Below are 72,089 nucleotides of genomic sequence, written 5' to 3'. Positions count from 1 at the left end.
ATGGACCGACCTCCTGCTGGTGCCCAGAGTCAGGACTAAACATGGACCGGCCTCCTGCTGGTGCCCAGAGTCAGGACTAAACATGGACCGGCCTCCTGCTGGTGCCAGAGTCAGGACTAAACATGGACCGGCATCCTGCTGGTGCCCAGAGTCAGGACTAAACATGGACCGGCCTCCTGCTGGTGCCAGAGTCAGTACTAAACATGGCCCGGCCTCCTGCTGGTGCCAGAGTCAGGACTAAACATCGACCGGCCTCCTGCTGGTGCCCAGAGTCAGGACTAAACATTGACCGGCCTCCTGCTGGTGCCCAGAGTCAGGACTAAACATGGACCGGCCTCCTGCTGGTGCCAGAGTCAGGACTAAACATGGACCGGCCTCCTGCTTGTGCCCAGAGTCAGGACTAAACATGGACCGGCCTCCTGCTGGTGCCAGAGTCAGGACTAAACATGGACCGGCCTCCTGCTGGTGCCAGAGTCAGGACTAAACATGGACTGGCCTCCTGCTGGTGCCAGAGTCAAGACTAAACATGGACCGGCCTCCTGCTGGTGCCAGAGTCAGGACTAAACATGGACCGGCCTCCTGCTGGTGCCAGAGTCAGGACTAAACATGGACCGGCCTCCTGCTGGTGCCAGAGTCAGGACTAAACATGGACCGGTCTCCTGCTGGTGCCAGAGTCAGGACTAAACATGGACTGACCTCCTGCTGGTGCCCAGAGTCAGGACTAAACATGGAACGGCCTCCTGCTGGTGCCCAGAGTCAGGACTAAACATGGACCGGCCTCCTGCTGGTGCCAGAGTCAGGACTAAACATGGACCGGCATCCTGCTGGTGCCCAGAGTCAGGACTAAACATGGACCGGCCTCCTGCTGGTGCCAGAGTCAGTACTAAACATGGCCCGGCCTCCTGCTGGTGCCAGAGTCAGGACTAAACATGGACCGGCCTCCTGCTGGTGCCAGAGTCAGGACTAAACATGGACCGGCCTCCTGCTGGTGCCCAGAGTCAGGACTAAACATCGACCGGCCTCCTGCTGGTGCCCAGAGTCAGGACTAAACATGGACCGGCCTCCTGCTGGTGCCAGAGTCAGGACTAAACATGGACCGGCCTCCTGCTTGTGCCCAGAGTCAGGACTAAACATGGACCGGCCTCCTGCTGGTGCCAGAGTCAGGACTAAACATGGGCCGGCCTCCTGCTGGTGCCAGAGTCAGGACTAAACATGGACTGGCCTCCTGCTGGTGCCAGAGTCAGGACTAAACATGGACCGGCCTCCTGCTGGTGCCCAGAGTTAGTCCTGACTCTGGGCACCAGCAGGAGGCCGGTCCATGTTTAGTCCGGCCTCCTGCTGGTGCCAGAGTCAGGACTAAACATCGACAAGCCTCCTGCTGGTGCCAGAGTCAGGACTAAACATCGACCGGCCTCCTGCTGGTGCCAGAGTCAGGACTAAACATGGACCGGCCTCCTGCTGGTGCCAGAGTCAGGACTAAACATGGACCGGCCTCCTGCTGGTGCCAGAGTCAGGACTAAACATTGACCGGCCTCCTGCTGGTGCCCAGAGTCAGGACTAAACATCGACCGGCCTCCTGCTGGTGCCCAGAGTCAGGACTAAACATGGACCGGCCTCCTGCTGGTGCCAGAGTCAGGACTAAACATGGACCGGCCTCCTGCTGGTGCCCAGAGTCAGGACTAAACATGGACCGGCCTCCTGCTGGTGCCAGAGTCAGGACTAAACATGGACCGGCCTCCTGCTGGTGCCAGAGTCAGGACTAAACATGGACTGGCCTCCTGCTGGTGCCAGAGTCAGGACTAAACATGGACCGGCCTCCTGCTGGTGCCCAGAGTCAGGACTAAACATCGACCGGCCTCCTGCTGGTGCCCAGAGTCAGGACTAAACATGGACCGGCCTCCTGCTGGTGCCAGAGTCAGGACTAAACATGGACCGGCCTCCTGCTGGTGCTCAGAGTCAGGACTAAACATGGACCAGCCTCCTGCTGGTGCCAGAGTCAGGACTAAACATGGACCGGCCTCCTGCTGGTGCCAGAGTCAGGACTAAACATGGACTGGCCTCCTGCTGGTGCCAGAGTCAGGACTAAACATGGACCGGCCTCCTGCTGGTGCCCAGAGTTAGTCCTGACTCTGGGCACCAGCAGGAGGCCGGTCCATGTTTAGTCCGGCCTCCTGCTGGTGCCAGAGTCAGGACTAAACATCGACAAGCCTCCTGCTGGTGCCAGAGTCAGGACTAAACATCGACCGGCCTCCTGCTGGTGCCAGAGTCAGGACTAAACATGGACCGGCCTCCTGCTGGTGCCAGAGTCAGGACTAAACATGGACCGGCCTCCTGCTGGTGCCAGAGTCAGGACTAAACATGGACCGGCCTCCTGCTGGTGCCAGAGTCAGGACTAAACATGGACCGGCCTCCTGCTGGTGCCAGAGTCAGGACTAAGCATGGACCGGCCTCCTGCTGGTGCCAGAGTCAGGACTAAACATGGACCAGCCTCCTGCTGGTGCCAGAGTCAGGACTAAACATGGACCGGCCTCCTGCTGGTGCCAGAGTCAGGACTAAACATGGACCGGCCTCCTGCTGGTGCCAGAGTCAGGACTAAACATGGACCGGCCTCCTGCTGGTGCCAGAGTCAGGACTAAACATGGACCGGTCTCCTGCTGGTGCCAGAGTCAGGACTAAACATGGACCGACCTCCTGCTGGTGCCCAGAGTTAGGACTAAACATGGACCGGCCTCCTGCTGGTGCCAGAGTCAGGACTAAACATGGACCGGCCTCCTGCTGGTGCCAGAGTCAGGACTAAACATGGACCGGTCTCCTGCTGGTGCCAGAGTCAGGACTAAACATGGACCGACCTCCTGCTGGTGCCCAGAGTTAGGACTAAACATGGACCGGCCTCCTGCTGGTGCCCAGAGTCAGGACTAAACATGAGCCGGCCTCCTGTTGGTGCCAGAGTCAGGACTAAACATGGACCGGCATCCTGCTGGTGCCCAGAGTCAGGACTAAACATGGACCGGCCTCCTGCTGGTGCCAGAGTCAGGACTAAACATGGACCGGCCTCCTGCTGGTGCCAGAGTCAGGACTAAACATGGACCGGTCTCCTGCTGGTGCCAGAGTCAGGACTAAACATGGACTGACCTCCTGCTGGTGCCCAGAGTCAGGACTAAACATGGAACGGCCTCCTGCTGGTGCCCAGAGTCAGGACTAAACATGGACCGGCCTCCTGCTGGTGCCAGAGTCAGGACTAAACATGGACCGGCATCCTGCTGGTGCCCAGAGTCAGGACTAAACATGGACCGGCCTCCTGCTGGTGCCAGAGTCAGTACTAAACATGGCCCGGCCTCCTGCTGGTGCCAGAGTCAGGACTAAACATGGACCGGCCTCCTGCTGGTGCCAGAGTCAGGACTAAACATGGACCGGCCTCCTGCTGGTGCCCAGAGTCAGGACTAAACATCGACCGGCCTCCTGCTGGTGCCCAGAGTCAGGACTAAACATGGACCGGCCTCCTGCTGGTGCCAGAGTCAGGACTAAACATGGACCGGCCTCCTGCTTGTGCCCAGAGTCAGGACTAAACATGGACCGGCCTCCTGCTGGTGCCAGAGTCAGGACTAAACATGGGCCGGCCTCCTGCTGGTGCCAGAGTCAGGACTAAACATGGACTGGCCTCCTGCTGGTGCCAGAGTCAGGACTAAACATGGACCGGCCTCCTGCTGGTGCCCAGAGTTAGTCCTGACTCTGGGCACCAGCAGGAGGCCGGTCCATGTTTAGTCCGGCCTCCTGCTGGTGCCAGAGTCAGGACTAAACATCGACAAGCCTCCTGCTGGTGCCAGAGTCAGGACTAAACATCGACCGGCCTCCTGCTGGTGCCAGAGTCAGGACTAAACATGGACCGGCCTCCTGCTGGTGCCAGAGTCAGGAATAAACATGGACCGGCCTCCTGCTGGTGCCAGAGTCAGGACTAAACATTGACCGGCCTCCTGCTGGTGCCCAGAGTCAGGACTAAACATCGACCGGCCTCCTGCTGGTGCCCAGAGTCAGGACTAAACATGGACCGGCCTCCTGCTGGTGCCAGAGTCAGGACTAAACATGGACCGGCCTCCTGCTGGTGCCCAGAGTCAGGACTAAACATGGACCGGCCTCCTGCTGGTGCCAGAGTCAGGACTAAACATGGACCGGCCTCCTGCTGGTGCCAGAGTCAGGACTAAACATGGACTGGCCTCCTGCTGGTGCCAGAGTCAGGACTAAACATGGACCGGCCTCCTGCTGGTGCCCAGAGTCAGGACTAAACATCGACCGGCCTCCTGCTGGTGCCCAGAGTCAGGACTAAACATGGACCGGCCTCCTGCTGGTGCCAGAGTCAGGACTAAACATGGACCGGCCTCCTGCTGGTGCCCAGAGTCAGGACTAAACATGGACCAGCCTCCTGCTGGTGCCAGAGTCAGGACTAAACATGGACCGGCCTCCTGCTGGTGCCAGAGTCAGGACTAAACATGGACTGGCCTCCTGCTGGTGCCAGAGTCAGGACTAAACATGGACCGGCCTCCTGCTGGTGCCCAGAGTTAGTCCTGACTCTGGGCACCAGCAGGAGGCCGGTCCATGTTTAGTCCGGCCTCCTGCTGGTGCCAGAGTCAGGACTAAACATCGACAAGCCTCCTGCTGGTGCCAGAGTCAGGACTAAACATCGACCGGCCTCCTGCTGGTGCCAGAGTCAGGACTAAACATGGACCGGCCTCCTGCTGGTGCCAGAGTCAGGACTAAACATGGACCGGCCTCCTGCTGGTGCCAGAGTCAGGACTAAACATGGACCGGCCTCCTGCTGGTGCCAGAGTCAGGACTAAACATGGACCGGCCTCCTGCTGGTGCCAGAGTCAGGACTAAGCATGGACCGGCCTCCTGCTGGTGCCAGAGTCAGGACTAAACATGGACCAGCCTCCTGCTGGTGCCAGAGTCAGGACTAAACATGGACCGGCCTCCTGCTGGTGCCAGAGTCAGGACTAAACATGGACCGGCCTCCTGCTGGTGCCAGAGTCAGGACTAAACATGGACCGGCCTCCTGCTGGTGCCAGAGTCAGGACTAAACATGGACCGGTCTCCTGCTGGTGCCAGAGTCAGGACTAAACATGGACCGACCTCCTGCTGGTGCCCAGAGTTAGGACTAAACATGGACCGGCCTCCTGCTGGTGCCAGAGTCAGGACTAAACATGGACCGGCCTCCTGCTGGTGCCAGAGTCAGGACTAAACATGGACCGGTCTCCTGCTGGTGCCAGAGTCAGGACTAAACATGGACCGACCTCCTGCTGGTGCCCAGAGTTAGGACTAAACATGGACCGGCCTCCTGCTGGTGCCCAGAGTCAGGACTAAACATGAGCCGGCCTCCTGTTGGTGCCAGAGTCAGGACTAAACATGGACCGGCATCCTGCTGGTGCCCAGAGTCAGGACTAAACATGGACCGGCCTCCTGCTGGTGCCAGAGTCAGGACTAAACATGGACCGGCCTCCTGCTGGTGCCAGAGTCAGGACTAAACATGGACCGGCCTCCTGCTGGTGCCCAGAGTCAGGACTAAACATGGACCGGCCTCCTGCTGGTGCCAGAGTCAGGACTAAACATGGACCGGCCTCCTGCTGGTGCCAGAGTCAGGACTAAACATGGACCGGCCTCCTGCTGGTGCCCAGAGTCAGGACTAAACATGGACCGGCCTCCTGCTGGTGCCAGAGTCAGGACTAAACATGGACCGGCCTCCTGCTGGTGCCAGAGTCAGGACTAAACATGGACCGGCCTCCTGCTGGTGCCCAGAGTCAGGACTAAACATGGACCGGCCTCCTGCTGGTGCCAGAGTCAGGACTAAACATGGACTGGCCTCCTGCTGGTGCCAGAGTCAGGACTAAACATGGACCGGCCTCCTGCTGGTGCCCAGAGTCAGGACTAAACATGGACCGGCCTCCTGCTGGTGCCCGAGTCAGGACTAAACATGGAGCGGCCTCCTGCTGGTGCCAGAGTCAGGACTACACATGGACCGGCCTCCTGCTGGTGCCAGAGTCAGGACTAAACATAGACCGGCCTCCTGCTGGTGCCAGAGTCAGGACTTAACATGGACCGGCCTCCTGCTGGTGCCAGAGTCAGGACTAAACATAGACCGGCCTCCTGCTGGTGCCAGAGTCAGGACTAAACATGGGGAATCTGCGTTTCAGTTTTATGCAGCTAAAATCTGAAACAGTCTTCCTGAAGATGTGAGACAGGTTCTACTCTGACAATGTTCAAATCTAAACTAAAAACAGTTTTGTTTAGCTGTGTGAAAGGATTTTCTTTGCACTCTTCTCTTTTACGTCTTAAACTGTTTTGTGATTTGAATGCATTTTTCCTGCTGTGTGAAGCACTTTGAATTGCCTTGTGTATGAAAAGTGCTCTACAAATAAACTTGCCATGCCTGAAGTTGCCTCAACCCAAAGTAGGACAAAGATGTAGATTATTATTATGCAGGACTAGAACTGCAGAAGGCACAGCTTGTGTAATAAGGGCTGATTAGCACCAAGTCCAGACGTTCAGATGTTCTCAAATATCACTCTCAAACTAGTAAAAGTTCAGATTTATTTCTTAAGTTAAAGTGATAATGTATTTGCTGTAAAAAATACTATTCGAATTAAAATGTCTATACTTTCTCTCTCATTTCATGCTGTACCTGTTCTGTCAAAAAACCTTCAGGCGAGAATAATCTTCAAAACAAATGTGACGGAAAAATACTCTACCCTATTCAACTATAACGTAAACAAATAGATTAGAAAGACCATGTTTGGTTTGAATGAGTCAGCTGTAAACAGGAAATTAATATCTATATTTTGTAGATTTATACATCATAATGTTCCCACAAGCTGTAATGGCTTTACAGAACACAGCCTGCAGAGAACTCCCCAGAAGTAACAAGTACCACAGTTTACTTTATATTACTGTGTCATTCTTTCACTTTAGTAACCAAATCCAAATACATTAGGCCTTTTATTAGATGTTTTTAATATGTTTTAATGTTATTTTTCATCGTTTCTCCATGAAATGCACTTATTGTTTTGTGTGCTCCATTATGTTGCTGCCCTCGTATCGCACGTTTGCATGTGTTTTCCGTTCATTTTGACTGATCCTTTTTGCTCTTTGTCAGATCTGCGTGGGGCGGTGGAGGAGGCTCTTCCCAGTTTGAAGGATCTGGGCGTGCGCGTGCTGCTTTTGGCCCAGGACGGCGGCGTGGACGGCGTGGAGGGCCTCTCCGACGAGATCCGCGCGGCCTCGGACGAGCCCCTGCCCCTTCAGCTCAGAGCGAACGTGAAAGCCAGCAGCCCGGCCGTGTACATCTACACGTCTGGGACCACAGGTAGAGACCCAGACAGACACAGAGAGGACAGTTTAGCAAGCTTTATTGCGGAGGTTTTTTGGCGCTCAGACCTCGGCGGAAGACATTGCGATTACGGGCGCTCCGTAATCTAATCGGGAATAGATGTCTCCCCCAGGGCCTGGAGACTGGTGGTGGTAGATCTGGTGAGAGGGTAGAGAGGATGATTAGGATGAGAGGGATGCAGAGGAGGAGGAGGGGAGGTGGTGGGTCGCGGTACGGTCTGAAGCGGCCGAGCAAACTGCATGAGGGTTTAAATGGGACCGGCTGTGCGCTGATTGGGAGCAGAGGCGGTGCCGTGCCACGGGGAGGAGTGACTTGGGTGCGTTGATTGAGATTGTGGAGCGAGGGGTGATGTCCCGGGAGTCCCCTGTCCTTAGACGCTCCTTCTCGGCCAGGAAAAACTACAAAAAACCTCCTTGGGAAAAGTAGAAACCTGGAGGAGTTCCGCGTGAAGGAGGGACCCGACTCTCACGGACGGACGGCATGGGTGCGTTGGTTGAGCTGGAGGGGCAGGCGGCCCTGGTGTAGCAGTGGACGTAGATGGAGTTAGGTCTTCCAGGCTGAATTTACGCAGGCTTCATCACTCGGCTGCACTGAAGGCGCATTCTATTCATACGGCACATTACGTACGCAGGGAGAAATATTGGCGCAAGATCAGTCCAAGACAGGAGACTATCTTAAAACAAATAGATAATTCTATTAGAATGAAGTACATTGCAGAGCGGGTATTTAAAATGTTTGTTTACATGTTGCAGTTGTATATAATCCAGTATAAAAAGGCCTCTGAGAAACGTTACCACAGCCAGAAAATGAATCCAAGTTCAGCCTTTTCTCATGAGGTCATTGAGAATAAAAGTGTTTAATTTACACTTTGAACTGTCTTCCCTAATTTCCCTTTGTGCGGTTCATTTTGGACATTAACATTCTAGAGGAAAGAGAAGTACTACTCGTTGCGCTTGGTACATTTTTTTAGTTTGTACCCGTCATTTATCTCCAGCAATGAAATCACAAAAATCCCGACAAAAAGCAGCAGTAGCTCGTTGTTTGTCTTAAGTGGGATCTACTTCTTTTGGATTTTTATGACTCCCCAACAACTCTCAAGCTATTGTCAATTATCAATGATGAAATTTGTGTCAGTTAATCCATTTTGCTTTTTGATTTGTCACAGTTGTTTGCAAAAATCACTCTGATGTGGCTTTTCAATTATGATTTTTTTTTTTCTCATTCATGCACTTGTTCCACTGTTCCTCATTTGTTCTTTTCAGGGCCTGCATTTCTCATTAATAATCATTTTAAATGCTTGTAATTATTCGTGATTGCCAAAGTGGGGGTTGCAAGATCATTAAAAAAATGATCACAGTGTATTTAATCTCTTCTTAACAGTATATTTTGGAGAAATTGGGTCAAATTAACATAACAAACTACTGAAATAAACACACTTAAGCTTGATTTGAATATTTTTAGATCGTTTTCCCATTCAACATTTGTTTTAATTTAGTTTATTTGATTGTTAATTGCTTTACAGTTCTATGTACATTGGTGGACAATTTTTACACAGCTCAAAAATCACTTAAAATGAACTTGTTCCATCTACATTGTGATTTTTAAGCTTCAAACATGAATTCTACATATCAAACAACCTTTACCTCCGCCCCGGTGTCTGACAGGTCTCCCCAAAGCCGCTGCCATCTCCCAGATGAGGATGTGGTACGCCTCCTACTGCCAGAGTTTTGCCAGAGTGAGATCAGACGACGTGCTGTACCTGTGCCTCCCCCTGTACCACAGCGCCGGGATGCTCATGGGGCTCGCAGGCGCCATAGACCGAGGTGAGGGCCAACACGGCTTCAGGGTCCTCTGGTCATGGAGTCAGCAAGCGTGAAACATTGTCTTCGCACGACACTAAAATGTGATCTGTCAGAAGAGATATTTATACCAATAACTGTAAATTAGAAACTAAATGTCAGATTTGAATTAAATGAATAAAAACTGTGTAACAAGTGATCATCTTAAAGTCCTCTCCTGACCTGATCTTATACTTATTATTTACATTTTGGGTCATAGTAGTTCAACATTGTGTTTGAAAAGTCTTTCACACTTTCAATATTTCATTGTTAAACCAGACAAACTGTAATTTGATTTAAAACTAGGTCACGTTTCTGCTTCAGGGTCCAGTACCTGCTTGTTATTGCTCGGTCTGCAGTTTCCACATTTATTCAAATATTCAAAAGTGTTTTAGTATGAAAAAGTATTCTTGGGCTGCCCGGTGGTGGAGTGGTTATGACGACAGTACATATGCCAGTTTCGTGACTTTTGAATCCCAACTCCAACAATAAAGCCAAAAACCCCTCTTACTATGTGAGTGGGCTCGCCTCTCCACAGACCTGACCTGTAGCTGGTGGCGTCATCTGCTTTGCTTCACCCCACAGAGCTGACTTTGTGCAGCTTTCCACCAGCTCCTTTTTGCATTTGGATAATCCATCTTCTAACTCCATTTTCTTTTACAAAATTGTGTTTTTGTTCTTAATTTGCAGGTTTGACGATTGTGTTGAAGCGCAAGTTTTCTGCGTCTCAGTTCTGGGACGACTGCAGAAAATACGAGGTGACTGTGGTGCAGTACATCGGAGAGGTCATGCGCTACCTCTGCAACACCCCCAAGGTAAAAACAACTGCAACCGCTTCATTCGCTTCACTGTGTGGTTGAGGTGCAGAGCCGTCCAAACACGCGCCTGATCAAAAACTGGCACTGAGAACAAAATTAAAGCCGATTGCTCATATAAAGAAATATAAATATCTGCTCAATATATCGGTCAATCTTTAGAAAAAATGCATGACTGTAATAAGAAGATGAACTGACATGGACTTGAAGAACAACAATGGAACGACTAAACCTGGTAGAACACCTAGTCAAACTATTACGGTATTTTAGTTTAACAACAACTATTACTTATGATTTGTGTTTGACAAACTAGTCAAACATGTTTTGTCAACGAATTTTTCAAACTATTCTGAAACAATGTTATTTTCATTATGTTACCACCTTTTCATTTCCCTCCCTCACTGTTGTGTTTGTTTGAGAATACAAAACGGTACAAAAAAGGGAAATTTATCAAGGGTTGTCTGTTATTTAAGTGACATTTGAGTCCAAGCGTTTTGACAGAGCTGAACTTGTCAAAAATATTACTCAACCAAGAGTACTGTTACTTCAAAATGATATTACTGGAGTAGAAGTGCTAAGTAGTGGTTCAAGGAATTGCTTGAAACTGCTACTAAAGTAAGAATAACTGTCTTAATAATTATAAATCAGATGTTACGTTCAAAGTCAATGTCATTTGGAGCACACGCATTTTTAAAGGACAAACCAAAAGAAAAGCTCATGTCGTCTATTTGTCACTTGTGGGAAGAGTACACTGTAAGCTTTATTACTTAAGTAGGCGTAAAAGTTTGATGACGTCCAAAAACTACCATATGAAGTACGTTTCTGCGTTTTTTCCCTCAGAAAGACAACGATAAGAACCACAAAGTGCGGGTTGCCCTGGGTAACGGCCTCAGAATGGACACGTGGGAAGAATTCCTGCGGAGATTCGGCAACATTTTCATCTGTGAGTTCTACGGCTCGACAGAGGGAAACGTCGGATTCATCAACTACGTGGGGAAAGTCGGGGCCACCGGCAAAGAGCATTTTCTTTCTAAAGTAAGACGTAAACAAACGGGTTTATTGCATGGATAAACCGTACGCAGCGGCACGGACGTTTAACACGTTTAGCTTTTTGATTGTTCGCTTAAACCAGGGGTGTCCAAACTTTTTTTCACCAAGGGCCACATTTTGAAACTTATATGGAGCAGAGGGCCACAAACAACCCGACCATGTTGAATTTGAAAGTGAATACTGAAAGATTTTGCATTTGGCATTGTTCGATGAGCCTCCACACCTTTAATAATACTTGGGACATTAATAATAGGTTGTTATCACATAAAAATGCTTCAATTCTTCCAATTTTATAGTAAAAAGTACCACTTTTTGTTGTGTGGACCAACTTAGCAGGAAGCCGGAGGGCCAACAAAAATTGGTCTGCGGGCCGCATTTGGCCCCCGGGCCGTAGTTTGGACATGCCTGGCTTAAACGATCCTCTTGATTGTTCAGGTCACGATGTAATAACGAACTGCAAAAATAATAACAAATGTGTGAATTTTACAAGCAAAAATCATTTCATTTCATTTCTATTCAATTTTATCTCCAAAACCTTAAATCTAAATGAATGGAAGTTTGTGTCAACTTAACTCTATTATTGGGATAATAGCCTCATCAGAAAAGTTCCACAGCGCACCTTTAATTAACGCTGATGTTCTGAACGATCACAGGCGCGGAGTCCGTACGCTCTCATAAGATACGACACAGAAAACGAAGAGCCCGTGAAAGACTCTAAAGGCTTCTGCATCGAGGTTCCCCGAGGTGAGCGAGTCCCTGAACGCAGCACGGCACATGTTCTCGTACTTAGTGTCGAGTGTATGATGACTTTAAACTTTTCAGAATGAGGAAAACAGAAGCTGTCTCAGTCCAGATTGATGTGCAGCACTTTAAATTGAGTTTTAAATATTTATCAATCTGGAGAGGCTGAAAGAGACCGGGACAAAGTGTCAATAAGCAGAGAATTCAAACTTTTTTGAATCCAGTGGAGAAGAAAGAACAGACATGACATGTTTCATATCCAAAAATGCACAAATGTTTTCTGAATATTCATATTTAAATTGCCTCTGACAGGTTGAACTAAACAACAGTTTTGTAATTGATGACATCACACTAGGAAATTAAGATAAGATATTCCTTTATTGTCCCACATGGGGAAATTTCATTGTTGCAACGCAGGTAGATACAGAAGAAAAGGACAGATAACTTATAGGAAGTTTAAAAAACACTCTTAATAGAAGAACTCTTATAAACAAAAACTCTTATAAACAAAAACTCCTATAGACAAAACCTCTCATTTCTTAATAAGGAATAGAGGGGAAAAATAAAGATAAAATAAAATAAAAACAGCTAGCGTAAGACAAAATGATACTAATAATAATGGTAAAATAAACACTCTATTTTCATCAGTTATATGCACATGAATGTGACATTATTGCATGTGAGTACGACAAACAGCAAACACAGGGCAAAAACTCATCTGATGTAACTTTCTTTTGAATTTGACAAATAAGAATATAAGAGCGACTTTATTTTGTTGAATTAATGTTAGAGAGTCAAAAAAGTTCTTTTTTTGTGTAAATTGTGCATAAACTTTGACTCTAGCGTGACGTCAGTTTCCTATCATTTTCTACAGATTTCTCAACGTTTTCTCCACAAATACCTACAGATATAAATAAACAAAATAAAGTAAAAATGAAAATCCTAAAATCCTGTCACTTTAAGATGTTGAGGGTTGAATACTTTAAATCTATGCCCCATGAATGATTTAATTTTATGTTGTCGATTGCATTAATTTGTTGCAGTTATTGTGATGTTTTCTGTAGCACGTTTCATTGTTTTTTGTGCAATGACAATACATTCCCATCTTGAAAATATGTAATCGTGCCAAGCCTAATAAAACTAGTTCTTTATGTCCCTTAAAATGCACTACCCGTATTTTCCGGACTATAAGTCACATCTTTTTTCATAATTTTGGCCGTGGTTTGACTTATACTTATATAATTAACTTATATACTTACACTCCGGAGCGACTTATGTGTGATATTATTTGTTATTTTCACACTTGCAACTAGATTTCATACTCCAGTACAACTTATATATGTTTTTTCTTCTCTATTATGCATTTTTTGGCTGGTGCAACTTATACTCCGGTGCGACTTATAGTCCGGAAAATACGGCATATAAATCCCATGCACGACTATTAGTATTATAAAGAATTAAAACTAGAGTAAATGAAAATGTAAAAGAATAATTGTAGAACTTTTGTCAGTTGTTTTTGATTTTTTTTTGTGAGTGTGTGAAAATGTACTGATTATTCTGTCTTGTTTGTTCATGAAATTAATATTGAAAACCAATTAAATTTGTTTTAACTTAACAAAATAAAATCAAAAGTTGTGATCTAGCTACATGAGGGGAAAATATTTAATTTAATTTCGTTGTCTTATCGTCACCAAGCCCATCTAAGAAGCATTTTTTGGAAAAGAACATATAATTCTGCCTTAACGTCCTCATGGTTTTGCTCCAGGAGAGACCGGTTTGCTCGTGGGGAAGATCATAAAACACTCACCGTTTGAAGGATACGCAAAAAATCCACAACAAACCGAGAAGAAAATACTGAAGGACGTTTTTGCCAAAGGAGATCGTTACTTCAACTCCGGAGATCTGCTGAAGATGGACCAACATGGGTTCGTCTACTTCCAAGACCGAATCGGAGACACCTTCAGGTAATACAACAAATACACAAGTTATGACAGTAATACGGTAATTTATTCACTCTTAATTGTTTTATTTTTCATTTATATTCTGCATCTCACTGATGTTCACTGTATTTATGTGTTTCCTGACTCAATAAATAAAATAAATACATTAAATAAATAAAATACATAATATACATAATATACAATAAATAGCTAAAATAAATAAAATACATAAAATATAAATACTAATGTAAAAAAACTAACGTTTTTAAAAAAAAATCACAATACTGAAATTTCAACCCTAGTTTGAATCTAAGAAAAAGCTTCATTACTCGATACAGACTTCAATACCACAATTGTAATAAAAACACCCTTTTTCATTAGAATATATCTCAATGGTGCTAAAATTTGGAATGTGAAAGAAGTCACCTGCATAACCTCTGCTGGGGTTACATAAGGGCAATCGTGTATTTGTGGAGCACCAAGTAAATTTCGCTGTGTTTAGTGTCCAAGGACATCAAATACACAAATACACAGAAAGAGATGTTTCCATTTGTTAAAACAGAACAACTCAGTTTCTTCTCAAATCAGACTTTTAAATACCAGTAAGTCAAATCAGATAGTTATTAAGTTTAATTTGGATTATGAATGCATCGCATGATATGGTTTATGTTTACTTTAGAATACATTCTAAATCTCAAAGGAAGCAAGCAAAGCAAGTTTTATTGTTGCTTTAATACATTTAGTTGAAGTTTTAAATTGAAAACATAAGATAAGTTTCTAAATAACTTCTATTTTTGTAAATCAATGACATATTCTACTTACTTTACAGGTGGAAGGGAGAAAATGTTGCCACGACTGAAGTGTCTGATCATTTACTCGCGGTGGATTGCATCGAGGAGGCCAATGTCTATGGAGTTAAAGTTCCAGGTAAAACACGTATTTTAAGTTCAATTTAAAGTGCAACATTTCAATTTAACACCCAAATGTATTTTTGTGCAGAGGTTGTTAACTCAGAACAAACAAAGTAGTGTCACATTAGTATAACACAATAAACTAAAAACTACTACGAACACTTAAACTCACAAAAACTATATTAGAGAATTATTTTAGCCTCTTGGAATGTTGGAAGATGATGGACCTTTAAATGACTCCAGATGTTTGATGTGTTCTTGTCCTCCACTTCAGCTCCCACGTTCACAACGTTTTTACAAATATTACACTTTCCTGTCCCTGCTGTCGGCCGGTGAAGTCATCCCATATTGGATCTTTTTGTGCCGCCATTGCCTGCATGAAATAATAACATTTACATTTTTGACAAAACTACTAGGCAGTAAAATGGTAAAAACAATTTTATACTTTTTATTTCTGTTATATATCTTATTCTTATGATATTCAGAATGGCAGCTTTACAATCACAAAAGTGAAACATCTTGAAAATCTTCCACAAACAAGTGTAAAGAACTACCGTATTTTCCGCACTATAAGGCACACTTAAAAGCCTTTAATGTTCTTAAAAATTGACGATGCACCTTATAATCCAGTGCGCCTTAAATATGGATTAATTCTGGTTGTGCTTATTGACCTCGAAGCCATTTTGTGTGGTACACGTTTTGTTTCGCTTAATACGCCTTATAATCCAGTATTATGTATGAAAAATGATCGAAAATAGACCATTAATTGACAGTGCGCCTTATAGTGTGGAAAATACGGTATGTAATAATCAGTTTATAATTGACGGAACACAACACATGTACGTGCATTAGACAGGAGCACAGCAGAGAAATGTGCAGATAATTGCGCTGCAAAGAAGTGATTCACTTCATGTTCCACATTGTGTATTATTGTGTATTATCGTGTATTATTGTGTATTATCATCATCGTAGTCGGGGCAAGTAAGAGGTTTCTTCACAACAGTTACAACAAGCCCCTCTTATTGTTTTGTACATCACCTGTTTTACTTTGCCTTTTAACAAACCAGCGCCACTAGTAGTTTTGTGACGAGACGTTACTTTCGTTTTACAATCACTGCCCAAATAGTGCCTGATCAAAAATCAGACTTGATGACAAAATTATAGCCGATATTAATTGCCTGACCCGCCAGCCCCGCCCACAAAACGTGTTGGGAATGGCTGGTCAGGCAACGATATTCAAACTTTTTCATAAATCAGCCGATCTAAATACTGTATGTATTCATTCATTTATTGATTGGGATTTTTGGGAAGACTCAGGCTGGATTACAAAACACTGAAACTGCATTATAAACTATTCCGGTTCTGTTGTTACAAATGAAGATAAAGGGTTCAAAGATTTAACACTGAAATAAAATCTGCTGCTTGTAAACAAAAAAATCAGTTGTGCAGTTTTGATGCTGAAGTCTATTAAGTTTTGCGCTTGATTATGTACAAAGTGTAAAATACTGCTCTGCTTATGTGTGATGTTAGTGTTTTATTGGTGTGCTGGATGATGACCCTTGTCCTCGGCTGACAGGACACGAGGGCCGTATTGGGATGGCAGCGCTGAAGCTCAGAGACAACATGGACTTTGACAGTGGAGCAACACATCAGCACATGAAGAACTTTCTCCCAAACTACGCATGGCCACGATTCATACGCATACAGGTCACTTTTCCTCAGCTGCTTGTTTGGGTTTTTTTTGTCAGAGAAATGACTGCAATTGTTCTTTGGGGATAAACATAAACGTAATGGGTATCAATTTAGATTAAGGCATAGATACAAAGCATTTAGAAACATCTATTGATCATTGACCAACAAACTAGTCATTTAATAATCATTTACCAGGGTTAGTAATATATGCTTTGTATCTTTGCTTTATTATTCTAAAGTGTCTTCAACATGGTATGAACTGTTTGGTTCACACAGGAGAGTAGAAAAGAGTCGTTTCCACCATCAACATATGCAAATAGACATGTAAATAAATAGGCTAGTTATCTGAGTATATGTATTATATTTGGAAAGCACTGGTCAATGGTGGACCCAGCACTGACTTTTAATTGTCCCATTGTAAAGGTTGGCCTCAGGAAAATTAATTTGAAAAAAAGTTGTTCAAAGTCAAATTAAACACAAAGGTGCAGAAATATCACCTTTAACTCTGCACCTTTCTGTTATTTTTTGTTTGTTTTAATCAGCTCTTTTGCTGCAGCGTCTGTCTGTCTGTCTGTCTCTCTGTCTGTCTGTCTGTCTGTCTCTGTGTGTGTGTTTCGATATCACTATATTTTTATACATAATAACAATAAAATAATTATGACTGTTTAAATTCTATGATAAGATATGGGATACATATTGAAATGTAGATAATATTGCAAATGTTGTTTTGAAGATACGCAAAATCCCAATATTGACTGTATCTTTTATAGTCCAAATGCTGCAAAAAGAGCTGATTAAAAATAAAACTGAAAAAGTATTGTAAACTACGGCAATACTGGTATAAGGTGATATCTCTGCATTTTTGTGATTGACATTTCACATTTGTCTGATAATTAAACCTCACCTTTATAAGAGACTTTTGTGTTGGTTTGACACAATATGGTCCGAGTATGAATATTGTATTGATAGTTTTTAATGATTGTATTGATATGTTTGCGCAGGCCGACCTGGATGTGACTGGCACGTTCAAACAGATGAAGGTGAAGCTGGCGCTGGAAGGTTTCGACCCGACCGTGGTCAAAGAGCCTCTGTATTTCCTGGACGACAAACAAGGCTACATCCCCCTGACGCAGGACGTTTATGACGGCGTAATGGAAGGAAGGCTCAGGCTCTGAACCAACTACAGCTGAAGCCAAAATCATCATGACAAACCGGAGTTTTCGCTTTTACTGACGTACTTCTGGAAAGATTCCTCCAAAGGCAGTGTGTAATTTTTCACCTGCTCGTGTCCGTGGAGGTATTATTACTGCGCCTGGAATATTCCACTGAATGGCTTGAATCTCTTCTTTCTTCATGGAGACAAGCAGGTGACTCCATCCAGCCAAGTTACCAGGCCAGATCTGTGGAGAGGCGAGCCCATTCACATTCATAGTTTTTTTTTTTTTTTAAGTGTTTTTAAGCAACAAAACACCTGTAATTTATCAAATTCAAGATGGATAAGTTAAATACTGTGGAACATTTCAGCTAAAGCAATGATGTTGTCATGTTGTAAATCAAAGTAAATCTGTGTCCTATGATTTCTCCTTTGTTTTTACGTTTACAAAATGTGGTTTGTGACAATAAAATAACAATATACAATGTAAAAAATGTACAAATAACTATATCTATCCATTATCCAAATCCATTAATATCACTTGAATGGAAAAAGCTGTGTTTGAATAAAGCATTGTCCAGATTTCTCATATGCATTACATTTTATTTTCATACAATTAAGACATGTTTTAGTCAGTTTCCCAGTAGGACATTGATTCTCTTCACACACCAAAAACACTAAACCAGACCAAAACCAGGACTTGACTCAGGTCTAAACCAAAAATCAAGACTAGGATGAAACCCATACTTTATATTATTTATAAAAGGACAAATATGCTCAAATTAAGACTAGCCATTCCAGATTTCACCTGAAAATGCCTACAATGTTGAGATATATCAACATCATGATTTACTGCAACGATTATTCACACTAATTGAAACCATCACCAAACAATTATACAATCCTGAAGATTCTTTCATTCCCTTTGTCTAATACATATACTTTATACAATCAAACTTTCCGAATAACATGAAAGTAAAGTTAACGTGACATAAACCGCCAGATTACGACACATTTTACATTTAGGCTTATTTCTTTGAAGGTTCGATTGAACGGAATTGATTTTGGGGGTTAAGGTTTAGCTTGTAAAACTCACCCGTATTCATTTCACTTATATTTTGACCTGAATAGTCACAATAATCCATAAACCGAATAACCTTGACGACAGTGGACGTTACAATGATTAAAAACGGCAGGTATTTTATGTTTATTTCCCCTTCAGCGCCGCAGTATTGGTGCCGTTCTCCTTGGGAGCGTTGGGAGGTGCAGTGTTGTTTGTGGGAACCGGGCTGCCCACACAGTTTATCACTTGGCAAGAAGAGTGGTGCTGGTTACCCTGGTTGGCCTTTAGGGGGCAGCAGAGGGGATGACGCCCGCACTGCGCCCACGGGTAACAAAAACTGGGCACGCTGTTAAACTTAGTCAGCTTCTTGACTTGCTTTTCCGTTTCCGTCGTTTCCTGCGCGTTCGAAGGCGTCACTGCGATCGTACGCATCGGGCCGGTGGACGTGGCCGCGACGGGGGTTGTGAGGGCGGAGTCTTTTTTGCAAGGCGGTTTGAACCCGAAATTGTAGATGTACGGCAGGGGTTCGCTGCTGCAGCTGAGCGAGCGCATCGGCCTCGCGGTCCTGGTCCAGGCTTTGTCGATCCACAGCTCGATGTGAGAGCTGTCCAAAGCGGTCAGCACGTCGTCCTCTTGGGCCTCGGACTCGGACCCGTCGCTCAGATGTTGCCCCTCGTCGTCGTCCCTCGATCGGTACTGGGGTTCTGACAGGAGAGCGGTGGCCATTTTGGAGATGATGCCCCAGTCGCGGAGGATGTCGTCGGCTGTGGTGAACTGCGAGGTGACAGTGAATCGGATGATGCGTTTTGAGTGGATTTCCGCCGGGATCAGGTAGAGGGAGCCGGAGCGGGTCAGGCGAGTCAAAAGCTCCTGGGTCGCAGCGTTCCCCCTCTAAAAACGAACACAAATGTTAATATTGCGCTTTATTTGCTCTGTTTTGTAGGGCTGAGCCATTGTGAAAAAATACGGTATTTAAGATACGGTTCGTCATATTGATCAGTCACAATTTTCAGTTCATTAATATTAAAGTTCCAATGACGGGTTGGACTCTTAGAACTAAAATGCAGTTAATGAATGTGCTCAGAAATTTGCGGAAAAATGAAAGCTAAAAGCAAATTTTTCACGTTTATAATTTCACTTCCTGTTTGAAATTGATAACATCACGCTAGGAAACCAGCAAACACCTCTACTGTCACAATTATTTTTACATGACAAATAAAAATATAAGAGAGCAACTTTATTTTGTTGAATTAATGTTTAGAAAAAGTTGTTTATTTGTGTAAGTTCTGCATAAATTTTGACTGGAATGAGGGTCTCTGGTGTGATTTTTCTCCACAAATACCTATTTGCTTGGTGTAAAACTTTAATTTGTATATACAACAGGTATAAATACACCAAATAAAGTCAAAATTAGAAAATTGTAAAAACCTGTCATAGGCCCTTTAATTTCATGAAACAAACTTTATCTATTGCCATTAGTCATTTCCATTTAACAGCAAAATAGACAAATGTGTTGCTTCACTGTTGTGTTGACACAATACTAAGATTTCAAACTCAATTTCAATACAAAGGAACAGGCTTGATACTTGAAAACGACTTTGATACCACAATTATATAACAAAAAACAAACAGTTTTCGGTGCCTTTACCACTCGACCACCGGCAGCACGGTATTTGATTTTACTTTTGACAACACTTACTTTTCAAAGTTTGAACTCTGTTTGGCTGTTGACCTCTTGTTCAAAAACACTCAAAAAGCCGATCATTTATGATTGGAAAATACTTTTTAAAATGATTGATTCGTATACCAATATAAATATAAAATATAATGGTGATTGACACTTGGTACTTTCGGATCACCAAATGTTTTGCTTTATGGCCTTTACTGATATTTTAGAATTCCATATTAGATAATAATGTGGTTGCAAATATACGGTCAATTTTGATAATTTTCCTTAATTAGACAACATTAAATTAATATAAACTCAGCTACACTCTTCACAGTGAAAATAAGTCAAATAAGGAAAGGTAATTTCTATAACAATGATTTATCCTTATTATTATTATTATACCTTTAGTTTCTCCCCATTTCACAACTGTAAAATAAATAATAAATAATAAATTAATAATTAATACATGCATTAATAAATACATACATACATACATAATAAATAATAAATAAGAGAAGGAATAAATAGGAGAAAGTGTTTGGTTCTACTTTAACAATATTATCGATTATTTGCGATATCGTCCCATTCTGTTCAGGTGATGTCAAAAATGCACCCAAACCAAAACGTATGGAATTAATGACAAAAGTTAAAAGTTTAGTGGCTTTTTCATCTGTTGTAGACTTTACAGCTTTCATAACACTCATTCTGACCCTCACCTTTGAACAATATGACTCTGATAGCGTAAACGACTTACCAATGATTAACCAGGACAAAGATGGTACTCACTTTGAGGCAAAACACAACCAGCCCGAGGTGTCTTTGCGCCGGGATCTCAAAGTTTGGGTCTTTCCTGATCTGACTCTCCAGGAGCTTTGCCATCTCGATGCCCTACAAACACAATATTACGCAGGTTTGGCAAATACAGTTCAAGTCGGTATTGCACTTAAAGTTGGCGGGTTCCTACATGTCGGATGTGCGCCTGGAGGTTTTTCAGTCCAAACGAGCGCATCACGAACCAGAGTTTGAGGGAACGGAAACGCCGGCTCAGAGGAATCTGCCAATGCTGAAAGAAATGATCTGTTTTTGTAGAGTAAACTGACACTTCACAAAACACATCGATATATTTCTGCACTCAACGATGGATCAGTGTAATAATAACAATGATCAAAACAATACTCGAAATATTGCACTGTACAAACTCCCGATGCAAGCACAGGTACGAGAGATTATTTAAAAGTATTAAAGATGCTTTGCGTAACTTTTCTGGTGGAAGCTCCGCATGCTATCGCTTTGCCTGGAATGTTCCACAGTATGGCATTACACTTAACTATCTTGGTGTGCGGTTTATTATGGGGAATGAAAACAACATGTATTCTTGCTGTGAGCGGCGTCATCTTTCCACAGACCTGACAAATAACTTGGCGTGGAAGCACCTGATTGTCTCCATGGTGTTTAGTGATATACAGTGGCAAAGCAAGAAGGTCAATGGGGACACGTAAGTGGCAGATTCTCTCACAGAAAAGTTACACGGTGCAACTTGAAACAGTAAATAACTAAGGAGAATCCTGCACTGCTCACAAGTAATACGTGTGAGTGTTGGTTTCGTTCAAGCAGAAAGAAAGGCCTGTACCATGAAGTCTGTGGCGACCTGAGAGTTTTCATGTCTGAGGTAAACTGGATCTACGTTGAAGGTCTGCTGCAGTTTGAACTTATCCTTTACCCTGAAAACACACAGCGAAAATGTCACGGAAATTAGGCTCAACAGTCTCGGACCCTTCAACGCCCACTGCGGTTCTGAAAGTACATTTGATATTCATTTTTCCCATAAACATTTTGAAACAGAGGCTAACCAGCGATGTAACAAATGTCCATAATGCGTCTGTTTTCTACTTTTTTTTTAAATTGCATAATTGTCATTCCAAGATATAATTGTTATGTTTTTCAAGATTGTTAGGCTCTGTAATGCTATGTTGTAGTGCTATGAAGTCTATTTGAGTTATTTAAGTGCAATAGACTTTTGTGAATCTCTAACCAAAATGCCGTGCAGTCGAAGTGCACCATCATCCACTTGGAGGGGTTGAAGCCGAAAGAGTCTGCGAAGTTGATCCCGTCCAAAGACCAGCGCAGCTCAGAGCACAAGTAGGCGGCGCCAGCGTAAGCGGCATCCACATGAAGCCACACCCCTTCTGCTGCACCTGGAGATCAACAGGGATTTATTTATACTATTGAAATCCTCACAGTCTAGGGACAATATTCTTATATTCAAATAATGACTTACAGATTGGGCCAATCTCTGAGAGTTTGTCAAAGGCACAGACTCCAGTTGTACCTAAAGTGGCACACACCTACAAGAAGAGAAAGAGCACATTAGAATAACAGAATTAGTTTTCTCTTTAAAGTGAACAACTGAAACAAATGGACATTTCAATAGTCTTCACAGTATGCTACAGAGTTGGCATAATCTGATAGTTGGAAGTCCTTCTGTTTGCTAAAAGCTATGTAAAGTAAAGTAATGTTTAGTTTACTATTAGAGTTATCTATCTATATATGCTGTTATAAATACTGATTCTTAATGAAGACTCATGTACCATGAATGGGACTAGTCCGATCCTTCTGTCCTCCTCGATGGCCAGTCGCAGAGTGTCTCCTCTCAGAGACTGCTGATCGTCGCTCGGAAGAAAACGGATCTTCACCAAAGAAACGAGTCCTGCTTTTTCCACTGAGGAGTGAGCCTAGACATTGATGTATTTTTGGGAAGAAAGTCACATGTATTTGTAATGTTGTGTACCGAAAAACAAAATATTAAATAATACAAAAATGTATTAATTAAATAAAAATAAATAATTAATTATATCAACATGATTTTTTGACTACCCAAAAAGGTACAGTATATAATTAAAGTCTGACCTGATCTGAAGCGTAGGCCACCAGTCGTGAGTTGAGGATGGAGTCGTCCACGTCTTGGTCCAGTTCTGCTCGGAGCTGCAGGAGTTGATGTTTCCTGGCGGCCAGAAGAGCCACTAAAGTGCTCTCGCTCAGTGTGCTCTGAGGGGGACAGGGGGATTATGATAGGTATCTACTCACCAAGTAAATATATAGAAAGGTGTTTCTCCTTTTTTTGTTTAACTGCTTACATTTTCCACCGCAGACCAAAAAGAGCAGCAGTTTTGGAGATGGCTTGTCTAATTGTTTAACCATGTTAACCATGTTATCTGCATAATAGTGATATGACTATATTTGTATATTATCTGCATCATTAGTCTAAGAGAAAAACAGCATGTGTGACAAACTGCATTTGTTTGTGAAGGTGTCGTAAAGATGGAGCAGAGGAATGTTTACTCTCCAGGGAGGGGGGGTAACACCCCAGGGGAGTTTACCCAAGGCTTTATCTCTAAGGAAAATACCAAACTGTTGTAAAAGACAAGTGCCTTGATGTGAAGCTGACCAATGAGAAATGTGACCCGCCTATTCCATAATATCTAATAAAACCAAACTGCATGAGAAAAAACGTCGTGCGACCAGGAGGATCACCAGGCTGCTTACAACAGCCTGGGTGACCCGGCCCGGCGGTTTCTCCCATGCATGCTACACAAAAGTCTGATATTTCTGTGTCGTTTCATATTCTAAGTTGAATTGTCTTCTCTGTGTGTTAAGGAATAGCATTGGTGTATGTCTAATTTCTTGACAAACCATTAATACATGGAAAATGTATTCAAATCCGCACGTGTACTCGTCTTTTCTGCTTCTAGTTCTAACTCCTCAAACATCTACATTTTGACTGGTTGGCTATAAAATCCTGTATATGTGTAATTGTTGTGCAAAGAGGCTGTGGTAAACCTGCAGAACACCCCCTCCTTTGCTGTCCGGGTGGTGATGGAGGAAGAAGGAGGGAAGTCCAAGAGCTTTGCAGAGCCAGTCCATTACGTTCATCTCCAGCTCTGTAGAGGCAGGACTCGAGGCCTGGAAATAACAGACAAAACAGTTGCAGCATTTACTCAGCATTTCAAACAATAGGCTGCAGCGAGCTCACCCAGGTGAAGCCGAGACAGTTAATGGCATCGGCCAACATGTCCCCGAGCAGAGACGGCCAAGAGGTGAGGGCTGGGAAGTAAGCGTGCATGTAAGGGCTCTGCCAGTGAACCACCTGCAGAAGAAAAACACAACTCCAGATGCAGTGTTTTGACTGAATTCTATTTATTAAAACAGTCGTGTCACTATTGGTTTGCCAAGACATCAGAAAGAGACAATCCACTGCTTTGACTCACTTGCAACTCTATTCAAAACTGATAAATTGTTCCTCAAAAGCAAGTTTTACCATCAAAACTGTGTTAGAGCCAAAGTCCTTTACAGTGTGTGAACAGGCCTGTAGTAATGAAAATGTCAATTCAAATCAACAGTGTTTCTAAATGAAAGCTGTGTGTTCTGTTCTGACACGGAGTCCAATAACAGTGAGGAGTAGTAGGGTTTTAAATGATTTGACAGCTTCAGCCCCAAATAAATGTTTGAATCAAATCATAAAATGTGTTAAAATTATTATTTAAAACTCATGTGCATCCCATATCATTCAATATGTACAATCATAATTACTAGACCTAGTCAAATAAAATAAAAATGTACTAAGTTCAAAGTCTGAAATATATTTAAAGAAAACCTTCGATATTGGTACACTGAGTTTTGAAGGTAGTAAAATCTACTTAAGAACAGTAACGAAGTACAAACACTTCATTACTTGCCACCTCTGCTAAACTGCAGTATAATCTAGCTATACCACCTCTTTTTAACTGTAATTATAGATTGCCACATCTGTGGGTCACATGGTCTTACCCCAGGCATGATGACCTTCTCGATGTCGTTGAAGATGTTGTCCCACTCCTCAGGTTCCACCGGGGCAGAGTCCGGCACCAGGTCCCTCATGTATCCAGGCTTCACGTCTGGAATCACCCTCCGCTCTCGGATCGAGCTCAGGTACTGAGTGATGTAGTCCACCAGCTCCTTACCTGAATACAACAACACGCTTTAGTACAACAACACACTTTAGTACAACAACACACTTTAGAACAACACGCTTTAGAACAATACACTTTAGAACAACACGCTATAGAACAATACACTTTAGAACAACAACACGCTTTAGAACAATACACTTTAGAACAACACGCTTTAGAACAACACACTGTATAACAACAACACAATTTATAACAACAACACGCTTTATAACAACAACACGCTTTAGTACAACAACACAATTTATAACAACAACACGCTTTATAACAACAACACGCTTTAGTACAACAACACGCTTTAGTACAACAACACACTTTAGAACAACACGCTTTAGAACAACACACTGTATAACAACAACACAATTTATAACAACAACACGCTTTATAACAACAACACACTTTAGAACGACAACATGCTTTCGAACAACACACTTTAGAACGGAACAACACGCTTTAGAACAATACACTTTAGAACAACACGCTTTAGAACAATACACTTTAGAACAACAACACGCTTTAGAACAATACACTTTAGAACAACACGCTTTAGAACAACACACTGTATAACAACAACACAATTTATAACAACAACACGCTTTATAACAATAACACACTTTAGAACAACACGCTTTAGAACAACACACTGTATAACAACAACACAATTTATAACAACAACACGCTTTATAACAACAACACACTTTAGAACGACAACATGCTTTCGAACAACACACTTTAGAACAACACGCTTTATAACAACAACACGCTTTATAACAACAACACGCTTTAGAACAACACGCTGTATAACAACAACACACTGTATAACAACAACACAATTTATAACAACAACACGCTTTATAACAACAACACACTTTAGAACGACAACATGCTTTCGAACAACACACTTTAGAACAACACGCTTTATAACAACAACACGCTTTAGAACAACAACACGCTTTAGAACAACACGCTGTATAACAACAACACAATTTATAACAACAACACGCTTTATAACAACAACACACTTTATATCAACACGCTTTATAACAACAACACACTTTATATCAACACGCTTTATAAAAACAACACGCTTTAGAACGACATGCTTTAGAACAACACGCTGTATAACAACAACACACTTTATATCAACACGCTTTAGAACAACAACACACTTTAGAACAACAACACACTTTAGAACAACACGCTTTAGAACAACACGATTTAGTACAACAACATGCTTTAGTACAACAACACGCTTTAGAATAACAACACGCTTTAGAACAACACGCTTTAGAACAACACGCTTTAGAACAACAACACACTTTAGAACAACACACTTTAGAACAACACACTTTAGAACAACACGCTTTATAACAACAACACAATTTATTACAACAACACGCTTTAGAACGACATGCTTTAGAACAACACGCTGTATAACAACAACACAATTTATTACAACAACACGCTTTATAACAACAACACGCTTTAGAACGACAACACGCTTTAGAACAACAACACGCTTTAAAACAACAACACACTTTAGAACAACACGCTTTATAACAACAACACACTTTAGAACAACACACTTTAGAACAACACACTTTAGAACAACACACTTTAGAACAACGCGCTTTAGAACAACACACTTTAGAACAACACACTTTAGATCAACACGCTTTAGAACAACACACTTATAACAACACGCTTTATAACAACAACACACTTTATATCAACACGCTTTATAACAACAACACGCTTTAGAACGACATGCTTTAGAACAACACGCTGTATAACAACAACACAATTTATTACAACAACACGCTTTATAACAACAACACGCTTTATAACAACAACACGCTGTATAACAACAACAACAACAACAACAACAACAACAACAACAACAACAACAACACGCTGTATAACAACAACATACTTTATAACAATAACAAGCTTTATAACAACAACACGCTTTAGAACAACACGCTGTATAACCACAACAACACAATTTATAACAACAAAACGTGTTATAACAACAACACACTTTAGAACAACACGCTTTATAACAACAAAATGCTTTATAACAACAACACACTTTAGAAAAACACGCTTTATAACAACAACAGGCTTTAGATCGACATGCTTTAGAACAACACGCTGTATAACAACAACACAATTTATAACAACAACACGCTTTATAACAACAACACACTTTAGAACGACATGCTTTAGAACAACAACACCCTTTTAAACAACAACACGCTGTATAACAACAACACAATTTATAACAACAACATACTTTAGAACAACACGCTTTAGAATAACACGCTGTATAACAACAACACAATTTATAACAACAACACGCTTTATAACAACAACACACTTTAGAACAACACGCTTTATAACAACAACACACTTTAGAACAACACGCTTTATAACAACAACACACTGTATAACAACAACAACAACAACACGCTGTATAACAACAACTCACTTCATAACAACAACACGCTTTATAACAACAACACACTTTAGAACAACACGCTTTATAACAACAACACGCTTTAGAACAACACGCTTTATAACAAACAACACGCTTTAGAACAACACGCTGTATAACAATAACATATTTTATAACAACAACACGCTGTATAACAACAACACAGATAGAATACAGTCTGGCGTGGAAAAAGGCCAGCTGGAAGAAAGTCTAAGGAATAAAGTCTGGCGGTAATGTAACGCTTGGATACCAACCGCCATAAAACAACAACAACAACAACAACAACAACAACAACAACAACAACAACAACACTTTATAACATCAACACGCTGTATAACTACAACACGCTTTATAACAATACGCTTTATAACAACAACACGCTTTATAACAACAAAAGGCTGCATAACAACAACACGCTGTATATCAACAACACGCTGTATAACAACACACTTTATAACAACACGCTGTATAACAACAACACGCTATATAACAACAACATGCTGTATAACTACAACACGCTGTATAACCACACACTTTATAACAACACGCTGTATAACAACAACACGCTGTATAACAACAACACGCTGTATAACAACAACACGCTGTATAACAACAACACACTTTATAACAACAAGCTTTATAACATCAACACGCTGTATAACTACAACACGCTTTAGAATAACACACTTTATAACAACACGCTGTATAACAACAACACGCTGTATAACAACAACACGCTGTATAACAACAACACGCTGTATAACTACAACACGCTGTATAACCACACACTTTATAACAACACGCTGTATAACAACAACACGCTGTATAACAACAACACGCTGTATAACAACAACACGCTGTATAACAACAACACACTTTATAACAACAAGCTTTATAACATCAACACGCTGTATAACTACAACACGCTTTAGAATAACACACTTTATAACAACAACACACTTTAGAACAACACGCTTTATAACAACAACACGCTTTATAACAACAACACACTGTATAACAACAACACAGATAGAATACAGTCTGGCGTGGAAGAAGGCCAGCTGGAAGAAAGTCTAAGGAATAAAGTCTGGCGGTAATGTAACACTTGGATACCAACCGCCATAAAACAACAACACACTTTATAACAACAATACTCTATCACAACAACACACTTTAGAACAACACGCTTTATAACAACAACACACTTTACAACGACAACACGCTTTAGAACAACAACACGCTTTACAACAACAACACGCTTTATGACAACAACACGCTTTATAACAACATCACCCTTTACAACAACAACATGCTTTAAACACGCTTTATGACAACAACACACTTTATAACAACATCACCCTTTACAACAACAACATGCTTTAAACACGCTTTAGAACAACAACACGCTTTACAACAACAACACGCTTTATGACAACAACACGCTTTATAACAATATCACCCTTTACAACAACAACATGCTTTAAACACGCTTTATGACAACAACACACTTTATAACAACATCACCCTTTACAACAACAACATGCTTTAAACACGCTTTATGACAACAACACACTTTATAACAACATCACCCTTTACAACAACAACATGTTTTAAACACGCTTTATGACAACAACACGCTTTATAACAACAATAGGCTTTAGAACAACAACAACAACTACACTATATAACAACAACCCACTGTATAACAACAACAAGCTGTATAACAACAACAACACACTTTAGAACAACAACAACAACAACAACAACACGCTTTAAAACAACAACAACAAGCTTTATAACATCAACAACACGCTTTATAACAACAACACACTTCATAACAACAACACGCTTCATAATAACAACACGCTTTATAACATCGACAACACGCTTTATAACAACAACACACTGTATAACAACAACACGCTTTATAACATCAACAACACGCTGCATAACAACAACACACTGTATAACAACAATACGCTGTATAACAGCATCAACACACTTTTATAACTACAACACACTTTATAACTACAACAACACACTTTGTAACAGTGGTTCTCGAATACTCGAGTTGTGTTTTCTTTTGCAGTTTATCGTCAATTTGTTCTTTTATATTGTATCTTTTTTTTTATAATATTGATGTCCATTGATCTCCAAAAGATTCTTCAGGAAATACAAATGAATAAAAAACTCATTCTTATCCAAATACTTTTCAATTTCACCTATCGTTTCTAATTCTGAAAATGATTCCAATTACCCTCCGGTCAGTGCTTACACGTTTCTAAAATGTCTTGTTTGGAATCAGGTCCGACTTGGTTTTGTCTAGACGCGGATAAACGACTTCTCCAGTTGCATTCACACTTTTATACACCACACCAAAATTGGGACGCAACTCAGATAAAACTTGATTAAACTTACTGCTAAACCCGGACTAAGGACTAAACTAGGACTATAACAGGACCAAACCAGGTCTACATCAGAACTAAACCAGGACCAAACCAGTGTTAACACAGTCTGGTTTTAGTTCTAGATTAAAAGGTTAGCCCTGGTTTACCCTGATTTTATTTTAATCCTAATTGTCCAGAGGTTTCTTCACACTTGTTGGGTCCTGGTCTGAACCAAGATCTGAAGAGAGGTATAAAGTATTTTTTTCAAAGCAATTTGCAACGTGTAATTATATAATAAAGTGTGGTACAGACAGTTGTTATGAGCAGCCAAAAAAAGCTTTATTTTCTTCTTCTGCCAGTTCATATACTGTAGTTATCTTTAAAAGAATAGTAATAGAAAAATAAATTATACAAAAACAACGTCAAAGTGCACACTATTCACAGGGAAACACTAGTTGCTGGAGAAACGGTGCCCAATTGGCCGTCCATTATCATGTGTTCTGGGACCGTCCTGCTAGTCTGAAAAATTGGACTGAGATTATTAAAGACATTGACATTGGCGTTTGACTTGATTTCAGCGCTATGTATTTGGGTCCCAAAACTCCTGCCATAGACTCAATAAATGAATACCTTTAAAATAAATACAAATTGTAATTGACGTTTTTTTTTTTTAAAGTAATTTAAATGTTTGTATAAATGTAAAAATTTATCTTCGAACTCAATTTGAAAATTGACAGACTTTGGAGAAATTGGGCCATAAATGCTGGACAATTGTGTCATTATTGCCGGTTTTGTCTCCGTGTCCTGTACTGTGATTCACATTTTCTATTTGCTGTAACAGTTTGTGCTGTTTTGGTTTTGAAAACACAAAAAACATAAAGTCTGCCTATACATCCAGTCAGAAACAAAGTTTTGTTGTTTTAATATCTTTGATTGTTTTGTAATGATAATTTATTCAATAGAATGCAGGAAAAGCAATAACATGAGACAAGCAGGCAACGGACGATCTACCAAGAAAAGTTACACAGTGCAGCTTTACATTGGTCTTTACCTCTGCGGTTGTACTCCTCTGGCTGCATGTTGGTGGTTGCAGGAGGGTTTATTCCAGTGGCTCGAGCAGGTGGTGATGTGATGTGTTTCTATAGTGAGCAGGGACTATAAAGAGCTGAATGTGAAGACCACTCCTTACTATGACGCAGTCCAGCTCAAAACACATCAACGGACCATTGTCTTTGCATCTTTCTTTCCACATTTACTCATATTTACCAGCGACCTCCCTTTGAATGATGCTTAAAATCATATAATAGTGCAATGTCAAGGGCACGAGAAGTAACTGTTCTGCAGAAAAAAACTATTACACATGACCATTAACTATTCCTTTTTTATTGTTTAATCTATTTGGCTGTGGCTGTCCGTGTTAGCTAATTTATATAATGTTAGTTATTTTATTTGATCCTTTTGTACTTGTGGCAAAACATACAGTACTGACAATGGTTTTGCTCACTTAATTCAATTGTAAATTAAAGCATTTCAGCCGAGTCCCCCAGAGATAGTTGCTGCTTATCATTTTCAATTGGATAGACGAAAATCAAGTTTGATATGGTTTTTATTTATTTTTTCATTTTAAAGACACACAAAACACAACAACGGCCTCAAGTCTGAGTCCATTATTACCCCAAGATTTCTAATTTGGTTTGTAGGTTTTAGAGCGAGACTCTGGAGGTGACCGCTAACACTTTCTCTTTGTTTCTGTGGGCCAAAAACGATTATTTCAGTCTTGTCTGAGTTCAGCTGGAGAAAGTTGTTTTGCATCCACTCACTGATCTGTTGGATGCAGTGACAGAGTGAATCTACTGGTCCATAGTCACCTGCCGATAGTGAAACATAGATCTGAGTGTCGTCTGCATAATTGTGATAGGACACATTTTCACTGCGTATCAACTGACCTAACGGCAGCATGTAGAGGTTGAACAGAAGGGGACCCAGGACTGACCCTTGGGGCACTCCACAGGTCAGGGTCATGTGGTCTGAGACACAGCTACCAATTTCAACAAAGTACTTCCTGTCTTCCAGATAGGACCTTAACCAGTTTAGGGCAGTGCCAGTGATGCCCACCCAGTCCTCTAGTCTCTGTAAGAGGATCCCATGATCGACAGTGTCAAAAGCAGCACTCAGATCTAACAGAATTAAGACTGAGGCTTTGCCCGTGTCAGTGTTCAGGCGGATGTCATTTGTCACCTTGACAAGAGCAGTCTCAGTGCTGTGATGAGGTCTAAAACCTGACTGAAAAACATCAAATTAGCTGTTTATTAAGAGGAAATCTGTGAGCTGTTGGTAAACAACCTTTTCAAGGACTTTGCCCCAAAATGGCAGATTAGAGATGGGCCGGTAATTACTCAGTACTGCGGCATCAAGACTGCTCTTCTTTATGACCGCAGTTATCAAAGACATTAGGAATGTTCCAGATTGAAGCAACATGCTAACTACATGTATAAACAGCTTCCAACTCCTCGTCCATCAGAACAAAATTACTTTCTCTTTCCCATTTGTTTTTATTATATTCAGTAGAGTAGTTGTCCAGGTTATTTAATGCATTGATAGTTCTGAATTATAAGCCTTGATAAAAAAGACGTTATAATGTCAATACTTTGTTTAATGTTTTGGTTTTTACCTTTTATAATCCATACCTTGAATCTCAGGTCAGTTCTATTTGGTACAAAACCTTGGTCAAATGCCAACCAGTTTAAGTTTTAGTTTGAATATTTTGATTAGCTCCTTCCATGTTGTAAGGGCAGTTCTCACCAGTGGATTCTTAACTTCCTCTAAATGACTCAACTGTTTGTCATGTGCCAGTGCGGCCTGTACAGGAACAACCGGCACAACATTAATCTCAATATTTTTCCATTGAGCTTCATATTCTGGGTCACACCAGTATAGCAACTCTGATTTGAGCTGAAATAAAGTCACTTTTCAGACAAACCAAACTCTAGCCTCCTTTTTTGTTTGATACTTGTATTTGTTTTAAATTGGAATCAAGGTTTCTTGCCTCGCCATACAAATCTTGAGATTGTTTTATTCCACTCATCAAACAGCCAGTTGGGGATGGAAATTGGGAGAGTCTGGAACAGAAGGGAAATCTTGGCAAATCATTCATTTTTAGTTTCAATCCTTTGACTTAGACTTAAGTATGGGATAAGATTACATTTTTCAAGATCTTTATTTAGAGTGGAGAAAAGAGGAGTATATTGTTTCTCTAAAATTGTTGATAGCTCTTTATGGACGACCAATCCTAAGTATTTGAGGCATTCCGTTCCGCCATTTAAATGGGTAAGTCTTTCCAAAGGACAGAGGGGGTCGTTAATAAGAGAGCATTTCAGTTTTTTGTACATTCAATTTGTATCCAGACATTAGACCAATGTCATGGAGGAAATGCATCACATTGGGTTTGAACATTTCTGGCTTGATCAGATATAATAGGACATAATCTGTATAGAAGCACCATAAATAGTTTCAGATTGTTTAATATATTGGGCCTATGGGCCAAGTACAAGGCGAAAAACAAAGTAGACCAAGCACAACCCTGCCCTCTTTCCAAGCTCAGTGAGTCTGTCAAGTGACCATTAATTTTGATTCTATAAGTTGGACAATCGTAGAGGGCCCCAATATGATTTATTATTAAATCAACTATTTTAATTTTGGTTAGCATTTTAAAAATATATGGCTAGCAAACAGAGTGTTTCTGTATATGGTTCATCAAGATTGTAAAGATCGTCTTATGTTAGCTTGTGTTTGTCGTTTGTTAAATCCCGGCTCATTTTGAATTCAATTTGGGAGTATGTGTTTGAGGTATTAATACAGTTTATTTCAGCAGTTTACATTTACCACTGCATTTGAATGTATACATTTTCAATTCTTCTCTCTCTTGCGTTTCGAGTAGTTTTTTAACTGAGAAAATATAAATTAAACTTTTAATCAATACATTTTTTCATTTTCAATTTCTACATCAGCACCGTTTAAAAGTGTACATTGAGTCTTACAACAGTATCAGCTGAACCTCTTCCTTTCTCATGAAAAGCTCAAAAATCAATATTTGTTGATGACTCAAAATAAACATACAGGGCAAAATGGGGAGGATTTGTGAAATAATGAACAATGAGAAAGACTGGATGATTTGGAAAAACCCTTTAAAAGATAACATTAGAGCAGCTGGGCTGGTCGCACCCTGGTTATTTGCTGTGCTTTGTGTACATAACAATTGCGGCACTAAATATACTGACATTAATGAGAAGGGACATGAGCTGCAGCCATTAAAGAGCACAGTGTTGCCTATACTAATGACTACAGTGTTTGTATAGGACTAATACAATATATAGTTGTTGTTTTGATGTGTAAACTAAGATATGATAAGCACGAGTTGATGTTAACTTTCAGTGATGCTTAACTATACTAAATAATAATCTTGTTGATTCTTTTGTTAAATCTATAACATAAAATATGGCTCGTATTAGAGTAAAAATGGTTGAAGTCCATGTTAAAGGCCTTGCGTTTATGTAACTGGTCACAAATGACTAGTGGGACTAGTGTGGATATTTTATAATGCAGGATCTAAATCTTGACTTGGTTTAATTGTGGTTCTGTCAATTTCCAAATTTGTCTTATTTTAGCTTAATCTAATTTATGCTTAGACCTGGATTTCATTTTGTACTTAAAGACTACTTCTGTTCTGTTCTAAATGCACTATGGTTTATTTTTTTGTTTCAGAGTTAGTTGGTACTGTTCTAGTCCTTTTGTCCCAGTTTGGTTAAGTCTGATTTAATGGCTTTGTTTTGTTAAAGTTATTAAATTCTGTTTTAGGTTGTGGTCCCTAAATTATATTTTTCAACAGATTATATTTAATCAATCGTTGATTCACAACTTAGACTTGTATGTATCTATTTAACATACATTTCCAGAAGAAGACCGACACTGTTTACACTTTAAGTAGAAAGGATCAAAAGTCAACAACAATGTAGTTTATGTGGGTCACGATTTCTAAAGAGAAGTCTTTTTGATCCGAGTTAAGTGTTATTTGGACCCAAGCACAGTGAAGCCATTGTCTTTCTCCTTACGTATGCCAGTCTGATGAAAGCAGGTTTAACTCCAATTGTGCAATTCAGACCAATATGTGATATCAAAGTCAAACAGATTGATAATACAAGTCTTTCTTTTGCTTTTATTTGAGTCAAATGCCGCGTTTCAAAACATTGCCCTTTAACATGAAAAACTATGGACATCCTGTTGACTTGAATAAGGAGTTCAGTTTCTTCGGGGCTGAATTTTGAGCATATCTTAATTATATAACTTCTTGATATTTGTTCATTATATAATGTTCTTGTTTTTGGATTATTTTTGGAACAATTTTTCTGTTGAAGGCTTTGAACTAGTTAGAATTCAAAACCATACCTGCTTACAAATGCTGTCTGTCAGCTCTCAGAAACTAAGCAGGACAGGGCTAGGTTAAGATGGGAGACCCCTGGAACACCATGTGCCACAATGGGGCACTAAAGGAAATGTCATTGTGTCCTTAGGCAAGACACTTCACAGCGTTGCCTAGTAAAGAACTTGCCTTGAAGATGGAAACATGCTATATAAATGCGATGCGCTCTCCTCTCTGTCAGTTAGCCTTTAGGCTCAGAGGCCCACGCGGTGGAGGAGTGGACCAAACCATTATGAGAAAGGGGATGATTGAAACTTAAAAGAGTTGTTTTATTTGTCACACACATGCATCAAGGAAATATAACCTCATACGCTGTAGTGAATAATCTCAAATTAGAATACAGCCATTTGCAAAAAAGTGTTCTGAACTTTTCTGGGTCCTGGCCTCAGAATTAAGCACAGGTACATAGTTTTTCCACTGCTCATCCTTGAGATGCTTCCATAACTTGATTGGACTCCATTTGTGGTAAGTAGCCAAATGTCTTCTGTGAGGTTTGAACTAATTAAGGGACTGGAACTCCACCACCGGACCTGTCAATACAAGCTGCTGATGCACTTCACAGGGAGGAGGCTTGACTTCAGAAGGGCCACATGTGGTGGGTGGATCCTAATTATCATACAGGGAGACCTGAACCACCCTCCAGAAGAAATTAGAACAGTGTTCTCTCCTGGTGATGTAGAAAAGTGTAGAAACATTTCCCCCCCGGTGTTCAAAAGTTGAGTTGTTGCTTTGAAAATGTTTACATCTTTAAACACTTTACTATATGAATTTCATCACCCAGTTTTTACATTAATTTGTATTAAAATTGTCTTTCACTACCTGCAAAATGACGGCCGTGATTGCCACAAGAACAGAACCCACATTCTCGCTGGCCTTTATTATAACTCAATGCTGCACCCCTCCCCTCCACACCTCTTATTTCAGTCTGCAAACACAAAACTAAAAAGTGTTATTCACTAAATGAAATAAACCAATATATTGCATAAACAAGTTTTATTATGACAAAGGTAATCAAAATAACCATGATTTTTTTTATTTATTGCACTTGCAAAATATTATGAATGAACAGACATTATTTATAAATATAAATCATAGAATTAAAATTCAAATCAATTTATAGGCCTATACAACTTAAACATGATTTGTTTTTGTTGTTTGAACTGTGTTGTGTAGGCTAAATTATTAATTATATTATATTTGAGATGTTTGACAGATTATAGCCTATCATCAGAACATCAGAGAGCTGCCCTCTTACAATATTTACAAAAAAACATCTTAAAACATGGTTCAAAGCAAATCAATCATGTCAACACTAATCTGCTAAATCTTATTTGTCGTCATCTCATTGCTTTTATGTTTTTGTCTTTTCAAATAGTTTGTCTGAATGTCTGTAATTGTATTGCTATTGTACACTGCTATTTAAACATATGCTTTAAAAAAATGGTAAAATGTTAAATGGACATATTATTTACTTTTCTACCTTCAAGGCACTCAAAGTGTTTTATATCTCGGAACCACTCACCCATTCACTTACACATTCAGACACTAATTAGTTCTTCATCATTCTGATCTGAATGATCTCGATCATCAATTAAATATAAGAAATACTGAATTTCTCTTAAATAATAACAATTTATCCCAAAGACGCTTTACAATACATTACAATATCTGGAGGCCACTTTCAAGCTGCTCATTTAACACAGGCAAGGGGTCATTGGACATAGTTGACCTGTAGGATCAGGCTTTTTTAAATAACCATGGTGTAACACATGGCTACAATACAGCATGTATTTCACATATGTTCATTAACATGCACTATCCTAGCAAAATCAGAATCAGAAAGTGGTTTATTGCCATTGTCAAAGAACAGGATTAAAAAACTAGGAACTCACTTTGGTGTTAAGGTGTAACGTACAACAATTAATAATAACAGTAAAAAAATATATCAAAAAGGGCATGCATATCAAACAAACAAACAAATAAACAAACAAATAAACAAACAAACAAACAAATAAACGTTTTTATAATGATATCGGCCTGCTGTCCTTTATGGGGGGAAAGCGAGATGACTTAACTACCTGTAGATGGCGCACGTGAGTAGCTTTCTTCCCATATGCAGCAGCTGATCCGCCAAAGAAGCGCAGGGGGAGAAGAATCCGGAACCAGCTCCAAAAAAGTCGCTAAAGTGTAAACAACGGCCTTAAAAGAGGTAATTATGTGAGCGCAGATTCAATATATGGCATGTAATTGTTTCATTTCTATGTGTTGGCAATGTTGGCACCAGTTACACGCTGTGGTTTGTCTTGTCTGTACCTGGTACTTCCTGTCCTCTGGTTAAATGGCTTTAGCCGCAAATGCTAACAGCTAATGCTAAACTGCGTGATTTCTTTGCGTAGCTCAGGAATAAAGCTAAAGGCTAACGGATTACTCAGTTTTTATGTCTTTACACTATACATTAAACGCCGACAATAACGCTGACTCAAATATGGCGTTGATGGTTATTTGCATTTGTCCTATTGTCCGCAGAGATGACCTAAGGGGAGCTGTCAAAAACAATGCTAGCATTAGCTTTCAAAGTATTTGATGTTGACAGCAGCACTACATAAACATCAAGTCAGAGATCAAGAGGCGTTGTAAATGATCACCAGACAAGGACCACAATGGAAATAAGTGCTTGCGCTTTTTGTGTTATCCTGGCTTTTTAAATTGTATTTACATGTGATTCTATGTATATATATATATATATATATATGTTTACAAACATTTGTTTATGTTATGTTTATGTATTACATGTTCATGCACTTCATGGCAAATTAATCAAATCAGATAGTAACGGTAGTTATTGTGTTTAGCAGAGAAGATTGTGGCTGTGGGTAAAATCAACATGGACTACGAATATTATTATTACAAAACCACACTTTGCTGCTTATCATATAAACATAAACAAAACCATGCCGTTCAATAAAAGACTACTTAATTATAAAATCTGTGTGACGTATTCTCCACAAATGTTTTGCAGAAATATATTTAAAAGGGGGTTTAAGGTGTTTTGACCATCCCAGTTTGTCTTTGGACTGTTTATCTTTTCATTTGCTTGTGGTTGATGCTTTAACAACATTGTGCAATGAAAATAATTATGACACTGCAGTAGCAATACAAATGTGTTTTATTCTGTAGCAAAGATCACTACAGGTATTGTTTTAAATGCTGTTTTAATGCAGATGTGACTACTCACTTAATTTACTAGAAGAACTTTTTCATGAAAATTCACTCATTTCATTTTCAGACACAATACTTCTACTTGAATAATGTATGTAAACGTATCACTCCACACTAAAGTGTACAGTGGCCAATGTCTTTAAATAGGGCATCAGTAAAACAAATGTTTGCCCTCAAAATAAATGTTTTGGATATAACCAGTTGTTGTCCGGTATCAATTACGTCCATGCAGTTCCAGTTACCGTGGCAATTAGAATTTTGTAATGCTACTTCATAAAAAGATGAAGCTTTATTACTGGACTCAATGGTGGAACTGTTTTGGTTGTGTCTACTCTCGGGAGCCTGTAGCGTTGGTTCACACAGTCTTTAGGTCCCACCCAGCCTCTTACAGTGCAGTTAGAGGGGGGTAATAAAGTTAAAGAATAACGTCTAAAGAATAAAGTTTAAGACATTAGGTGGTGGTATTAGTTGCGTTCCCACTTGACCAGTTTAGTCCAGACTAAACTGATCCGGGGTCAATTGTACAAATGGACATTTATCCATTTATCTACTTCATGGTATTTTTATGATGCCTAGAGGTTGTACTTTCTGTTGTGAGTTGAAATAAAAATTAAAAATCCTTATTTTTAATTTGGACCTTTTTATGTAACACTTTTTTGTGTGGAGTGACCCTAACACTACTCCCCCTACTCAAGTTAAGCCAAACCTTTGCTTCCTCTTCCCACTGAGTAAGTCAGTTTATGTTGACAATATAATGATTTCATTTGTGAATCATTTGTGTTTCTCATACCGCTCCTTCAGATTCTATTACATTTTTGTCATTATTGTGGCTGATCTTGTGCATTATTTAATGTTTTGACTGTGAAATTATAAATCAGATGTTACACCCGGTTGCTCCTACTTGTCGTTTTAAAGGTGCATTCACACTTGCTTTGTGCTTATGTAGATTGGTTTGGTCCTGTTCTAGACCTGTAGTCTTGGTTTAGTTAAAGATTTAGTCTAAGTTTCGTCCCAAATTTGATGCGATATTCTTGCAAGCTCTTGAGTAATTTCTTACACCCTTTGGTACTTTTACTAAAATCATTTTGAAGTATTTTTGGCTATTCTACCTACCTTTGCATTTATACAAGGCTGACCACACTATAACATTTCTTCTTGTGCCTTAAATAGATGTCCTGGGTCTCTGTACATCACTAAAAGCCAACTGCGCTTGAGCTGTGATTGTAAACACCTGCCACGATGCCTGCAGTGTCCACCTGCCCCAAGGAGCTGTACCTGTCTACGTCTCTGGGGGAGCTAAACAAGAAGGCAGAGGTCAAACCAGATAAGATCAACACCAGGAGGTTTGCCTCAAAACACAATTTAGTCCAAATGTAGAAACTCTGAATACTATTGCACTTCATAGTAGAAATGTCATATTATAAAATTGAATGTTATTGTGTGGAGAATTTGTTTTCAACCTTTGTGTTGATGTAATGAGCAAAAAACATTTGTAATCTACATTTACTTACATACTCATGATGTAACCGATTACCACAGACCTGCTACCAGCTTAACTAAATTGTGAACATTATTTGCATAAAGATTTTTTGAGTATGAATGCTGATTTCTCTAAATTGACTAAGATTATCCAACGTGTACATCAATAACATAACTTAAATAACAATGATTGTGAAAAAAATCCTTTATTTATCTTCATTGGTTTTTAACTACGGTACAATTGCTGTTTATTGTTAATTAGCATCTCTTGTGTTGCAGTTATGTTCAGACTGCCTGTAAAATCTTCAAGGCAGCGGAGGAGTGTCGTCTGGACAGAGATGAGGAAAAAGCTTACGTGTTTTATATGAAGTATTTAACAGTTTATGATGTTGTTAAAAAGCGACCAGACTTCAAACAACAACAGGTAATCATTTTTAAATAAAATGGAACAGTATTCAGTTGGTAACTAAATGATCCAATCTAGTTTACCTTTCACATATGTTTATTTTTATTCAAATGATAAGACTTTTTGCTGGTTAAATCAAGGATAGATGTGATCGTAATTTTGTAATGAAACTACACACAGCCCCTTTAAATAAGATTAAATATGAATAACAACTGGCCTACCTGCAAATCTATATATATATATATATATATAAGTTGATCATGTAGGTCTTTGTACCGTATTTCTGTTGAACATGTCTATTACGGTATATTTATCAAATTGATGAAGTGCACGTTTTTCATACACAGGACTTTTTTATGACAATCCTTGGACCTAATAGCATTAAAAAAGCCATTGAAGAAGCGGAGAAACTCTCAGAAAGTCTCAAACTCAGGTTAGTAGTTCTGTAGTTTGACTCTATGTAGATATAGTTTAGAGCAAGCGGCATGTCAAACCTGTATGTTTAATATTTTCTTTACAATGTCAGGTATGAGGAAGTCGAAGTGCGCAAAAAACTTGAGGAGAAAGAGAGACTGGAAGAGAAGAAAAGAAAGGAGGAGATAACAGAGAAAGAGAGCGGTCGATCCTCTCCCAAAACGACAAGCAAAAAGGACATTAAGAAGGTACACCAGGCAAACAATCGATCTGTTCTGTTTGATATGAATATTTAAACTCCTACAGTGGACGATTGATCCAGCTGAGTCCCTGTTCAATACAACGTTGTGGTTGGTGAAACTAAACACGGGCCATTTCCTGTGATTTATTGGACAATTCGAGCACAGGGAACCGTCTATTTGCCGACAGTGTATTAAATATACAACAAGACCCCTTAGTAGTTTATTATTGTGTAACGCAACTCAAATGTTCAAGTAGACAGATTATGTACATTGTTTTTTGAGTTGTTATCCATGTTATAATGGTTTCCTCCTTTATTCAACGTTATATTTTGTGTGTTTGGGTAATCTTTTTCCCATTTTCACCTATTCTTGTCTCACCCTATACATTTTTGAGGAAAAAGATGATACACAAATCAAATTAGTGCAAAAAACAAAACTGCTTGGTTGTGTTACAGCTATTCATTGGCGGCCGTCAACATGGTCCAGTTTTGTTTGCCCTGCATTTTTTAACTGGAAGTAAATTTAGAGAGAGATTATAACTAAAATCCAGGAAGCAGAAGTGCAAAGAAGGCAATTGTTTTGTTTTTGACCCACCATTTTCCATTTTCTTTTTTAAAATGAATGTATTATTTATTTCTTTGGGAAAATGCATATTAATGAACATCTGTGTTAAACATGTAAACATGCCGGCGTATAGCTAACATCCACAGTATAACAAAACAAAGAAAATGTTACAAAATAGGTTTTTTACTGGTGATCACAGATCACATGACTGAATTGAGATCAACCACACCCTTTCCTAGCGTGTAACGTCAAAATATAATTTGCATAACCACCCAAGAGATATTTGAATATGTTTGTGTGTTTGGGGAAGTTGATTTAAATTTAGAATTGCAAGTCATGTCAAAGCACCACAGGCATTGGAGGTAGTTGAGTCAATACTGTGACCTCAGAGTGTTAAAATCACAGTTATCCACATGGTAATAATTGCACTGAAATTAGTTACTTTAACGTTTGGTGTCATTTTCCAGGTAAAGGAAGGACGGAATGAAATCAAGAATGCAACTCCGAAAGGTAAGTGTATTATTCTTATAATATACATTAAACTAATTCTATAAATATTTCTCTTTGACTCCTATGTTCAAACTCAATCACCTGTTATGTTCACACTTGCACATTCCACACATCAAAAGTGTGTCTTAACCTGGACTAGATCAGGACTGAATAAGGACTAGAACGTGAACAAAACCCACATCCAAGTCCACATCCTGACAAAATGGACTCCATTTAGGACCAAGTCATGTGTGAACACAGTTTTTGTTAGAGCACCATTATTGTGATTGTTACATTACTTTTATTTAAAGTTCACTTGCATTAAAATATTTAGTATCAAATCAAACTTCCATACCAGAAATTCAAATGTCCTACATAATTTTCAAACGGTTTTCCAAATATGCAAATATGTTCCCGTTATTTTATAATTTCATATTCTATGAGCGGTTGTCGCTCTCTCCTCCCAAGAAGGAGCTCGTGGGTTAGGGTTACGGTGAAAATGAGTGAAAGTATTTTAATAAAAAATATCCAAAAAGAAAATCCACAAATATTGAAGCTGATCATTTATTGATGTATAAAACATCAAATTTACTTAAGGAATTTATCTGCTCTCTTAAGAAAACTATAAGCCTTTTTAGCAATATTATTTGTCAATCTATTTTTAAAAATATTTCAATTTTTTTTTCATACCACACATTGATCAGTGGTCTTCTCTTCCAGCTCCAACGCCGGCCGGAGGAATCACTGCAGAGAAACTTTTCTCTATGATGAAGGACCAGACGATCTCTCTGATTGTGATGGACGCTCGGAGGTTGAAAGACTTCGAGGAGTCCCACATGCTGGTCCCAGCTCTGACCTGCATCAGCGTTCCCGAGGAGGCCGTCAGTCCTGGGTAATGACCAGAGATTTAAGAAAAGTTTCAGTGTTGTCTCATAAATATTGCTTCATTTATTTCATTTTGTGACTTTCCCAGAATCACTGTGAATCAGGTCGAGGCGAAGCTGCCAGAGTCGTCCCAAGTCCACTGGAGGAGAAGAGGGTTTGTGGACTACATCATTTTACTCGACTGGTTCAGCTCCGTCTCAGACTTGGCCTTGGGCACAACTCTGCAGAGCCTCAAAGACGCCCTGTTCAAGGTGATGGTCTCATTTTAGAATTGAACGCATGTGTTTATTATCTATATCAGCATCTCGTAATCTAATCATTTTTTATGCAGCCGGTTATATTTCAAAAGGGATTACATTTTTATTTATTTATTACTAAGCTCAGCACATAAGCTGTAACTACAATATGATATGTAATAATTATATAGCAGTGCAGTTAGAAATATTGCATGAAGTTTTTTACAGAAAAAGTTTCGAAATCTAAATGTCAAATCAAGGTGAAATAAATTTGATTAACTTCCTAATTACTAGCCAGGGCTGAAACGAGTAATGAACCAATCGTGACTTAAAAAAGTAGTGGGATTATTAAATCAAAATGTAAAAAAATTAAATGAATAATTTCTGATTTTCATCAACAATACATTTCATTCATTAATGTTTTCTATTCATTCACTACTTAAAATGTCTATGTACAATAGAAATGACCTGTATTGTTTGACTTGTTGACTTTATGTTGATAATAAAATGATTGTTAGTTGCCCCCTATAACGAGCCCTATGTTGAATATAAAATGAGTAACAATCACAAGATAAACTTCCTTTTTACAAATCTAATATTGTTATTGTTCTTTATGTGTTCACAGTGGGACAGTATGACCATCCTGCGCAGCGAGCCCATGGTTTTGGAGGGAGGCTATGAGAACTGGCTTCTGTATTATCCGATGTTCTCGTCAAACCCCAAAGTCAAACCCCCGAGACAAAATCTCACCAGTGCACTGCCTCAATGTAAGATCTGCTGGGATTGGAGTGCCCTTTAAAGACACATAATATGCAAGAGCTCTGAGTTCTGAGCTTCTGACGCTATTCTAACATTGTTCTCTCATCCAAAACATACCTGGAGTAGCGTTTGGCTTTATTAACGTTAATTTGATGACTCCTGGTTGGAAAGTCCTCTCCCCTCCGACCGTCAAAAACACTCATTCTGAATCTCCTTAATAACTAGTTCTGAAACATGAAATGGCAAAGTAAAGGTACTCAAGAGCAGATCAAAGCAGATCTATGTAACGCTGCATCTCCCCTGTGAAAATAAATGCAAACGCTTTTTTCTTTTCTTTCCTTTATTTTTTTATCATAATAAGGCAGTATAATCATACAAAAACATGCCACATTGACAAATGTAAAAAATAGCCAGGGTTTCTCAAGAGAGTTGTCTTTGGGTTGATGTCGGCAAATGGCTGGTTTTCTGTTCAGAGACAACAGGGGGCGATGACAGACACTCCAAATGCCCCAAAAATACACATTTAACCATCACAGGGACTTACGAAGACGTTCAATAAGGTGAACATTTGACTTAGTTCTGCTTTAAAGGCCAATAACAATACAGATAATGCTTAATATTTGTCTTTTACGAAATGTAAGAAGTTGACCTACTTTTTAAACTCCATTGCCTGATTATTGACAAGGAGCGCTGGATTGAAACGTTTGCTGGGGCTTCAACTTGTTTCTAACTTGCACGAGCCCTCCAGCACATTCCATGTTTCGGTCCTTTTATGGGTGACTATTGCTGTATTGGTGTAAATCGTAAGTTGTGTGAGTAATTCTTCTGATCTGTATTATCCCCAGTGAACTTCAGCTACCCCTCGCTCGAAGAACCCAAACCCCCAACCCCTCCTCAGCCCGAGCCGCAGGTTCGCCCCGAGCCACTGGAGCCCTCTGCCCCTGCGCTAGTGAACGGCGTGGCCTGTATGGATGTCCCGCCTCCTCAAACCTCAGTGATACATCGACAGACAGATTGTGTGGACTCCCCGGGGACAGGACCCGAGCTCAGCAAGAAGAAGCCAGCCGCAGGTCCAAAGAGCCAGTCGCCCGTCACAACCCAAGCCTTTCCCCAGGTATTTACTAGTATTTATAGTGTTTGTACGTTTGCCATCCTGGACCTGGGTAGCATAAAACTACAAAGGGAGGCCGACTCCCCCAGAAACTTTACCTAGTGATAACGTTTTTATTGAGTTGTTTGAAATGTTCAGACATAATTTTGATGGATATTGACCAATGATTAATCTTTGTGGAGTGTTCACATTTGCACGTTCACCACATCAAAATTGGGACTAAACCAGGACTAAACCAGGACTAAACCAGGACTAAACCAGGACTAAACCAAACCAGGACTAAACCAGGACTAAACCAGGACTAAACCAGGACTAAACCAGGACTAAACCAAACCAGGACTAAACCAGGACTAACTCAAGTTCACATCAGGACTAAAATGGTCTACAATTTGGACCAAATAATGACAACTGTGAACGCGACCTTAAAAGGTTTGTCTAAAATATGGAGTCACGAAAAAGTCAATTTATGGCTGAAAAATGTGAATTGATCATTGCACTAACTAATCGATTATTGAGATAATTGATTTAAAAGAATCTACTTGGGTAGTAAGGCTGAGCAAAATAATATGTCTGTTTTCCGTAACACGATCAACCCGGAATAAAACTAGCCAAGAAAAAAAAAAATCAGCATTTTGTTTAAAAAAAAAAAAAAAAAATTATCTTTCAAATATTTCGGCGACTCACCGACTGTGCTTTCCTATAGCGCTGTTTAGAATAATTTTATAGCGCTGGTAAACCTATCTTTCATCCCAAGGGACAAATAATGCATTGCGCAACGCATATGCGTCTTCATTTTCGGTCCTCCATATGCTTCTGTATTAAACAGACCATGCAGGAGGGAGTCTACATTGTCTTTTACATGTTTATTTGGCTCTGTCAGTGCCACTGGCCTGGCCACCGCTCATATCGTTCTGCATAATGGTGTGGCTTCATTTAAATTTGACTTGCGCTTTGCATTCTGGGAGGGAAACACGCCTAGCAGCGTCATCACAACAAACATGGCGGCGCCTGTCCCCCCCGCATGTTCCCCCCTCTCGACTTCGCTACCAAAATAAAGGATAACGGCATACAAACGGTCGATTGAAATATCTTAAAATCGGGAGATTTAGTCTCCCGATCGGGTTGATCGAGACGTTTTCGGTCATTGACTGTTTTTCACTTGAAAAATGTTGGGTCGGGTTACATCAAACAAACTAATAGAATTGTCATTATAAGGGCTGTACCCACACTCAGAAACATCGAGCAAACATGAGGTTTCATGATTTAGACAAAGCAGTATTCAGACCTTTCACCATTTAAACAACTTAATAATTTATTTTAAGAATAATTGCTAGATCAGGCAATTTGCAGAATAATTGTTTGCTGCAGTCCAACATTTTTTAAATCTTATCCATGTGTGTGGTTCTTTATATTGATAAAACAGCACTTAAAGGTTTCTTTTGTATCAACAGGTTTCAAAGTGCTGTTGCCATAGCAGTTAAAAAATCCAACACAATATTATGTCTTTTGAATGGGCAAACATCTGCAAAATATCACATTACAATTAATGATTTAATATTGGTAACTAAAACTTTTGTCTCTCATTCTAGTTTGACCGCACCAAAAAGCCCTCCGTGAGAATTGTGGACGAGCCCAAACCCAATATGAACGGCGCGGCCAAAGACTTGACCCAAAACGGGCCCCTGATCAAACCCTCCGTGGGCCCGAACCCAACTCTGACCCAAGACGAGCAGAGTCGAACCCACAACGAGGCCGCGGCTGCGATGGAGCGGGCCAGGCAGGAGCAGGAAAGGAAGGAAAGACTCGAACGAGAGAACAGCGAAAAGAGGGAGAAGGAGGATGAGGAGGAGGAGAAGGAGGATGAGGAGGAGGAGAGGAAGGACAAGAAGAAGCTGGAGCGACAGAAGGCTGAGGAGGTGGAGGACCGGGACAGCCGAGGAGCGGAGAGAGAGCGCAGAGGCAAAGACCCAAACTGCGACACGCCCTCGAAAAGCATGTCCCTCGACTCGCCGGCTCCAAATCACATCGTGAGTGAAATTAAGGTGCGTCTGTTGTTCGCGTGACAAAAAGAATGTCAGCGTTTTGTTAAGAGTAAAATATGAAGAGGCTTTTGGAGTGCATTCATGTGTCGTAAATATCATTAATTATGTTCACTTGGTCTATTAGAGTAAAACATAGCACAAGTGATGAGTCAGATTCTGAATGTGAACAGATTCAACATGATTACATTATTGTTATACTAAACATTCGATCAAGGTTTGCTAATTTCACTTCCTGGTTGAATAAATGACATAAGAAGCAACCATCGTGTTTACAAGGGACGAAGCTAGTCTAATATACGCAATAGTTATGATTTAAATATGACACATTTACTTTCTAAAATGATTGAACTGTCAGAAAATCCTGTACCTTGAACATGTACTGGTTCTTGAACCTGTACTGGTTCTTGAACCTGTACTGATCCTTGAACCTGTACTGGTCCTTGAACCTGTACTGGTCCTTGAACCTGTACTGGTTCTTGAAACAACTGTACTGGTTCTTGAAACAACTGTACTGGTTCTTGAAACAACTGTACTGTAGGCTGAGAAAAGATCTTCAAAGTTAAGGGCCTGGGGGGCCCCTAACTTTTCAAAGTTAGGGGCCCCCAAGCAATTTCAGGGGCCCACAATCGCGCGCGGCATCGCGGCGTCATAAGAACAAGATAAATGTGTTGTTTTAAACCTGGTTATGTAAAACAATTTAAAGTACTTTTATCTGTTATTTGATATGAAGGAAGAGCCCAAATACTGAATCATATAAACCAGAGATCATGATCTTTAAAACTGTTTAATTCAATATAATAATGTTTCTTAGATACAAAATAAATACTGTTTACAGCATTTGACACAAGGAGATCTTGTGGAATATATGAAATCACGTCCCACAAAACAAACGAAGTGATGGAGAAACATATGCACTTTAAGTAACCTGGACCTTAACTCTTTAAGGAACCGTTTAAGAAAACGTTTTGTTTTCCTGATGTAAATGTACAGTGTATTGTTAATGGGAATAATACTTTGATAATTCAGTCTTATAGTGTACGTGTTAGGTCTATGGAAGTCTATGTAGAAGGAACAGCATGGTTATTATTCAGACAGATTTTATTCTTTAAATGTGACTTTCTATATTTCAGAGGGAGCCACTGACCAGAGCGAGAAGTGAAGAGATGGGCAGAAGTGTACCTGGTCTCCCTGTCGGATGGATGAAGGTAAACATTTGAAATTTATGTAAAAAATATGACAAAGATTAGAGGAATTGTGTGTTTTACTGATTTATGTTGCACCTGGTCATTTGAAAGAACACTGATGTCATTTTTATTATAACATCTTGTAAAAGAGGCAAATTATGCAAAATTCTTCATCATTAATTTGCGAAAGGTGGATTTTGATTGATTCCTTCATGATTGAGTTAAAATAATTGTCCTGCATTTGTGGCTTGACTGCTCGGAAAGTTTCCGTTTACAACTTGACACTATCCCAGCACATTTTTCAGATTTTATGATGATTTGAAAAAGCAGATTCCGGGTCAAAATAAAAACATCAACATTGAAAATCTGCTGCTTGCTATAGTCAAATGCCACTATGAACCAACTGGAACAGGGAATCAATAATAATAATAATAATAATAATAATAATAATAATAATAATAATAATAATAATAATAATAATAATAATAATAATAATAATAATAATAATAATAATAATAATAATAATAATAATAATAATAATAATAATAATAATAATAATAATAATAATAATAATAATAATAATAATAATATAAGCGGCTTCTATTATGAAGTCATTTTAGATCAATCTCATGTTTTATAATGAAAAACTGATACTTCATTATAAAACACCGGGAAAGAAGCACATGATAAATATACTTTTTTAACAGCGTTCTCCCATAAAACATACCTGGAGTTGTATTTAGCTTACACTCCATTCTGAATTTCCCCGACGTGTGATGTTTTCTCGATCTGTGTCGTAGCTCAGAGAATCTTTTGTTTAAGTTCATAAATCATTGTCGGTCTCATTCTGAGCATTTCTGCCGTCAAATCACGATCATTACATCTGCTCGGGTACTCGTGGCTCTCAAATATGTAATTCCCTCTGCTGCCAGTAGATGGAGCCCATTGCTCAGTTCCTTGTGTAGGATAAGCTACTTTGGAAGTCATTCTTTTTTTTTTAAACCTTTTTTTTGTTCTAAAACATGAGATGCCAAACTGGAGGTACTCAGAAGTATGTTTAATGGCCAGTAACAATAGAAATAATGCATAATATTTGTCCTTTAATATTTTAATAATTCCTTACAACAATAACAGAACTTACAACAGTTTGAACCACAGCTAATGCACCTTTTTCTTTCTTTTGCCCCCTATAGTTTCTTGACACGGTGACTGGCACCTATCGCTACTACCACTCGCCGACAAACATGGTCCACCTCTATCCACCAGAGGTCACCGTTCCCCAAACTCCGCCCTCGACTCCTCCCACCGTCAAACCCAAACCCAAATCGGCCGAACCTGACGCTAAAATCGACCGGGAGCGGGAACAGTCGAAGTTGAAGCGCTCGTACTCGTCTCCGGACATCAGCCAGGATCTGCGAGAAGAAGCCCAGAAGAAAGCCACCGCCGCCATCGCCGCCGCCGTCATCCCAACCATCAACAGAGAGACCAAGTATGACAACTTTGTGTTTGTTAGTTTTTAATTTCAAGCAGCAAATAAGGAAAAACTAAATGATAACACACAAGGAAAATGCATAAACATGATAAATACACATCAAAAGGGAAACATGCTAATTTTGCGAAAGTAAAATGGCTATTATTAAAGCAAAATGAACGCCATAGTCACAAAATGTTGACTTCAGAGACTCATGCATACTAGAGCTGGAACACATCTTATTGTTCATGAGCGTCAGGTTAAAAAGTGGCAGATCTGTGCAGGTCACAGTAATTTAAGGACATTTAGTAGTTTTAGATCCAAAAAATAGGCTCAGAGGAAACAAGGCGCTTCAGAGGCTAAACACACTAATAATAACTGAAAATGGCTTTGAGGACTGAAAATTACACATGAAGTGGATCATTCAATAACTTCCCCATGTAGAGATTGTACATTTGGACAGGTTTGTCATTACCCGATTTGGTATATCTTTAATTTTTAACTAAAACGTGTTTATTCTGTGTTCTGTGGCCTCAAGCAGTGCACAATTTAAATGTAGTTGTATCAAAATGTGATAGTTTCATCTCATTATTGTCAAACTTAAACATTTTACATCTAAAGCCAGACTTAACTCGGCTCTGTTCTGGTTTTTTTTTATCAACAGCTCAAATTCAGACTTTTTTTTTACAGACCTTGAGCACGTATTTATCAGGAAAACATTTTAAAATTGCAAAAGTAGATTTGAATTTCAAAAATAAGAGTTTGACCCAAGTATGAGTAGTAAAGCAACTTCAGCGCTTGCACCAAAGTATCTGGGCAAGCTCAGTTGAAAAAAAGTGTACCAGATATGACCCCGATCCCCAGCCACACACCAGCAAAACACCTCCGAGTCTCTGTTCCAGTCTGTAAAGTTAAGTGTAAATAGTAAGTGAGGTTCATACATGAGTAATAGAAGTAAAAATGTACAATTTACATCATCGTCACAGCTTTATTTCTCACATTGTCTTTGTTGAGTCCTGGTTTGAGCCCAGTTTATTCCAGATGTAGACCTGGTTTAGTCCTGGTCTGGTCTATAGTCTCTACGCAACTTTTACACGGCCCGTAGAACAGCGAGTCCAGACATCCACTTTTACTCAGGTTAACGCCCTGAACACTGAGCATAATCATCTCCTCTCTTACTTCAGGCCCACGGCTACTAAAGTCTACCAGAAGGTGGAAATTGTGCGGCCGTCTGCTGCCAAACTGCGCAATTTGAACCCAACGTTCGGAGGCCTGGGCGCGTCTTTGACCGGGCTCCGAAACCTGGGCAACACCTGCTACATGAACTCCATCCTCCAGTGTCTGTGCAACACTCGAGCCATGGCCGAATACTTCAACAACAACTACTACATGGAGGACATCAACAGGTCGGTACATTAAAGGAGACGGTAGACTTTTGTGAGCTTTTAACAGTGTAATAATGCGCTCAATTTGATTCCATGCATGTTTTTGTATAGTCCTGCATTTGAGGCGTCGCTGCCAGAGGTGCGCAATATATAAACATTTAGATGATATTGAGAATGTTGTTTTGAAGATATGCAAAATTGTTATATCGAGTGTGTCGTTTTAGTAAAAAAATGCTGTATAAAGAGCTGAAAAGCAAAGTTGTAAACGTTCAAATAAGGGTATAAAGTGATTACCGTACTTTTTGGACTATAAGCCGCTACTTTTCCCACGCGGCTTTCAACCCTGCGGTCATTACAACGTGCATCTAATTTATATATTTTTACTGGCTAACGGCCACTAGGGGGCACTCTAGCATGAAGCGCAAGCGTTTGACACTCTGTAGAAGACAATGCACAAAACAAAGTTTCCACCCTTGTCACAGTTGGTTACAATGTAAATAAAATTACATACATTTTTTGGGTTACTAAATATGTGTATATATGTCAATAAATATGTCTTCTTTAACCTAAATGTGTACCAAATATTTAAAAGTATGTACTATTATTTGGAAATGCACTACCAAGGCTTTTGTGGTACGTAACTACATCCCAATTAGTCTTAATAAACCATAAACAAAAACTTAATGAAATAGTTACTGAAGCCTGTATCAAATTAAGTATTGACTAAGTCTGAATCACTCTTATTAGCCTTAATGAAGTGTTACCATCTTTGAGTGATTTGCTCCTTTGGCAGGTTTAACATCCTGGGACACAAAGGGGAGGTGGCAGAGGAGTTTGGGGTGATCATGAAGGCGTTGTGGGGCGGTTTGTACAAATACATCAGCCCCAGAGACTTCAAAATCACCATCGGGAAAATCAACGAGCAGTTCTCCGGCTACGACCAACAGGACTCTCAAGAACTACTGCTGTTTCTGATGGACGGACTTCACGAGGATCTCAACAAGGTAAAAACACACTGAGAATGTGATTGAAACTGAATATATATTCACCCATATCACCACCCGCATGACTACACAAGTGTTTCTCAAACAGTGGGACGTGTACCGCTGGGGGTCAGCTCTTTTAAATAGCGCACTCTTATTTGCAATTTGCTTAATTCAGAGTTTATTTAAGGCACATGTTTTTTCCTTCTTTTGGTTATTCTGTGTTTAAAATAGCAGTGGGCTCTGTAGAGGGATACATGTCTTTATTTTATTCCCTAGGGGCATTTCTAGCGGGGCCAGTTGTTCAAAAACATTCCCATTATTTAGCAGGGGATGGCTCCATTAAGGGCAGTATGCAGTTACACAGTACGTTAGGACAGGTAAAGGTCAAGAGCAGCTGTGACGAGCTCTCAAGAGTTGTTGAGAAGCCAAGCAGCTGTGAAGATGAAAAGGTTTTGTTGTTTATTGCTCCAACATCTGGGTACGGCTTTTATTAAAACTTAAATTTAAAGAAGCAACCAATTAAAATTTTAAGTTAGGACTACCAGGTTTTGTTTTATTATTACTTTGTCATTAAAATGTGAACGTTAGCATTAGCGTTAGCATTGACCCACAAATACCTTTGTTTACAAACACAGACGTGTTCGTCTGGGAAGTATTGAGCTCATTTGAAAAGTCTTTATCATGTTGTGACGTTCACCTGCCTCTGTCCTCTCTGTGATCTTTAAGTATGTCATTCTAGTGGAACTCGGCAAAAAACCCACACATAGAATTCAACAGGAAGTATTGGCGCTAACACTGAGCTAGCCAGCCGCTGTCATGCTCAGAGCCCAGTGTCTAGTTCTATATCAAATGTGGCTTGGACCTGGAATAGTCCCAGTTTTAGACCTTTACTTGGTATGAAAGGTTTGAACACGACACAATTTCTACTTCTGAGACTAAACGCTTTTACTGCTGCTTCTAGCGCTGCAGCTACTTACGGCTATCAATTATTATTTTTTGCTCAGAACATGAAACATTTTTAGAAGCTTATTGTCAATTGCATTACATTGCATTACGTGATGGTTTCAGCTTTGTTATTGCACATTTCAACCTAGTCTTTTTATGATTTGTCTGTCTTTTGGCCTTGTTTCATTTTGATGGGATATTAGAGAGTAAGTACAGAGTGGTGTGTGGTTTGTCTGTTTTAACCTCTACATGTTTGACCAAAGACGTGCTTCTTCTCATTCTATCACAGTTTCACTTGTTCATTTAAATGGCCTATATATATTATGCAGTTGACGTTTTGAAATGTTCTAAATTTCTTTTTCCTACAATTAGCAACCTTTAGTGATATTGATGGGAAACGTGCATCTCACAGTCGGAATAAAAGCATGGACAGATTAAGTAAATGTGAAATGTGTTGTCATGGCAACAGGGCATACAGGGTTACATTATTAACCTTTTGATTGTAGTGAAATAATTTAGTTTGATGCGTGGTCAAAGGTTAGACTTTGGTGCACTTTCAATGAGACCAGACAGCTGGTAATATTTTTGATGTGTAAAATTACAGCTGCACAATATGTAAAAAAAATATGTTTTGTATTGCAATAACCAAAAGATTGCAATAATATTTTAAACATTTTTGACGTTCCGAAATATTAAAATTACTTGACTCACAATGACTCACAATAAAAAGTTAACAGACTAAAACTGAATTTAGATCAAATAAGAAAAAAAATCCCAATGTTTTTTTTGTTTTTTTTTACATTTTACTTTGAAAAAAAAACCCTGTACTTTTTACTTAGAAAGAAACACACCAAAACATTATATTTCAGTCTTTTTACTTTCAAAAATGGCCTATTGAAGAGGACAAATGAGATGATATTTGTGATATTTGTTGCTTAGCTGCATACCACAGGTCTACTTGGACTTGTTGGAGCAATGTAATATCTATAATATTCAACGCCAGCTGTGGACCAAACCTGCCTCTGATCTCGTTCCATGAGCTGCAAATGAGGCCCAGCACATTTGAATTTTACATTTTGAACTCAAATCAGGCTTTAGGACACTTTCTACTGTGTTAGTTTGACTTTTTTCTCAATGAATGTTGTGTTTTTAATGGCTGTGATTACAATACTCGCAGGTGTTTTTGCTGCACTTTCGATAGTAAAATGAAACTATTTGAAGGACACTAATGGCAAAATTGTGTTTAACCTCGTCAAAAACATACCTGTAGTTGCATTTAGCTTCTTTCACACTTGATGAATCCTGTTGGGCAAGTCCTCTCCCTCTGGGCCTCGGAAAACGCCTGGTTTCAATTTCCCCTTGTTTGTGACGTCATAGGCAGAGCTCAGAGATCCACAAATCATCACCAGACTCGTTCATTACAACTGTGTGCTTGTATTAGCATGTTGCGGGGCAGGCTAGCTTTTGTTTGTCTCCCCTTCGTAATTCCCTCTGCTTCCAGTCCCTCCTCCTCCCTCCCCTCTCCCTCACGGCTGCTGCACTGACGTCTCCTTTCTGACTTTTAACTAGGTAAATATCTGTAAAGACTGAGGTTAAAATCTCACAAGATTATTGTCCATGTTTCATCTCGATCCACCCCTAATGCTTTTATTGGATGCATTGCTTTAAGCTCTAAAACATGTCAAAAACAAAATTGATAACCAGATTTCAGATTTTTTCCCACAACACTTGAGTTTTGATGCCATCTACTGGCTGCAGAGGGAATAACACGGGTAATAACAACAACTGGAAAGTTTTCTCTGAGATGCGAGGTAGCCATGCAGCTGTTACGGTCGTGATTAGACGGGAGAAATGCTCAGAACGAGTTTGGCGATGATTTATGGACTTAAAAACGGCACCGAAGATTCTCAGAGCCACGTCACAGATCGAGAAAATGTCACACATCGAGATTTGTGTTTTTGACGCTCGGAGGGAAAGGACTTTCTAACCAGGATTCATCAGACTAGTGAACGAAGCTAAATACAACTCCAGTTATGTTTTTGATGAGGAAACTTTGTTGGAACATGGTTAAAAGCTCGAAAAAGTCAATTTTGCATAATATGTGTCCTTTTAATTGCGACTAGATTAGTGATAAGTAAAGTTTATAGTGTATTAATAGTAACAGGCTCCCTGCGTGTGACCTCAGGCCGACAACAGGAAGCGCTACAAGGAGGAGGAGAACGACCATCTGGACGACCAGTCTGCGGCGGACCTGGCCTGGAGCAAACACAAGGCCCTGAACGAGTCCATCATCGTGGCTCTGTTCCAGGGCCAGTTCAAGTCCACGCTGCAGTGTCTCACCTGCCACCACAAGTCCAGGACCTTCGAGACCTTCATGTACCTGTCGCTGCCCCTGGCCTCCACCTCCAAGTGCTCACTGCAGGTCAGAACATCAGGAAACGTCTGCCTCAACAGAGCGAGACAGTTGTAACCATGTCTTTGCCGTTCTCCTAACCGTCCCAGTTCTTCACAACTCTGTCTGGAGCATGTTTGTCCTGTTTTTATGGACTTGTTTGAGTAAATGAATAATAAACAGATACAGACAACAAAGTAATCACTACTTTTGCAATGTACAAAATGAAAGTACAACATATTCTACTCTGTTTTTCAATCTGTTTCTGGTGATTCTGAATTGATTTAGTATTTTATGATTATTTCTTGTCTGTCGATTCATCTCCAGGCCCCAGTTGACACCAGAGAACTTCCATTGAAAGTATTTGAAGTATTTGACATACTCTATTCTTAACGTTGGCTTTTGTTCACAGGATTGTCTTCGACTTTTCTCCAAAGAAGAAAGGCTCACAGACAACAACAAAGCGTTCTGCGGACACTGCAAAGCCCATCGAGACTCCACCAAGAAGCTGGAGATCTGGAAGGTTCCGCCTATTGTGCTGGTGCACTTAAAGCGGTCAGTGCTTTTGCCCTTTTGGAGTCGTCCTTCTGTGTTGGTCATTTGCACTGATTTGGTTGTGTCGTCGCTACAGTTTTTCGTACGAGGGCCGGTGGAAGCAGAAGCTGCAGACGTCGGTGGACTTTCCCCTGGACTGTCTCGACCTGAGTCAATACGTCATCGGACCCAAACAGAGCCTGAAGAAGTACAACCTTTACGGAGTCTCTGTGAGTTCCTGCTGAACGGGGAAAACGCAAAGACCCTCCACTAGAACTGTTAGAATCTGCATCTTTTAAGAAGCTCATTATTTTCATTATTTTGAATCGGGTTTGGGCGATATTGTATCCAGATAACAATAATCCAACAATAAGACGTCAATCCAATGGAAATGTGTAAAAACAGGTCTTTAAATGTATTAGTGGAGGTTTTTATCAGACAAATGTGAAATGGCTGTCAAGTATTCTCAAAAGTGCAGAAATATCACCTTATACTAATTTGGAAAGTCACTTTTTTCCTTCTTTATTTTCAGTCGGCTTCTATTTGTAGCATCTTTTACTACAAAAATGGGCGTATCAAATGTAAACTTCAAAGGAAATCTGCATAAACGGGTCAAATATCAGAACAGTCCAAATCTTTACAGTGGTTCTGACAACAACTAATGACATGGTACAAAAGTGCAGCTCAAAGGCACATGTGGCTTTGTTGCAGCGAGTTATGTAGCAAATGCTAATGAATGATTAGCTTTGGTGGTTAGCATTCTGGTCAAACAATGGACTCAGAAATCTGTCTAGTAATAGTGTCGCTCTTAATATAATGTTTTGGTCAGATTTTGAGCATTTAGTGCCTAGTTTGATGACTGTCTTTGCCTGTTCAAGTCTGTGTAAAGTCGGGAAAAAGCCATTCAAAAGCTGACCGCCCTGTGTGATGTCATCAAGCCAAAACCGACACCTTTCACCCAACATTTGTGAAGCAATTTTACCTTTCATATGCTCTTCTCGTAGAAACCACCATTAACCAAAATGAGCATATTTCCAAAACGACCACCTCCATGTTGAACGCGGCGTGTCTAAAGACCTGAATGTCTTTTTGTTTCACCGTTTAAATGACTTGCCCGTTACCATTTCCCTGCATAAAGTGTGTCATTTACCATAACGTCTCCTCTGCAGAATCATTACGGTGGCCTGGACGGCGGACACTACACGGCCTACTGTAAGAACGCCCCGAAGCAGCGCTGGTTCAAGTTCGACGACCACGAGGTTTCCGAGCTCTCCACCTCCTCCGTCAAATCCTCCGCCGCCTACATCCTCTTCTACTCCACGCTCTGAAGGCCCGAGCCACGCCCCGACGGGCTCAAATACTTCTACAACACAGGGAGGCGACTCTTACCTTCGGAGAGCTCCTGTTAAACCTGCTCTTGAGTCGCTTCCGCACGCCGACATGTGAAGGAGAAAGCGTGGGAAACATCTAGTGCCCGGTCGACTTCCTTCCACAGTCAATTTAAGGTGGTACTTTTAGTTGCTGCGGGCTCGTTCATACTGTGTACTCTCCAGCTTGTACATAACTTAACCAATGCTAAAGTTGCACATATACAAATGTAAATAGTCAAAGGGAGAAAAGGCGAGACCTGTTTGAAGTGACCAAACTCCTCACGACGTCGTAGCCAACATGGTATTAATAAGACTGGAGTTTTGAGCTCGTTTGTTTTCTGAGCCGAGGAGGAAGACTGAACTTCTTTTCTTTTCTGATGATTACCTAGCTACATTATTTTGCACTTACAATATGCAATCGATCTGGTTTATGTAGAACACGCTGATGTATCTTTGAAATGACACTCGCTTTAGCCTTTTAAGCTGGTTTTCAGCGGAGCACTTGTGGAAAAAAAACCACGTATTTCTACTATTTACTCTCTCATTTGCCAAATCTGTACAAACCACTCTTTGATTTGTTACAATAATGCATTTAGCGCTTATTTATTTCCTTTGCGAGGGAATCGTAAATAGATTTCACTGTTTCTTGGACCATACTCAATGTAGCTTTCGTCAAAATGAGTCCAATCTAGCGCTGTACAATACTACGATATTACCATGTGCGATACAGCGGTGAAAGTTCTGCAATATTGGCGTGATTGTGATACTGCAACATACGTTTTCACACAATAATTTGAATCGTGTTAAATCAACAATGTCTTAATTTACAAGTCAAACGCTGTCGAAATAAAAAAAATAACTGAGAATTAAAGCTAATCTAGGTCTTAACATGGAATAACATGTTTAAAATCAGCCTTTTTGAAACATTTTCATTTAAAACCCTCTGTCAGATGTGTAAACGTTGGTACCGCTGCGATACAGTATCGAATATTGTGGTATATTGAGCAGCCCTTGTCGAAGGCTTCATATTGAATCTTGCTCAAAAACACGTGCAGTTTGTTGAGTGAAAAGGCAGATTTAACTGTCCGGTCGCTCCCAAAACTGCAGCGGATTCACTCCACGCCTTCTGCCTTTTGCCGTTGAGAAAGTAAAATCCTCACAAACGAATAAGTCGACGGATTAAACGATTAAACGACGACAGCCCAACTTAATGTAGTGAGGTTTATTTGACATTTCCCAAGTGCTTCGCCGTTATATTCCAGCGTCGATACAGCGGACCGTCACGTTATGGTCCGCCTATTACTCAGTTTAACACTTCGTCTTGTACCAATCATGGAAATCATTAACAAGTAAAAGGTTTGAGACGCGTTTGTTGTCTCTGAGGCCAAATACAGCAGCGTCATTTGGCGTCGGACTTTGAACTTTGACCTGGATCATTGAAAGGACCTGGAACCGGGTTGGCCTGGACTTGTGACGTCATTCATCTCTGTTTTCTTGTACTGGTTGATTTGGTTTCTAATGCTCTAAACTGGAGTCTGATATAACAATTATATTAACCAACAACTTGTATGACTATTTATTAAAACGGCTTCAAATTAAGCGTTTGAATTGTGGTGTTTTGCGTTGATTTCTTATGTTTGTGCCTTGGACAGGAAATGAATCCAACTCAATCAAATAGAAATCCAGTTATTGAAAATCAACAGTGATCATTTTGGACCTTTTTATTTTTTTAGAGGTAAAAGTTGTAGCATAGTTCAGACTTTGGAGAAAATACATTTGACTGATTAAAAGCATGTCTTGTTGCTGTTCATAAAATGGGCAAATTCAAATACAAAATGTTGATATGAGGGAAAAACGTGATAAATGACACATTTCCCAGTCTTGGCAAAGTGTTGCTGTGGTTACCAAAGTCCACCACAGAGTTTGCAGTGAATGAATGTGCTAAATCCATCTCTTGACACACATTTAAAGGACCAACATGCTCATCTTCCAGCGTCTCCTCTGAGGTCCGGGACGGTCCAGTGCGGTCACAGTCCTTGTATCTGCGGCCTGAGGAAAGGCTTGCGGCTGTAGAGCAGGATGTAGGCGTGAGGAGACTGCACCAGGACGTCCTCCACCGGCCGCACCACCGAGTCGTCGAAGCAGTGCCAGGCCTGAGTCACGGTGTTGAAGCACAGAGCCGTGTAGTGTCCCATGTGCAAGTGACCGATGTGGTTCTGCAGGAATACAACACCAGGACAAGGAAGGGCACGTGGCAGAAGGACGTTTCGATCTAAAAGAGGCGGTGATTGTGGTGGAGACTCACCACGACGGCGTACAGTCCGTAGGAGCAGGAGGTGGAGCTGCACACGGAGCTGGAGAGGAACGGGCTCAGGTCCAGTCTGTCTGTGGAAAAGTCCACGTTGGTCTTGAGTTTGACCTGACTCTTTCCTTTACAGCCGAACCTGCAGGAAACGACACACAGGCGATACATTGAGATCTGCAGTATTTATCTGTCATTATCTCCACAAAATACAACTGCATTGAAGCGTTCCATAACGGGACGTTGTGCCATAACGGTTTATTAATGTGATGTATCAAGGGATTAAATTAGACTCTACTCAAGGATCCATTAAATTCAGGTTTAAACAAGATACTCTTATAATTCAGAGCATTTCAGTGTTAAGACCGACTGAAATATTACACATGCTTGAATTAAGCAGTATTTGTCTTAATTTGAGGATTCTTTGACTGTTGAATACTATTTGCCAATGGAACAAGCAAAAAATACCTTGTGTGTGGTTTTCTTATTTAAAGTTAAACATTTTCTTAGTTGAAATTAGCAACAACAACAAATACAAAAACAACTACTGCACTTGAAATAAAAAAAAAACAGCTTGTTCCTTTGGCAAATCTTATTTAAAGAGTAAAAATATTCAAATTGAGGTAAATATCACTTGATTCACGCACTTATTTGCACATGAACTTATCTTGTTTATTTCTTTACTGGGTCCCTGTGACTGTGTCGTTACCGTTTGAGGTGCAGGACGAGGATGTCGGGGGGTTTGTCCAGGTACGTGACCACGGCCGTCTCTCTCCTCAGGCCACACTCGGAGCACAGCACCTCCTCTCCTCCGTTCAGGACGCTCTGCTCGAAGAACAGCGACAGACAGTCCTGAAAACAGCCCCAGAGACCAGAGCTTTACACAGAGAAGCACCAAGAACTGGAACTGTCAAAGTATTTACTCTGGTAAAGTAAATAAGAGACACTGCAAGGATGTAATATCTAATATCTGTTATAAGTCTAAGTTAATGAAATTAGAAGGACAAACAACATAATGAACCATGGCAATATTTAAGACTGAGGGAATTTTATCTGCATTTTACAATTTTAAATACATTTTAATGGGACTATTTATGCTTTTACTCTTTGTGGTGTGAGTTATTTTGTACTGTGTTTTTTATGGCTGTAAAGCAGTGAGTTTACATTTTGTATGAGTGGTGCTCTACATTGATTGATTGATTTGATTGATTTGATTGAATTCTAGTATATTCAAAGGATTGACAAAATATTTTACTGAATAAACTAAATCATATCTTAAGGAGCGGTGCAAAGAAACAAATGCCAAATAACAAACCCTTTTCTTAAGTAAGAGTACTGTTCCTACATCTGACTCAAGTAGAAATACAAGTATACAGTCCAAAATCTACTGGGAGAAGAACAATGACTTCAAAAAGTTACAGTAAATGTAATCGAGTTCTCTCTGTACACATGTGTCAGTGCAGTACATGTATGAGCACATATACAGAGCATGTTCCATCATTATTCTCTCTGTACATGTGTGTCAGTGCAGTACATGTATGAGCACATATACAGAGCATGTTCCATCATTATTCTCTCTGTACATGTGTGTCAGTGCAGTACATGTATGAGCACATATACAGAGCATGTTCCATCATTATTCTCTCTGTACATGTGTGTCAGTGCAGTACATGTATGAGCACATATACAGAGCATGTTCCATCATTATTCTCTCTGTACATGTGTGTCAGTGCAGTACATGTATGAGCACATATACAGAGCATGTTCCATCATTATTCTCTCTGTACATGTGTGTCAGTGCAGTACATGTATGAGCACATATACAGAGCATGTTCCATCATTATTCTCTCTGTACATGTGTGTCAGTGCAGTACATGTATGAGCACATATACAGAGCATGTTCCATCATTATTCTCTCTGTACATGTGTGTCAGTGCAGTACATGTATGAGCACATATACAGAGCATGTTCCATCATTATTCTCTCTGTACATGTGTGTCAGTGCAGTACATGTATGAGCACATATACAGAGCATGTTCCATCATTATTCTCTCTGTACATGTGTGTCAGTGCAGTACATGTATGAGCACATATACAGAGCATGTTCCATCATTATTCTCTCTGTACATGTGTGTCAGTGCAGTACATGTATGAGCACATATACAGAGCATGTTCCATCATTATTCTCTCTGTACATGTGTGTCAGTGCAGTACATGTATGAGCACATATACAGAGCATGTTCCATCATTATTCTCTCTGTACACGTGTGTCAGTGCAGTACATGTATGAGCACATATACAGAGCATGTTCCATCATTATTCTCTCTGTACACGTGTGTCAGTGCAGTACATGTATGAGCACATATACAGAGCATGTTCCATCATTATTCTCTCTGTACATGTGTGTCAGTGCAGTACATGTATGAGCACATATACAGAGCATGTTCCATCATTATTCTCTCTGTACATGTGTGTCAGTGCAGTACATGTAAGAGCACATATACAGAGCATGTTCCATCATTATTCTCTCTGTACATGTGTGTCAGTGCAGTACATGTATGAGCACATATACAGAGCATGTTCCATCATTATTCTCTCTGTACATGTGTGTCAGTGCAGTACATGTATGAGCACATATACAGAGTATGTTCCATCATTATTCTCTCTGTACACATGTGTCAGTGCAGTACATGTATGAGCACATATACAGAGCATGTTCCATCATTATTCTCTCTGTACATGTGTGTCAGTGCAGTACATGTATGAGCACATATACAGAGCATGTTCCATCATTATTCTCTCTGTACATGTGTGTCAGTGCAGTACATGTATGAGCACATATACAGAGCATGTTCCATCATTATTCTCTCTGTACATGTGTGTCAGTGCAGTACATGTATGAGCACATATACAGAGCATGTTCCATCATTATTCTCTCTGTACACGTGTGTCAGTGCAGTACATGTATGAGCACATATACAGAGCATGTTCCATCATTATTCTCTCTGTACATGTGTGTCAGTGCAGTACATGTATGAGCACATATACAGAGCATGTTCCATCATTATTCTCTCTGTACATGTGTGTCAGTGCAGTACATGTATGAGCACATATACAGAGTATGTTCCATCATTATTCTCTCTGTACATGTGTGTCAGTGCAGTACATGTATGAGCACATATACAGAGCATGTTCCATCATTATTCTCTCTGTACATGTGTGTCAGTGCAGTACATGTATGAGCACATATACAGAGCATGTTCCATCATTATTCTCTCTGTACATGTGTGTCAGTGCAGTACATGTATGAGCACATATACAGAGCATGTTCCATCATTATTCTCTCTGTACATGTGTGTCAGTGCAGTACATGTATGAGCACATATACAGAGTATGTTCCATCATTATTCTCTCTGTACATGTGTGTCAGTGCAGTACATGTATGAGCACATATACAGAGCATGTTCCATCATTATTCTCTCTGTACATGTGTGTCAGTGCAGTACATGTATGAGCACATATACAGAGCATGTTCCATCATTATTCTCTCTGGACATGTGTGTCAGTGCAGTACATGTATGAGCACATATACAGAGCATGTTCCATCATTATTCTCTCTGTACATGTGTGTCAGTGCAGTACATGTATGAGCACATATACAGAGCATGTTCCATCATTATTCTCTCTGTACATGTGTGTCAGTGCAGTACATGTATGAGCACATATACAGAGCATGTTCCATCATTATTCTCTCTGTACATGTGTGTCAGTGCAGTACATGTATGAGCACATATACAGAGCATGTTCCATCATTATTCTCTCTGTACATGTGTGTCAGTGCAGTACATGTATGAGCACATATACAGAGCATGTTCCATCATTATTCTCTCTGTACATGTGTGTCAGTGCAGTACATGTATGAGCACATATACAGAGCATGTTCCATCATTATTCTCTCTGTACATGTGTGTCAGTGCAGTACATGTATGAGCACATATACAGAGCATGTTCCATCATTATTCTCTCTGTACATGTGTGTCAGTGCAGTACATGTATGAGCACATATACAGAGCATGTTCCATCATTATTCTCTCTGTACACATGTGTCAGTGCAGTACATGTATGAGCACATATACAGAGCATGTTCCATCATTATTCTCTCTGTACATGTGTGTCAGTGCAGTACATGTATGAGCACATATACAGAGCATGTTCCATCATTATTCTCTCTGTACATGTGTGTCAGTGCAGTACATGTATGAGCACATATACAGAGCATGTTCCATCATTATTCTCTCTGTACACGTGTGTCAGTGCAGTACATGTATGAGCACATATACAGAGTATGTTCCATCATTATTCTCTCTGTACATGTGTGTCAGTGCAGTACATGTATGAGCACATATACAGAGCATGTTCCATCATTATTCTCTCTGTACACGTGTGTCAGTGCAGTACATGTATGAGCACATATACAGAGCATGTTCCATCATTATTCTCTCTGTACATGTGTGTCAGTGCAGTACATGTATGAGCACATATACAGAGTATGTTCCATCATTATTCTCTCTGTACACGTGTGTCAGTGCAGTACATGTATGAGCACATATACAGAGCATGTTCCATCATTATTCTCTCTGTACACGTGTGTCAGTGCAGTACATGTATGAGCACATATACAGAGTATGTTCCATCATTATTCTCTCTGTACATGTGTGTCAGTGCAGTACATGTATGAGCACATATACAGAGCATGTTCCATCATTATTCTCTCTGTACATGTGTGTCAGTGCAGTACATGTATGAGCACATATACAGAGCATGTTCCATCATTATTCTCTCTGTACATGTGTGTCAGTGCAGTACATGTATGAGCACATATACAGAGCATGTTCCATCATTATTCTCTCTGTACACGTGTGTCAGTGCAGTACATGTATGAGCACATATACAGAGTATGTTCCATCATTATTCTCTCTGTACATGTGTGTCAGTGCAGTACATGTATGAGCACATATACAGAGCATGTTCCATCATTATTCTCTCTGTACATGTGTGTCAGTGCAGTACATGTATGAGCACATATACAGAGCATGTTCCATCATTATTCTCTCTGTACATGTGTGTCAGTGCAGTACATGTATGAGCACATATACAGAGCATGTTCCATCATTATTCTCTCTGTACACATGTGTCAGTGCAGTACATGTATGAGCACATATACAGAGCATGTTCCATCATTATTCTCTCTGTACACATGTGTCAGTGCAGTACATGTATGAGCACATATACAGAGCATGTTCCATCATTATTCTCTCTGTACATGTGTGTCAGTGCAGTACATGTATGAGCACATATACAGAGCATGTTCCATCATTATTCTCTCTGTACATGTGTGTCAGTGCAGTACATGTATGAGCACATATACAGAGCATGTTCCATCATTATTCTCTCTGTACATGTGTGTCAGTGCAGTACATGTATGAGCACATATACAGAGCATGTTCCATCATTATTCTCTCTGTACACGTGTGTCAGTGCAGTACATGTATGAGCACATATACAGAGCATGTTCCATCATTATTCTCTCTGTACACATGTGTCAGTGCAGTACATGTATGAGCACATATACAGAGCATGTTCCATCATTATTCTCTCTGTACACATGTGTCAGTGCAGTACATGTATGAGCACATATACAGAGCATGTTCCATCATTATTCTCTCTGTACACATGTGTCAGTGCAGTACATGTATGAGCACATATACAGAGCATGTTCCATCATTATTCTCTCTGTACATGTGTGTCAGTGCAGTACTTGTATGGAGCAGGAGATGAGCCCGCTCGGGATGGGCAGTGACAGGATGGTGAAGGGCTGTGAGCTGTGGGCCTGATGGTCACAGTGTAAACACAGAGTCACTCCACTCAGACGGCCCTCGAAGAGACGCGACACCACGGAACTGTCCGACCGGAGAGCGCTCCTCTTCTGCTCCAGGCCCAGCTGACGACGGGAAACCTGACGACACACAAGCTTTATGTGAAACAACACTCTAGTCACAGGGAAAAACTTGTTGCTGGAGACATTATTCCATTTTCATGCGTCACACTGTTCACAAATACTGGTCTGAGATGAATAAAGCACTGCAGATTGTCTTTGGCGTCCCACTTGACTTCAGAACTACAACGTCTCTGAGCCTCAAAACTCCTGCCATGGACACAATAAATGGATACCTTTGGAGAATTCTTCTGGCAGCAGCGAAGAAGACCATCACGAAAAATGGATGACAAGAACTGACCCAACAATCAAAGACTGCACTAATTATAATTGCTAGTTTAACATAGTATTCCACACACTTTATCTGTCTTTATTTGAAGTTAAAAAGCATAAAATAAGCAATTTTTCAGGTATTTGTGATAGAAAACACAGACTCACCGCTCAGTATTAAGACCATTATTGTTGAAAGATAACACAACCTGCATTTTTTAAGAATCATGGCGTAAAAATCACCTTAAATACCGGCTTTAAAATGGTACGTTCGAGGACAGTTGTAACTCTCGCAAACCAACGCATTGGCTCCATTTTTTATACTGTCAGTTTGCACACTTATTAACTCGACACCGCACAAAATGTAAATATTAGTGTCAATGGATTTTGTGTGGAAGTCTTCTGCCATTTGAGCTTCTATGTTCACTCTCTGTGTTATGTTCTTTTGTTTATGTTATACCAAAACTAGAAAAAAATCAACTATAGAATATATTTAATTAAACATTATCCGCAATACACTGTTACTGCCTCGTTTCTCCTGCTGGATGGCTGCTTGTCTGTAAGAAAAATAACTTCCCACTGGGGTTGATATTAATAATTCTGATTCTGAAACAGAGAGAGTAGGATGTAGCTTGTTTTTTAGACTTTCCGTTATCCAGGTGTTTCCATTATGCAAATAGTATAAGATATTCTAATACAAAAAATACACAAATCACACAAAAAGTATTAATTATGGAAATTTTTGACAGATTAGATGGAGGGAAATAACAGTGTTTCCCACATATTTACACTGAGACTGTGGTGTTACGTACAATCCATATCTGAATCATTTATTTCATACAATTTGTGGAGAATAAATGTCACTTTTTGCCTCTGCTGATCAAAAAAACCCTGATTACAGATTTAATAAAGTTACTTCTATGTTCAACGCAACACTGCAAGCATCAAGAAGAATATGATTTAATAATATGATGGGGGCAACACTGTATAAGCTTTAAGAAAAGGGCTCTAATAGTGTTTCAGTTTGTTACAGAATAAACAGAATGAAGTGTGGTGCACCTTCTTGAGGTCGTCGTGCAGGGCGTTGATGCTGTACATGAGCAGCTCCTGGGCGTCCTGCTGCTGGTGGTTGTTGAACTGTGGCAGGACGGAGCAGAGCACGGCCCGGGCCTCCACAGGGGCACAGCGAGACGACCGGCCCAGCCACATCTGCTCCAGGAGACGCACGAAACCCTCCGCCACGCGACACTTACTCCTGCACACGGGGAAATCATGTCATGTGCGTCCACGAAGGATTTGTAAATTATGTTTGGATCAGGTTTAATACGCTTTTATTGCTTTTTGTCAAATTCAAAATATTATTCCTCATAAACGCCATTCTAATTTATATTTGATGTGTTTATTATATGTGTTGGCGTAATTATTAAATGTATCAACTGTGGTGTTAAAATCCTATGTTTTTTCCCTTTTCTTTTGTTCAATTACAGGACAAATAATCTATTATGGATCTTGGAGTAATAATAATAATTGAATTTATTGTGGCTTGTGACAAATGCTAATTTTTGGTGTTCAATGGCAAAAAAAATAAGTGATTTTATTCTATTCTTCAATACATGTTTTACTTTCTTATTTATTCTTCCTTTCCCAGACTTGCCCCATTTTCCGCATACAATAACACAAAAAACAGTGTTACTTTTGTCTCACCTGCGGAGCTCTTTACGAGTGTCGTGCTGCAGCAGATACTCCACCAGGGGCACTGTGGAGCAGAGACACTGCAGAACTGCATTGAGGTAACATGAGTTTCCAGAGTTGTCCAGGCCACAGACCCCAGGGTGGTTTTTCAACATCTTCTCATTCTCCAGAACTGGACCACAGCTGTTGGTCTCAGCGGAACTGCAAACGTGAAATAATTGCATAATGTAAGTCAAAGAACACGCTTGTCCTGGTACATGAGATGAAGAAAATACAATCAGTAAACTAGAACGTGACATAATGATACAATCCCTGTCAATGGAGCTAATTTGCTGGTTACAAATTATTGAGATGGGGAATTTTAATGTTCATGTTTGACACAAATAATCAAGATAATATACTTACAAATGTGCATGTGTTTTGAAGGAAGTCTGAGAAACCAGTTGACAGGCATCAAATTATTATAATCATTATCATTATTAATATTATTATTAGTATTATTATTATTAGTATTATCTTGTCTTACGCTAGCTGTTTTTTATTTTATTTTTAGCTTTATTTATTTCCCCCCTCCATTCCTTATTAGGAAATGAGAGGTTTTGTCAATAGGAGTTTTTGTTTATAAGAGTTTTTGTTTATAAGAGTTCTTCTGTTAAGTGTTTTTTTTAACTTCCTATAAGTTATCTGTCCTTTTCCTCTGTATCTACCTGCGTTGCAACAATGAAATTTCCCCATGTGTGGACAATAAAGGATTATCTTATCTTATCATTATTATCATTTACAGGACTTCTGAGTGGCTGCCTTCTCCCTGCGTCGCTGGAGGCCTGTGTCAGGTTAAAGTCCGGCATTGGCTAAAATGTTTATGGTCAGGGGAAATGTTTGAGCTCGACACAAGCCAAACTGTGGACCTGTGACATGTTGACTTTTTACACCAAACACGGCAGAAGACCTTACACAGGAAACACTTAGAGAGAATGGCCAATCACATCAGGGACTGAACCAACTGAGTGACGTAAGACTGAGGCGTTCACCTGGATACTGACCGTGACGCTGCTGGACACAGAGGCCTTTTGTCCTGAGGATTACCCAGACTGCCCCGACACACGATCTGCTGACCCCGTGCTCTTGCTCAAGCTTTGTCACAAACACAACTTAGAAGTGCAGGGGAAATGTTTGTGCTGCTGAAGGAGGATTTCCTTTGGGATCAACAGAGAATATATCTATCTATTGCATCCCGTAAAAAAAAAAAAAATACATTCAAACTAGGCAAGTTTAAAGACGTTCTTAATTTTACATTGTCCACATGGTTTGGCCACGTTTTTAATCTCATCCTGTTGCCTCAGACTTACCTTGAAATTCTTATTATACTTTGAAATATCTTATTATAACGGTGTCTACTGGGCAAGTCCTTAAAAATATGACCTATGACCCTTTTGTGTTGTGATTTGCCATACAAGCCTTTTCCACACTATGGTTAAACTGATAAATTTTGCATTTATTCTATTACTATTGTTTTTGTAGCTCCAAAAACACCTTGGAAAGACCTGCATTCTCACTGCGGGTCGCCTCTACACAGATCTGACTTGCAAGTGATTGTCTCTCCACGGATATGTTCAACGCCTTACTGCGGAACATTCAAGAGCCACACATTCTCACCGCTGATTGGCTGGCTCTGTAAACGGGCCGTCCTGGTACGAGCTGTGCAGTCGAGGCAGCGCCGGCACCGACACGATGGGATCCACCACGAGCTGAGAGCCCAGGGACTTTGTGAAATCGCTCAGCTCCACGCTCCTCGCCGACCCCTGGTTCTGCAGCGTGTGGAGCACAAACGTGTTGATGCAGACCACGTGCAGCGCCGCCCACAGGCCGGGCAGAAACACGTCCGCCTCTGAGCCCTTAGGGTATGACGGGCAAAAGAGAGCGGGCCCCGTCCAGCCTTGGAGGTGAGCGGCCAGTTCGGACTCCTGGTTGGCTCGCCGCTTTCTATGAGTCGTCAAATCCTGCGACGTTTTAGCTGAAGGAATGAAATGTATGTTGAGGCCAAAGTTTGCGAGGACGCCGGTGAGTCTCCCGTCCGTCCACGCGGAACTGTTGATCGTAACAACGTGACTGTTACTACAAAATGGCCTCAAAAGATGACTTATAACTTGCTGAATCACCGGCTTTCGGCTTTGCTTTTGCATTTGTCCGGGGATATAAAGAAACATGTTGCAAATAAAACCCGTGCTGTCGTCACAAAGCAGTGCGAGATGCAAAGACGACAGGTCATGCTGGTACGAAAGCTGGTATTTCTTTATGGTCAAGTTGAGTCCGGGTGTATACAATGACTGGTAGCGTCTCGATAAATGGCTACAAAACGCTGTCAGGATCTCGAGTTTGGTCACGTCCTCCAGTCTCGTAAGCGACGTTAGATCCGTCAGAAAACTGTTTCTTTTGAGGACACCTTGCCATCCGTCCAAGGTCAAGTTCGAATCGCATTTGCCGTCGACAAAAATCCCACTTTTCAAAACAACCGAAAACCAAGTTAAGGCATCCATGTACTCCCCCTCGGTGGACAGGTCTACATTATGGTCCTTGCTCGAGTTGTAAGAAGAACGGTTTGCTCCAGATTTGGCGCTGGTGGCTCGCCTGGTCAGTCCTCGAACGGCACGTCGGTCCAGGACTTCCGTGAACAGTTCCCTGGCCGTGTAGTAGACCTGGAAAGTGGGACCATTCTGAGTTTTGGAGAGCGGTTTAATCCGTTTGGGTCTGAAGATGTTTGGGAGGCACAGTCCGTTGCTCTGAGATGATCCATCGTCCAGAAAGTGGCACTCCTCTGAGGTCCAGGCGCACTCTTTGATGGATAAGGCCTTGGGTTTCATATCAGCAGGACCTAGTGTGTTGGGCGAGAACAGAGGGAAACTGGTTCAAATGTACTAAACAGGAAGGCTCAAATGCACTCACCTCACTGGAAACAAAATGGCCATCGTTTAATAAGTAGTATTTTTCTTGTTTTGAGATTTGCCAATGGAAAAAGCAAAGCAGTTTTTCTTTCTTTAAAATAACAAAAAGACGACAATTTTCAAACTTGAAAAAATAAATTGCCACTGCACTTGAGGTAAACTCAAGATAAATACTAATGATGTTTTAATGTATTATCTTAACTTATTTATATTTTCCCAGTGCTTGTATAGAGGAGAATATGGAGAGTCTAAGCAGTGGTGGAAAGTATAACAAAGTATAAAAGTAAAAGCACTGAACTCAAGTATATATATATTTTTTTAGGTATCTGTACTTTACTAAAGTATATTTCACTATTTTTTACTTTTACCTGACTACGTACATTTGAGAGCAGGTATATGTACTTTCTACTGCACTACATTTTTGAACTGGACAGAAAAGTACAAATACTTTTTTAGTGATTTGAGGGGTTATTTTTAGAACGTTCATTGGGCCTAAAGATTTTGAGTTCAAGCCTCAGCTTTGAGAGAACAAAAATATATAGATCAAATTCACACAAATTTAATAAAACACATTTAATGAAATTACCACTGTTAAATTATTTATAAATTAAAACTCTCAAAATTGGTGGGAAAAACTTGAATTTTCACTATAAAATACATTTTAAAACAGGTACTTAAGTAGATGTTTTATGTGATACTTTCATTTTTACTTAAGTATTTCTTTTGTTTCTGTATCTGTTCTTCTTCCACCCTCAGGCCCGGGATTACACATGACTTTGCTCACTCCCCCAAATAAATGCAACAATATGAGTGGATTAAAATAAACAAATTTGAACAGATGTAGGTTGGAAACGTTTTATTTTATTTGCCTTTATCAACCAGGAAATGGAAGGTAAATGGATATTTCATAGTTTTCTTATACTTCAATCTCAACTAATACAGCACATAATATCGTCTGGAAGGTTCCTCCAACAAATATTTAAATAATTTCGGTCTCACACCTTTAGTATTCAGGAACATAACCAACATGTTGTTTAGCTGATCGATGCTTTGGATTTAGTTGGATTTAAGTAGAAGGTCAGACCACTGCATTTACCTGAAGGCTCCATATTATGCCATCGTCAGAGTATAAAAGTACATATGTGTACTTTTGCACTGGTATTTC

At 40.2% G+C, this 72,089-nt stretch overlaps 4 protein-coding genes and 1 pseudogene across 5 annotated transcripts in view; 3 read left to right on the top strand and 2 right to left on the bottom strand.

Moving 5' to 3' along the window:
- Positions 1 to 17,738, top strand: part of LOC140381183 (long-chain fatty acid transport protein 2-like) — a 19,644-nt gene extending 1,906 nt beyond the window's left edge. The window contains exons 2-10 of the mRNA XM_072465203.1: positions 7,142 to 7,351; positions 9,040 to 9,198; positions 9,904 to 10,028; positions 10,869 to 11,063; positions 11,732 to 11,822; positions 13,585 to 13,783; positions 14,589 to 14,686; positions 16,247 to 16,377; positions 17,364 to 17,738. Of these exons, the coding sequence (XP_072321304.1) occupies positions 7,142 to 7,351; positions 9,040 to 9,198; positions 9,904 to 10,028; positions 10,869 to 11,063; positions 11,732 to 11,822; positions 13,585 to 13,783; positions 14,589 to 14,686; positions 16,247 to 16,377; positions 17,364 to 17,537 (1,382 nt within the window). The 3' untranslated portion in view covers positions 17,538 to 17,738. The remainder of the gene's footprint in view (positions 1 to 7,141; positions 7,352 to 9,039; positions 9,199 to 9,903; positions 10,029 to 10,868; positions 11,064 to 11,731; positions 11,823 to 13,584; positions 13,784 to 14,588; positions 14,687 to 16,246; positions 16,378 to 17,363) is intronic.
- Positions 17,739 to 18,722: 984 nt separating this feature from the next.
- hdc (histidine decarboxylase) lies at positions 18,723 to 31,250 on the bottom strand. Its single transcript, XM_072465574.1, has 12 exons — positions 31,186 to 31,250; positions 25,072 to 25,244; positions 24,278 to 24,391; positions 24,085 to 24,207; positions 23,155 to 23,292; positions 22,836 to 22,979; positions 22,526 to 22,592; positions 22,280 to 22,442; positions 21,878 to 21,968; positions 21,212 to 21,310; positions 21,034 to 21,135; positions 18,723 to 19,469 (listed from the first exon to the last, which is right to left on the bottom strand). Exons 1-12 carry the CDS (start codon positions 31,211 to 31,213, stop codon positions 18,723 to 18,725), a joined length of 1,989 nt encoding a protein of 662 aa, XP_072321675.1. The 5' UTR covers positions 31,214 to 31,250.
- Positions 25,999 to 30,083, top strand: LOC140381501 (uncharacterized; annotated as a pseudogene).
- Positions 31,251 to 37,724: 6,474 nt separating the features above from the next.
- usp8 (ubiquitin specific peptidase 8) lies at positions 37,725 to 59,322 on the top strand. Of its 2 annotated transcripts, none has more exons than XM_072464733.1 (19): positions 37,725 to 37,819; positions 40,000 to 40,172; positions 40,588 to 40,732; positions 41,062 to 41,147; positions 41,241 to 41,376; positions 42,402 to 42,444; positions 43,144 to 43,315; positions 43,397 to 43,559; positions 44,170 to 44,311; positions 45,149 to 45,417; positions 47,004 to 47,441; positions 48,587 to 48,661; positions 49,834 to 50,129; positions 51,296 to 51,517; positions 52,290 to 52,500; positions 55,613 to 55,849; positions 56,232 to 56,374; positions 56,451 to 56,583; positions 57,523 to 59,322. In XM_072464733.1, the coding sequence occupies exons 2-19, from the start codon at positions 40,069 to 40,071 to the stop codon at positions 57,679 to 57,681; spliced, it is 3,174 nt and encodes a 1,057-aa protein (XP_072320834.1). In that variant the 5' UTR covers positions 37,725 to 37,819; positions 40,000 to 40,068; the 3' UTR covers positions 57,682 to 59,322. The 2 variants fall into 2 exon arrangements, with proteins under 2 accessions (XP_072320834.1, XP_072320833.1); XM_072464732.1 differs by having other exon boundaries at positions 47,004 to 47,456.
- A 420-nt stretch (positions 59,323 to 59,742) lies between these two features.
- Positions 59,743 to 70,843, bottom strand: LOC140381499 (ubiquitin carboxyl-terminal hydrolase 2-like). The gene is made up of 7 exons (XM_072465573.1): positions 69,639 to 70,843; positions 67,995 to 68,183; positions 67,350 to 67,545; positions 65,844 to 66,041; positions 60,735 to 60,877; positions 60,029 to 60,167; positions 59,743 to 59,939 (listed from the first exon to the last, which is right to left on the bottom strand). Exons 1-7 carry the CDS (start codon positions 70,841 to 70,843, stop codon positions 59,751 to 59,753), a joined length of 2,259 nt encoding a protein of 752 aa, XP_072321674.1. The 3' UTR covers positions 59,743 to 59,750.
- Positions 70,844 to 72,089: the final 1,246 nt, after the last annotated feature.

This window comes from Eucyclogobius newberryi, unplaced genomic scaffold, assembly GCF_026437365.1.
Source record: "Eucyclogobius newberryi isolate DKJ021-1_F unplaced genomic scaffold, fEucNew1.0.hap1 SCAF_5, whole genome shotgun sequence".
NCBI classification, from domain to species: domain Eukaryota; kingdom Metazoa; phylum Chordata; class Actinopteri; order Gobiiformes; family Gobiidae; genus Eucyclogobius; species Eucyclogobius newberryi.
This window is presented reverse-complemented; position numbering and strand designations above follow the sequence as displayed.

Coding starts and splice junctions, on each gene's coding strand:
- hdc (XM_072465574.1), bottom strand. CDS start 31,213: ATGCAGCCAGAGGAGTACAACCGCAGAG. Junction 24,208..24,277: donor ACTGTCTCGGCTTCACCTGG/GTGAGCTCGCTG, acceptor TGTTATTTCCAG/GCCTCGAGTCCTGCCTCTAC. Junction 21,311..21,877: donor AGGTCGCCACAGACTTCATG/GTACAGGCCTTT, acceptor CATTTCTTTCAG/CATTGGCAGATTCCTCTGAG.
- usp8 (XM_072464732.1), top strand. CDS start 40,069: ATGCCTGCAGTGTCCACCTGCCCCAAGGAGCTGTACCTGTCTACGTCT. Junction 51,518..52,289: donor TACATGGAGGACATCAACAG/GTCGGTACATTA, acceptor CTCCTTTGGCAG/GTTTAACATCCTGGGACACA. Junction 56,584..57,522: donor ACAACCTTTACGGAGTCTCT/GTGAGTTCCTGC, acceptor TCTCCTCTGCAG/AATCATTACGGTGGCCTGGA.
- LOC140381499 (XM_072465573.1), bottom strand. CDS start 70,843: ATGAAACCCAAGGCCTTATCCATCAAAGAGTGCGCCTGGACCTCAGAG. Junction 67,546..67,994: donor ACTCGTAAAGAGCTCCGCAG/GTGAGACAAAAG, acceptor CCCCGTGTGCAG/GAGTAAGTGTCGCGTGGCGG. Junction 60,168..60,734: donor CTCGTCCTGCACCTCAAACG/GTAACGACACAG, acceptor CGTTTCCTGCAG/GTTCGGCTGTAAAGGAAAGA.